This window comes from Danio aesculapii, chromosome 1 (genome assembly GCF_903798145.1).
Source record: "Danio aesculapii chromosome 1, fDanAes4.1, whole genome shotgun sequence".
NCBI lineage: Eukaryota > Metazoa > Chordata > Actinopteri > Cypriniformes > Danionidae > Danio > Danio aesculapii.
The window spans coordinates 16,697,270-16,769,358 of NC_079435.1; the positions used below are offsets into that span (position 1 = coordinate 16,697,270).

Genomic DNA, 72,089 nt, shown 5'->3' on the forward strand with positions numbered 1-72,089 from the left:
AAGAACTTTACCAATGATTATTTGATGTATTTATTGTGGAGTTAATTCAAGCCTTTCTGCCATGATGAGTCACTCACAATAAGTTTTTAACTTTGCACGGCAAATGTGACAGGATACAGGTTGAATATCCACTGCTGTATAGATATCCGTTATGTTAATGTACAAAATAAACCTGATTTAACATCCACAATCCGGGATTGAAGCGTCTTATTTTAATTGCACTGACATGCAGCTATAGTGATGAATTACAGCGATTTTACTGTCTTTAACTTACTTTATTACAAACATGCACTGTTTTAAAAACATTCTTGATCACATTTGATGATGATTGATGATCACAGAGTGCTGAACAGACCTTTTAATCTCAGTTGCTTTGCACAAGTCCTGTCTTGTTGGTATGAATATACACGTTACTATGGTGTCATGTTAATACGGGGCTGTCAATCAATTCGGTGGGCGGGGAAAAGGGCACTCCTACGTTTGTTTTTGCAGTGGGCCTCAAAATTGGAGGCATTTGAATCCTATTTTATCATCAGGAAATAAAAAAAGAGACTTGTTGTGTTTTTATCACACTAATATGACTGTGGAGACACTATACACACAGTTCTGTTCAAACAGCTTCCAAAAGATGATTTTCATCATGGGTGCCCTTTAATAATGAATAGGATTAAAGTAGAGCTATTATCTTTTGCAATACTATTTGCTATATTTATCATTTTGGAAAAGATTTATAGATAATGCACCAGAATGCAATACCACCTTGCCTTTGTTATGGACACCAGTAATGTCTTTACTATGACACATTTATAAAAATAGCTTAAATGTTAAACATAAGGCATATTTATAAAGACATAAGACATACTTCTATATGACTACTGATATAGTACCAATCTGATGTATTAATTATACTCAATTTGTAGCCTTTAAATGTTTTAAAAACTGTTTAAAAGTTTTTAAAAATATGGCGCAGTGGGTAGCACAATCCCCTCACAGCAAGAAGGTCACTGGTTCGAGCCCCGGTTGGGTCAGTTGGCGTTTCTGTGTGGAGTTTCCATGTTCTCCCCGTGTTTGTGTGGGTTTCCTCTGGATGCTCTGGTTTTCCCCACAGTCCAAAGACATGTGGTATAGGTGAATTGAATAGGCTAAATTGGCCGTAATGTATGTAAGTGTGTGCAAGTGTGTGTGGGTGTTTCCCAGTGATGGGTTGTGGTTGGAAGGGCATCCGCTATGTAAAACATTTGCTGGAAAAGTTGGTGGTTCATTCCACTGTGGAGACCCTTGATTAATAAAATGACTAAGCCAAAAAGAAAATAAATGAATGAATAAAAGCATAGTTAAAAGTTGGGGTTAGTAATTTATAGTAAAGTATTTTTAAAGGAAAAATCCTAGTAAAGATAAGTTAGTATGCATTAGAGTGATCAAAAGTGACAACATTTGAAAAAGATTTGGGTAATATAGGGGCAAACCAAACTGTTAAATTAAAGCTGGCCAATACATTTAACCTGTTTGTGTGTGTCATTATTCATTCATTAGTTTTAGTCCCTTTATTAATCAGGGGTCGCCACAGTGGAATGAACCGCCAACTTATCCAGCATATGTTTTACGCAGCGGATGCCCTTCCAGTTGCAACCCATCACTGGGAAACACCCATACACTTTCATTCACACACATACACTATGGACAATTTAGCTTACCAAATTCACCTATACCGCATGTGTTTGGACTGTGGGGGAAACCGGAGCACCCAGAGGAAACCCACGCAAACACTGGGAGAACATCGGGGCTCGAACCAGTGACCTTCTTCTGTGAGGTCGATCGTGCTACCCACTGCGCCTATATATATATATGTATGTATATATATATATATATATATATATATATATATATATATATATATATATATTATTATTTTTTTTATTATAATATATATATAATAAACAGACTTCTATGTCTATTAATACAGATCTTATGCATTAATTATACTCCAGTTGTAGTCATTAAAGACCATAAAACATACTATTAAAAGTTTGAGTTAGTAATAAAGTATTTTTTAAAGAAATAACACTACAAGTAAAGATACGTTTTTAAAATCAAACAAAAAGCGCTCAGGGGTAGCTTAAATAATGTGTTGGTGCTCTTTGGGCAACAGATTCATCAGAATAAACAGCAAAAATCAGTCCAAGGCACTCGAAAAATGTGGAAAAAATATTAAAAAGCTTTTATTGACATGACTATTCTTTAAAACTGCAAAGGTTTGAGGGAATAGCCATGTTAATAAAGGCTTTTTAATATTTTTTTCCACATTTTTTGAGTGCCTTGGACTGATTTTTGCTGTTAGTATGCATTAGATTGATCAAAGGTGACAATTACATTTTAAAGAATGTGAGTTACTACTCAGTAAAACAGGGACAAACTCAAACATTGAATTAAAGCTGCCCCATACGTTTAACCCAGTAGTTGAGTTTGTCCCTATTTATCCATAACCAACATTTTTTAGTGTAATTTAGCACGACTATAGTTTTTTCATATTAGTAGTAAATATATCCTAAGTCGCAAATTAGAGTAATTTCTGAATGCTAATTTGACCATCACAGACACAAAAATAAATGTCCATTAAGTTAATTCTTACAGTTTGAAATATAAAACATTTGAAAGTGTAATACTTTTTTTACTTATGTTTTTATTTCAGTGTTATTCTGTGTTTTTGATGCAATAAATGACACCTTAGTTAGTATTAAAACCTACCAACCCCAAACCTTTGAACTGCAGGATGTCCATTTGGGTCTATTGTTTATCTTGTGACTGCTTCAAATAGTTTCCAGTGCTCTCTCAGAATACTACAATTAAACAGCAGATAAGGTCAGGTTGGAATCCATTTCAAGGACTGACAAGACAAATAAGCAAGTACTGGCAAGACAACAGAGGCCTTCAAATGTTCTTATAGTGGTTTCGAGCACTCACGGTCTCTTTAATCATTAAGTGGAGAATCAGAAATGAGTTCTGCTGTATAAATTCAAGCAAAGAAATAAAAATGTACAATTTACTCAATGGTTCTAATCCCATTTGAGTATCTTTTGCTGTTGAACACAAAAGAAGATATTTTGAAGAATGTTAGAAAGGTTTTCAACATCTTCAAAATATCATCTTTAGTGTTCACCTCAAGAAATAAAAACCCAAAATAGGTATGGAACACGTATAAAGTGAGTAAATGATGACAGAATTTTAATCTTTGAAGTTTAACAAGACTGAAAATGTTTTAAAAAAGGACAGATGTATAGAAGTGCACTAGGATTATACAAAAGTTAGCTCTCAAGCAATATCAAAGCTTTCAACAACCTTATCCAAAGACAGAAGAGGGTTCTAGCTGGTGACATATGTATATTTTATGTCTGCTGAAGTTTAAAAAGGTTTATATTTATCTCACAGGATGAACGCAAACTCAAAGGCTGACACATATAGGTGCCAAAAACCAAAACATTGATGCACAGTTTGACAAGACGAGAAAGCAGGGATGTTGGGATCTGTTGCAGGATGTTTACATCTGTCATCTGTGGTAGCGTATGAAATAATGGATCAAACTCTGCAGGGTACACGAGAGATGAGTCATTGTGTTGCGCAGAGCAGGTGAGTCATTAGATGAATGCTTCGGCTTCTTATGGCTCCATCTAGTGTCTAGCAGAGGATACTACAGTGTGGCCTCAGTACTAGCACATTATGACAGGAAAACGCAAAGCTAGTGAAATTGTGTGTCACTCTCGCTGAATTTGTGTAGATTTCTGCAACTTTGGATCGACATGGTGAACAAGCATCCGACATTTGCATGATATTTTCATTATATACAATTTATTACATCGAAAAAAGCATATCATGTCAAAGAAGCGTTCATTTTAATGTGGTCATATCATTGGCCCATGAACATTTCCTGCTTGTTATCAAACGATTTCACAACTGTAACAAGAGGCAATTTAATCATAACTTAATGTTTAAATAGCTATCATAACATTATTCATCAGTATGTGGCTCGTTTTGGATTCTCGGAAGCTATAGTAATGTAAAACAGGAGTTGGGACCACTGCATTTGTTTACATCCCTCAAAACGGTCTATAGGCCTGCAACTAAACAAACCATCTAGTTATTTAAAAAATCTGGTCTTCTGCTAGGACACATACCACTTTTTAAAGATTAAAATCCTGATTTAATCGTGACATAGGATTTCTATATCCCATTATATACAGTGCTTTAAACATGCTATGATATATAGTGTTCAGCATAAATGAGTACACCCCTCACAGGTCTCTCTTTTAAATTATTATTTCCTATAGGATGCTTTACAATATTCATGCATCATTATAGTCAGTGCCAAAGACAAACCTGGAGATAATTCACAAAAAAAAAAAAGCTTAAGGTCACAGTCCAAAAATGGAAATGAGTGCACCCAAGTTAAGATGTTAAGGAAACATAATTAATACAACTGTAATAAACAGAAAAACTCAAGATAAACATAAGAAATATCAAATTTAGTGGACATTTTGTAGTTTGTACCTTTTTTGTTGGTTGCAATAACTGGTTTGATTTTAAATGTATTATCTGTCCTTTCCTAAAGATGTCAGGTGAGCAAACTCTTATTTTAATGGATACATTAATCCATGAATATATAAATATGGATATATTTTTAATAAACTGTTTTCTTTAAATGCACCAACAATGATTGGATATTCACTGAGAAATGGATAAAATACAGATTTTCAAAAGAGGGTGTGCTCATTATGCTGAGCAATATTATCCTTTTAATAACATGACTTAATTCAGTATTACAGAGTTTGGAAAAATATTTAACAGGTACATTGTCCTATATATTTTTATAAGCATAACGGGCCTTAGTTGGTACATACAACTAAATCATTGTAAATCAGTGCATTTGTGTGTGTGTGTGTGTGTGTGTGTGTGTGTGTGTGTGTGTGTGTGTGTGTGTGTGTGTGTGTGTGTGTGTGTGCGTGTGTGTGTGTGTGTGTGTGTGTGATAAAAGAGGATGTAAGAGTATTAACAATAAAAACAGTGATAGAACGATTGAAAAACTGAAAAAAACATGCCCCAGTGTATGATGTGAACACCAGTATCAGAAAGTTGAGTAGGGTTTACATTTATTGTATATTTTTTCAAACTTTAGCATTTTCTTCAACTGTAGAAGAGTTATAGCGAATGAAAGTTTTCTTTTTATTCTTAAACTAAATTAATGTAGAAATGACTTAATCACAGAGTCATTATAATCATTATAATAGTGTAGTTCAGATTCTAAGATTATTATTTGAGAAGAGTTCAGATGCACAAACCTCTAAGTGCCATCTGGAATTTTCTTCTACAATGAGCATTTTTCTCTGCCTCTTATGTTTATGTTCAGTTATTTCATGTTAAAATTGATGAAAATATACTATTCTTTGCCATAAAAGTGAAATAACTGAATCAAGACATCAATCAATATATATCTGTGTGTGTGTGTGTGCGTGCGTGCGTGCGTGCGTGCGTGTGTGTGTGTGTGTGTGTGTGTGTTGTTTGTTTGTTTTGATATAAATGTTTTCTCTTTGCATTACGGACACAATTACATTTTATCCATTTCACCTTTTATCTAACAACAGCCTCACAAGATCAAACGCACAGAGCCATGTCAGTCCACAAGAGGGAGCCAGACGGCCACACAATCTGTTCAACCAGATGTAGGTCAGGAACTACCAGTACATCATATTTCACCATGTCTGTTTTCAAATGCTGTGCATCTATTGCCTTTCTGCTTTAAATTAAACATTTTTTTCTTAAAAAAGGGACAGAGAACCTTCAGTTAATATTACATATTCACAACAAACATTAGATCTACTACTGCTGTATATTACATAAATAAACAGTGTTGGGAAAAAGTAATATCATCGTAATTCACTCAAAAAAGTAAATAAATTTGTTACTTATTTTCTATATATTTTCAATTATAACTTTAAACGATGAACTATTTTTATAGGCCTATTTATGTCTGCTAAATGCAAATGTAGCCTAACTATAATGTGTAAACAAATATAGGCCTATCCGATTTAACTCATTTATTTTAAGATAATATTCTAGCTGGCGAGGGCTGGTGTTAAAATATATAATTTATCATATATAAAATCATGAAGTGTCATCATGTTCTTGTTCAGTTGTGATTACCTTTAAGTAATTAGCAGGCTCATGAACGCGCACACACGTGCACAGTTTCAGCGCTGTTCTTCAGCACGAAACGGGAATTGACAGCGCTTCAGCAATTCCGCCCTTCACTTCAGTGCGAACAAACTGTCGTAAGTAGTCTATAACCAGAACAGAATGAAATGGAGTAATGAATAAATGTAACTACAGTTAGATTAATTGTCTGATGCTGACTGACTTTGATTAGACTCGAAATGACAAGAAGTTTCCTAGGCCTATCCATTTAAACTCAGATGGCTTTATTTTCCTGTGACGTTCTCTTGTCATTATCTCGTATGTCTCTTGTATCTGTTATATCTTTAACATTATCCGCAGAAACGGTGGCCGAGGTAAATTGTTGTTCTTGTTTGAGAGATTAGAGCGCGCAGACATGATAATCTGGATTAGTGAACTGTCCACACGGTGCGCGCGCATGTGGTGCATCAGTGATCATCAATCCCAGTTTTACCCTAATGTCACATTTTAAGAAAACCAAACACTACTGCGTCACGTCTTAACAGCTAAATCACAATTATGTAAGGGGATATCATTATCAGAGAAAACCTCTTCGTCGGCGTAATCCAAAATTCGGGGTTCTCGTAAAACTCTCTGAGTTTATTTTATGCCTGACAGTGCCATTCTTCTTACTTTATAAACAAGGAGTTAATATTGGTTTAGGCTACTTTTAGTCTTTCATTACAGCCTAAACAACACAGTTAATTACAGTTTTCTTTGATTTTAGTATAGATTTTGTGCAAATTTCATACAGAAAGAATTGTCTTGAAAATGATCCTTTTAATCACTGTAAAAATCATTCAGTGCAGATAATAAGTTGAAATATTATACTATATCTCTTGATGGTAAAAATTGCCACCAACTCTTAAAAGTTTTATATTTTAACATTTTTGCAATTGAAATCTTTAATACTCAAATAAAAAAATCTTTAATAAATCTTCAGTTTTAGTAATTTCTATATTTTTAAAGCAATTGTACTGTTCAATATACAATATAAAACATACTGTACTGTAAATGAAATATACAAAAATACATTTACAATACTGTCACAGATGTAATTACAATTTAAAACTATGTATTTACAACGTAAAATGTTATTACATAGTGATTACAATGTTATGCCATGGTAATTACATCCACAACAAAATATTGCAATTACATATGTACTGAGTTTATTTGTGTTTTATACACAAATACTGTACATGAAATATACAAAAACAGATTTACAATACAGACATAGATTTGTTATAACAATGTAGTTACAATGTTATTACATAGTGATTATGACAATATAATTACATCCAAACTAAAAGTTTGTAATTACATATTTACTGCATAAATTTACATTTAAATACAAAAATACTGTACATAAAATTATCAAATAAACATTTAAGTTTATAAATATTATCTTGGATGTAATTACAATGTAAGAGCAATGTATTCACAATGTAATGACATAGTAATTACGTTTGTAATAACATGTGTACTGTGTAAATTTATACAACTATAAATAACCAAATACTGCACATGCAATATACAAGGAAACATTTACATTTATAAATAATATCTTGGATGTAACTACAATATATTTACAATGTAGTTAGAATGTAATGACATATGTAATTACAATAAAACAACTGTAATTGCACACACTAAGAAACATGTTTATAAATCAAGATTAAAGTTTGTAATCACATATAAAAGTTTGTAATTACACATTACGTGTGTACTGTGTGTGTATATGTATATATATATATATATATATATATATATATATATATATATATATATATATATATATATATAATTAAAATATACAAAGAAACATGTTTATAAAGATTATCTTGGATGTATTTACAATGTACTAGCAATGTAGTTACACTGTAACGACATAGTAATTACAATGTAATGATACAGCAGTTGCACACAAGAAAAAAGTTTGTAATTACATGTATACTGTGTATATTTACATATACAACAAAATATTCAAATACTGTACTTGCAATATACAAATAAATATTTACATTTGTAAATATTATCTTGGATGTAAGTACAATGCAATTAAAATGCAGTGACATAGTACTTACAATGTAACGACACAGTAAATGCACACAAGATAAAAGTTTGAAAAAACATATTACGTCTCAGATGTATTTACATTGTTATAACGATGTAAAAATATGATTACATAGTAATTATGATGTAAATGCAATATTAAAACAATGTAATTACAATGTTACTACAATGTAAGTACAATGTATTGACATAGTAATTACATCCAAACAAAAAATTATAATTACATATGTACTCTGCATATTTATGTTTAATACACAAATACTGTACATGAAATATACAAAAACACATTTACAATACTATCGTAGATGTATTTACAATGTTATAACAATGTGATTCAAATGTTAATACACAGTAATTATAATGTAATGACGATTCAGTTACATCCAAAATAAAAGATTATAATTACATAAGTACTGTGTATATTTGTTTAAACGCACAAATACGGTACATGAAATATACAAAACACATTTACAATACTATTTTAGATGTAATTACAATGTTTTAACAATGTAAATACAATGTTATAGCAACGTAATTACAATATTATAACAATGTAATTACATCCAAACTAAAAGTTTTTATTTGCATATTTGCTGTATATATTAACATATAAATACACACATACGGTACATAAAATATACAAAGAAACATTTAAGTTAATACATGTTATCTTGGATGTAATTACAATGTAATAGCAATGTATTTAAAAAGTAATGACATATTAACTATGTTCGTAATTACATGTGTACAGTGTATATCTTGGATGTAAGTACAATAAATTTACAATGTCGTTGAAATGTAATGACATACGTAATTAAAATGAAACAACAGTATTTGCACATACTAAGAAACATGTTTATAAATCAAGATTAAAGTTTGTAATCACAAATAACATACATCTGTACTGTGCACATTTAAGTATATAAGTATAAATACACAATGTACATGAAATATACAAACACATTTGTAAATATTGGATGTAATTACAATGTAATGACATTGTAATTACATCCAAGATAAAAGTTTGTAATTACACATTACGTGTGTTCTGTGTGTGTGTGTGTGTGTGTATATATATATATATATATATATATATATATATATATATATATATATATATATATATATATATAACTATAACACAAATACTGTACATGAAATATACAAAAACACAATTAAAATACTATCATAGATGTAGTTACAATGTTATAACAATGTAATTACATTATTATAACATAGTAATAAACATGTAATTACAATGTTATAACGATGTAATTACAATGTTACTACATAGTAATAATAATGTAATGACAATGTTATTACATCCAAACTAAAAGTTTGTAATTACATATCTACTGCGTAAATTTACATATAAATACACAAATACATTACATGAAATATACAAAGAAACGTGTAAGTTTATAAATATTATCTTGGATGTAATTACAATGTATAATCAATTTATTTACAATGTTATCACAGCAATTAAGTTTGTAATAACATGTGTATTGTGTATATTTACAAATACAACTATAATTAAATACTGTACATGCAATATACAAAGAAACATTTACATTCATAAATATTGTCTTGGTTGTAACTACAATGTAAAAACAATGCAATAACATAATTATTTGTAATGTAATTGCAATAAAAAAGAAACAGTAACTGCACACAAGATAAAAGTTTGTTATTACATGTGTACTGTGGACATTTATACATAAATACATAAATACTGTACTTGAAATATACAAAGAAACATGTTTATAAAGATTATCTTGGATGTATTTACAATGTACTAGCAATGTAGTTACACTGTAACGACATAGTAATTACAATGTAACGATACAGCAGTTGCACACAAGAAAAAAGTTTGTAATTTCATGTATACTGTGTATATTTACATATACAACTGAAATATTCAAATACTGTACATTCAATATACAAATAAATATTTACATTCGTAAATATTATCTTGGATTTAAGTACAATGTAATTACAATGCAGTGACATAGTACTTACAATGTAACGACACAGTAAATGCACAAGATAAAAGTTTGAAAAAACATATTACATCTCAGATGTATTTACATTGTTATAACGATGTGATTCCAATGTTGTTACATAGTAATTATAATGTAATGACGATTCAGTTAAAAAAGTTTATAATTACATAAGTACTCTGTATATTTGTTTAAACGCACAAATACGGTACATGAAATATACAAAACACATTTACAATACTACTTTAGATGTAATTACAATGTCATAACAATGTTATAACAATGTAATTACAATGTTATAGCAATGTTATAACAATGTAATTACATTGTTGTTACATAGTGATTATAATATTACAACAATGTAATTACATCCAACCTAAACGTTTGTAATTGCATATTTACTGCATATATTTACATAGAAATACACAAATACGGTGCATAAAATATACAAAGATACATTTAAGTTCATAAATATTGTCTTGGATGTAATTGCAATGTAATAGCAATATATTTACAAAGTAATGACATATAAACTATGTTCGTAATTACATGTGTACAGTGTATATTTATGTATTCAACTATAAATAACCAAATACTGTACATGCAATATACAAAGAAACATTTACGTTTATAAATAATATCTTGGATGTAACTACAATATATTTACAATGTCGTTAGAATGTAATGACATATGTAATTACAATAAAACAACTGTAATTGCACACACTAAGAAACATGTTTATAAATTAAGATTAAAGTTTGTAATCACATATAACATACATATGTACTGTGCACATTTAAGTATATAAGTATAAATACACAATGTATATGAAATATACAAACACATTTGTAAATATTGGATGTGAATTTAATGTAATTACTATGTAAGACATAGTAATTACATCCAAGATAAAACTTTGTAATTACACATTACGTGTGTACTGTGTATATGTATATAACTATAACACAAAAATACTGTAGATGAAATATACAAAAACACAATTACAATACTATCAAAGATGTAATTACAATGTTATAACAATGTAATTACAATGTTAAAACAATGTAATTACAATGTTATAACAATGTAAATACAATGTTTTAACAATGTAATTACAATGTTGTTACAGAGGAATTATAATGTAATAACAATGTAATTACAATGTTTCAACAATGTAATTACAATGTTGTTAAATAGAAATTATATTGTAATGACAATGTAAAAACATCCAAACTTAAAGTTTGTAATTACATATGTACAGCGTATATCTATGCAATGAACAATACACTAAGAAACATTTAAGTTTATAAATATTATCATGGATGTAATAACAATGTAATAACAATTTAATGACATAGTAATTAACTTTGAAATTACATGTGTATTGTGTATATTTACATATACAGCCATAAATAACCAAATACTGTACATAATATTATCTTAGATGTAACTACAATATAAAAACAATGTGATGACATAGTAATTACAACATAATGACAAAGTAATTGCATAAAAGATAAAAGTTTGTAATGACATAATTTATCTCAGATGCAGTAACAATGTTATAACAATGTTAAAATGTTATTACATAGTAACTATAACGTAATGACAATGTAATTACATCCAAAATAAAAGATTGTAATTACATATGTACTGTGTATATTTATGTTTAAATACACAAATACTGTACATGAAATATACAATTACACATTTACCATACTATCGCAGATGTAATTACTAAGTTTTAACAATGTAACTACAATTTGATTACATAGTAATTATAATGTAATGACAATGTAAATACATCCAAACTAAAAGTTTGTAATTACATATTCACTACGTAAATTTACATATAAATACACAAATACGATACATGAAATATACAATGAAACATTTAAGTTTCTAATTATTATCTTGGATGTAATTACAATGTAATTGCAATGTATTTACAATGTAATGACATACTATTTAAGTTTGTAGTTATATGTTTACTGTGTAAATTTACGTATACACTATAAATAACAAATTACTGCACATGCAATATACAAAGAAACATTTACATTTATAAATAATATCTTGGATGTAAGTATAATATATTTACAATGTCGTTAGAATGTAATGGCATATGTAGATACAATGAAACAACTGCAATTGCACACACTAAGAAACATGTTTATAAATCAAGATTAAAGTTTGTAATCACATATAACATACATATGTACTGTGCACATTAAGTATATAAGAATAAATACACAATGTACATGAAATATACAAACACATTTGTAAATATTGGATGTAATTACAATGTAATGACATAGTAATTACATCCAGGATAAAAGTTTGTAATTACATATTATCTGTGTACTGTATATATATATATATATATATATATATATATATATATATATATATATATATATATATATACATTTATTTAACTATAACACAAATACTGTACATGAAATATACAAAAACACAATTAAAATACTATCATAGATGTAGTTACAATGTTATTACAATGTAATTACATTAATATAACATAGTAATAACAATGTAATTACAATGTTATAACATTGTAACTACATTGTTATAACATAGTAATAACAATGTAATTACAATGTTATACAATGTAATTACAATGTTATTACATAGTAATAATAATGTAATGACAATGTAATTACATCCAAACTAAAAGTTTGTAATTACATATCTACTGCGTAAATTTACATATAAATACACAAATACATTACATGAAATATACAAAGAAACGTGTAAGTTTATAAATATTATCTTGGATGTAATTACAATGTGTAATCAATTTATTTACAATGTTATCACAGCAATTAAGTTTGTAATAACATGTGTATTGTGTATATTTACAAATACAACTATAATTAAATACTGTTCATGCAATATACAAAGAAACATTTACATTTATAAATATTGTATTGGTTGTAACTACAATGTAAAAACAATGCAATAACATAATTATTTGTAATGTAATTGCAATAAAAAAGAAACAGTAATTTTACACAAGATAAAACTTTGTTATTACATGTGTACTGTGTACATTTATACATAAATGCACAAATGCTGTACATGAAATATACAAAGAAACATGTTTATAAAGATTATCTTCATGTATTTACAATGTAATAGCAATGTAGTTACACTGTAACGACATAGTAATTACAATGTAACAATACAGCAGTTGCACACAAGAAAAAAAGTTTGTAATTACATGTATACTGTGTATATTTACATATACAACAAAAATATTCAAATACTGTACATGCAATATTTAAAGAAACATTTACATTTATAAATATTATCTTGGATGTAAGTACAATGTAATTACAATGTAGTGACATAGTACTTACAATGTAACGACACAGTAAATGCACACAAGATAAAAGTTTGTAAATACATATTACATCTCAGATGTATTTACAATGTTATAACAATGTAAAAATATGATTACATAGTAATTATAATGTAATTTGAATGTTAAAACAATGTAGTTACAATGTTACAACAATGTAAGTACAATGTAATGACATCCAAAAAAATTATAATTACATATGTACAAAATGAACAACACATGCGCAATACGATTGTCGATGTAATTACAATGTTATAACAATGTAATGACAATGTTATAACAATGTTATAACAATGTAAATACAATGTTATAACAATGTAAATACATTGTTGTTACATAGTGATTATAATATTACAACAATGTAATTACATCCAAACTAAACGTTTGTAATTACATATTTACTGCATATATTTACATATAAATACACAAATACGGTACATAAAATATACAAAGAAACGTTTAAGTTCATAAATATTATCTTGGATGTAATTACAATGTAATAACAATATATTTACAAAGTAATGACATATTAACTATGTTCGTAATTACATGTGTACAGTGTATATTTATGTATTCAACTATAAATAACCAAATACTGCACATGCAATATACAAAGAAACATTTAGATTTATGGTTTAGAATGTAATGACATACGTAAATACAATGAAACAACAGTAATTGCACATCCTAAGAAACATGTTTATAAATCAAGATTAAAGTTTGTAATCACATATAACATACATATGTACTGTGCACATTTAAGTATATAAGTATAAATACAAAATGTACATGAAATATACAAACACATTTGTAAATATTGGATGTAATTACAATGTAATTACTGTGTAAGACATAGTCATTACATCCAAGATAAAAGTTTGCAATTACATATTATGTGTGTACTGTGTATGTGTATATAACTGTAACACACAAATACTGTACATAAAATATACAAAAACACAATTACAATACTATCATAGATGTAGTTACAATGTTATTACATAGTTATTATAATGTTATTACAATGTAATGACATAGTAGTTACATCCAAAAATAAAAGATTATAATTACATATGTACTGTGTATATTTATGTTTTTAATACACAAATACACAAAAATGTGCACATGTTCACAGCTCTTTTGCCTCTTTTTCAAGTTCATGAGTCTCATTTATACATGTTTTAACATAATTTATTCATAACAAACATAGGCTATAGGCCACTTGGAAGTTGGAACAAAGAAATAAAATAAGTCCTCTGTAACATCATAACATCTCAGCACTCTAAATAGGTCTACGTACATAAAGTTAGCCTTTAAATTGGCCAACACACCAATAAAAATAAGTCTTTCCTAATAAATAAAATAAAATAAATTCTAAATTATTTAGATGGGACCCGACCAAGTCTAAAATGATAAAAATTAAGCCCGAACCCACCCAAACCCATCGGGTCCTGTCAGGATCGGGCAAAGATCTTCAGCTCTACTGCAAACAGCATTTGTGTGTGACTCATCATTTCAGAAGGCCTTGAATAAACTCCAACGCAAATACATCAAATAAACTTGGTAATTTTGACCAAAGAGCTGTATTTCAGCTTCATTCGTGTCTGTCTCTATCACTGACTGCTGTTTATCTGATGTAACACATGATGAGAAGCAGACACGCACGTGGGATCGGTGGTCGGAGAAGCAGCTCATTTGCATTTAAAGCCACAGGCTACAAAAACAGCTACAATGTACTTAGACACCAAAATGAGCAGATTCTGGAGGCTATAATAAATATAAATCTGATGGGTATTTTGAGCTGAAACTTTACAGACACATTCTGGAGACATCAAAGGCTTACATCTTGTAGAAGGGGACAAATATGTCCTTTAAATTAAATGACAAAACAGTTATGTCCTATAGTAACACTTATTCATAGTTTTAGTGTTTATACTGTATTTTTCAGCATATCATTTCAGCCTTGGTGAAAATTAGAGATAGTTCATTCAAGCCTTTCATAAAAAAATTATGTTTCCAAACTCTTGACAACTACCCTATAACAGTACTGTCTCTATCTCTTTTTACAGCTCTTCATAAACACCAGACACATGTGCCACTTTATAGGGTGAGAATTTCAGGGATGCGTCCTCAAACTCAAACAACAGCATCATACAAAGATGCTGACAACAAGCATTGATGAATATCATCGCACAAAAAGCTGAAGACGCATGTTGTTTTCACCAGCAGATCTACAACAACTCCCTCTCTTGAGAGGAGGATGCACAACTTCAAGTTAGCTCAAACACGTGGAAAGCTTTATCTCGACCACCATATAACTGGCATGCATGGTGCGTTTCTGATCAAAAGTGAGCAAGCGGTGACACAAAAATAAGTGGAGCGTATTACAATTTAATTTAGAAGAACAATGCATTCGAGATTTAAATGATTTTAAAAAGAGAGTAAAGCAAGCATATACTCTCTACATTCCTAGACAAGCAGATAGTTCTGGAAGTGACCCTAATAAAGAGGATGCTGGGATACAAAGGATCATCGGGGAAGGCTGTGAGATACAAACTGACTTTGGCAACGGGACTCCTGGAGTGTTTGTGTTTCGCCGGGGTTGTGTTTGGCTGGGCAGCTCTTGTGTTTGTCCTCAAGACAGATGGTTACTTCAGCGACCTGTGCAGCAACGTGACAGATGCAGGCGGAGAATTTAGCTCAGGTGAGGTCTTTTAATATATTTGATGGTTCACTTCCTTTTATGCATTTTATTTTTGTCTGCTTTTCTCTTTAGACTGCAGTCTGCAAGATGAACATTTCTCATTGGTCTTTACTGTGGCCTCCTTCATGAACAACTTTCTCACTCTGCCCAATGGATTCCTCTATGACCACTTTGGCACAATGGCAACACGACTTTTGGCTATGTGAGTTCTTGGCAAATAGGCAGTGTGTGAATTATGCATTGACAATTTTATTGTGTATTATCAACCTGATCTCATGAGGAAACGTAACTAATTTACATTTTGTCAGTTTAGTGGCTAATTCGTACAAATAGTCGTACAAAAATACGTACGGTTTTTAAAATGAGGCGTCGCCCCAAATCCTGCTCCTAAACCCAACCACCATTGGGGGATGAGCAAATTGTGCTAAACTGGATGAATGAGATTGTACGAATTCATACAAATTAGCTACTAAATAAAAAATTACGAATTGCCGTGAGATAGCATTTATAGTACATATGCATTCTTCATTGAGTCAAATTCAATTTGAAAATTCAAAATTCAAATTCAAATTCAAATTCAAATTCAAATTCAAATTCAAATTCAAAATTCAAATTTGCATCCACATTCAAAATTCAAATTCAAAATTCAAATTCACATTCAAAATTCTAAATTCAAATTCAAAATTCAAGTCCAAATTCAGAATTCAAATTAAATTTGAGATTCAATCCAATTTCAATCAATTACATCTGATTTATTAATCAAACTTATTTAAATTATCATGGTTTTGAGGGACAATGAATGTATTCAGTACTAGGGCTGGGTGGTAAAATCGGGATAGGTATATACTGACCAAACACCATTGTCAACAACGATAAAAAAGTAGTTCTGTAAGTAGCATGCGCCTTGTAAGCAATGCCAATAAGCTTAGGGTGTTAGTTCCAATGGAGGTCACCAATGATGGTTGGTTCCTTTACTTGAATAAAGGATTTGTTTTGTTTACAGAGTTCGAGGTTTACTGTATCATTATTGACACCTTACATCTGTTGATTTTCCTTTCCCATTGCACTTACTTTGTAAGTCATTTTATTTATCAAGTTTAATAGTCTCTTAACGTTAATGTTTATTTTATTATAAGAGATGAGATATTTTTGTTTTTGACAATTAAAACTATTTGCCTTGGTAATGTTGGTAAAATAAAATAAAGTGGTTAAAATAATCTCAATATTCTTAAATGTATTGTTAAAAAATATTCAATAATTATTTGTTTCAGAATGATATGAAACATGATATCGTGACTTTTTTAGCAATATCGCCCAGCCCTATTTAGTACAATAACTACTGATGGATCAAAGATGACCTATTTTTTATATAAAGTAAATGGTGATGAGTTTGCACTAATAAATGGATAACTGTAAGAAACTTACACTGTACGAAATGTTGGGTTCCACACAATCAATTTGTATTGGGGCAACACGAAGGACTTAAGTTAATTCATTAGTGTTTCACAAATTTGAGTAGATTGAACATAAAACAATTAAGTTGTCCCCCAAAAAACTCAAGAATTGTGTTGTTTCAGCTTATTTTAAATAAGTGGTTTGAACAAAAAGCAAATGTCATTGTTTGAGTGTATTAAAATACTAACTATATGGTTAAATTGGCTTTGCTTTTTGCTATATGCACCTATTTTACTAGAAAAAAGTGTTATGTGAACATTTACAGTGTCTATAGGTGCGCTAGATCATCTGGTTTAGACTGCTGACTGAATGTTTTTTGATTCTGTAGGGCTCAATCATGCATTCACAGTGGTATTATAAGGGTAGTCAAATGTGTATATATATTATCTGTTATTTAAATACCTAATGTTATTATTTAAGATAAACTTCAGAGCAAACAATTTCTCACTAATTAAAGGGCAGGCTTGGTTTGACATCCTTTAGGGCGGATCAAGTGTTAACTTGGGGAGTCGAACCTCCCCAAACCCCCCTGTAATTTGCACACTGCTTGTGTAAAACAGGTCAGGAAGAATGAACAGAATTACTGTGTCTCTGTGCAGTGCACAGAGGCAAGAAGTTTATCAGATTGTGAGTGGGGTGTGCTGTAAGCAGATAGTGGAACTCATCGTGGGCGTTTGACTGGACTCCAAAAACAGGGCTTAGAGGATTGCATCCATTAAAAAACAGCCCACAAGTAAAACTTGTTGAGATTACCATAAATATTAGCAAATGTAAGCTGATGTTCCTTACAAAAAAGCAGTATGCTTATATACTTCATGTTGTACTAACATCTATGTAATATACTTGTAAGTGTGCTACTTGCAAACCGATTGAGACTAAATAGAAAACGTAACTATTTTGCGTATTGTCAGAAAAGTGGCTAATATGTAGGGCCAGACGGAATTTCTGGGGAATTATTTTGGCAGTATCATAACTAAAACCTTAATATATGAAATAAAAAGTAATACCTTTTTAACTTTTATTTAATGTTTACAATGAAAATCCAATTAGATTCACTTTATTTGGTAAACAAAGCAAGTCTCTCATATATTATTGCTACTAAAAGACAGAAAATATTACTGTACAAACTGCCTTGTACATACATCAGATGAACATTTTCATTTTAGTCAATAATATCACTGTAATAAATTAAAAAATTTAAAATATATAAATTTACATACATTTACTCAAGTAAATAAACAGAATTAATGATGGACTAAGAATCTGCAAAAAATCTGCGGAATTCTGTGCACGCAGATTCCGTGTGGGCCTACTAATATGGAATGAAACAGTACGATTTTTAAAAGGAAGCACGCCCCAAAGTTACAGTTTTTCTCAGTGGCTTTGGTGCATTTCTGACAACACGATTTACATTTGCATGCATTTCTCAAAACAATTAGTACAAACTGCAAAACCAAGTTGATAACATGCAAAAGCGTGTCACTTGCTCAAAATGGACCGTTTATTACTCAAAAGCAAGTATTGATGTCAATGAAAGTGTCAGTATCATCAAGATGAAAAGTCTTGACACCATTGTTTATGAACTTGATAGTCAAATGGCTTTGTCATGTTTTCATTATGACAGTTTACTCTGTACATTTTTTCCAATGCAAAAAAAAGTCAGATTTTGGTGACACTTCCTGAAAATGCTCAAGACAACACTACTGTATATACTATTTGCACAGCCATTTGAAAACTACAGTAAAGTTCGACATCACTGCATTTAGTAAGGTATCTGAGTACAAGACACTGAATCTGTATGTTTCACATTTTTACTGAAGATAGTCTTTACAATTCTAATTTAGCATTGTGCAAAAGAATAAATACACTCTTATTTACAACAAACAAACTTCCTTTGGGTAGAGCTGTGCACAACTGTAAACAATATTGCAGTACATATTGGAACTGAACCTACAACATACATAGGTCTGTAAATCCTTCATGAAATTGTTCAATTTAGAAGACATTTTCAGGAAAAAAAAGATTAAATTTTTAAAATTAATATTAGCTTGACAGATTTTGACAACTAGTTCAACATTTTTGTATGTAAGGACTCAAGTAATGAAATGAGGACTCTTAGAGTGAGGAGCAGAGAGGAGTTGACCTCAACAACAGAGTTCAAGGCCGGCGAAGAACGATTCAGAAAGCAGCTAAAATGAAATAAACAAGTAAATAACAGGGTGAGAATGTGATAAGATCTGAAAACGTGGTAAAAAAATTAGGAGGCTGTGAGGGGTTTTCTTTTTTTTGATTTCTTTTGAAAACACTATTAGTTGGGTTTTGGGAAGTGGGTGGGTGGGGTAATCAGTCAACAGCGGCCTCTGGTGGATTTACACAAGAACAGCAGGCACGAATGGCACTCGAGAGAGAAATTTGGGATCTTGAAAGTCATACAGAGTAATCTCTGGTGGATTTGCGAAAACAAAAACAGCTTAAAAAGCGTACCTCCTGGAACGTTTTTTGCAGACTCCAGAAATGTATATGCATCAATAATGAGTCTGGGTTGACGTTTTGCTTGATTTTGAATCATGTTTTAGACCAATACCAATTGTGTCACCATTGTTTTGTAGATTTCTTTATACCACTGGCACATTAATTGTGGCATTGTCCAATAAAGGTAAAGTCAGACCCAAAGTTTTCCTAATAATCACACACATGACACAGGTCGGTTTGGTGTTTAACTTTCTCCTCTTTTTTCTCAAACAGCTCTTTCTGTTTTGCTTTTTCCTGCTCTGTCCTTCATAGCTGTGGGCGGCATTTTATTTCTAATGACAAATATGCAGGTATGTTCATGTATGATAATATTTCATACATTCATTACAACAAGGCTATGATAAACTGATTTAAGCTTTGTTCTCATTACAGGTGGGGAATCTCTTTGATTCTCATAGATCAACTATTATTACAGTCTATAATGGGGCCTTTGATTCGTCATCTGTTATCTTTCTCATAATTAAAGTAAGGAGTTTATCTATCTATCTATCTATCTATCTATCTATCTATCTATCTATCTATCTATCTATCTATCTATCTATCTATCTATCTATCTATCTATCTATCTGTCTGTCTGTCTGTCTGTCTGTCTGTCTGTCTGTCTGTCTGTCTGTCTGTCTGTCTGTCTGTCTGTCTGTCTGTCTGTCTGTCTGTCTGTCTGTCTGTCTGTCTGTCTGTCTATCTATCTATCTATCTATCTATCTATCTATCTATCTATCTATCTATCTATCTGACACTCTGTAAATTCATTTCTGAAGGTGCTTTATGAGAAAGGTGTCTCTCTTCGCTCTTCATTCCTCTTCCTCTCAGCCTGTAACCTCATCCATCTCGTCCGGACTCTCTTCCTGATGCCAAAATCACACATTCCCTATCCCATTCCACAGGACTACCAATATGGGTGAGTCAAACAGTTCTGACCCCACGCTGCTGTTTGAGGTTAGTAAAATGTTTCTCTTTCTTTTTTAATATTTTTGTTCTTTTGAACTGTCATAGGTTATTAATAATTAAAATAGTATGTTTGTGTCACAATGCTTGGCATTTTACCCATTCATTTATGACAATTAGTGTATATAACAGGGAGAATTTTATTTCAGATTTTTATTTTAGGTTTTAGATTGATATTATTTACAACAAAACAGCAAAATACAGTACATAATACATTATATAGTATATTATATTATTATATTATATAGTATATTATACATTATATAATATATATATGAGCAATATCACACAAGTAGCAGTGCGATATGGTTGTATATTGGCACTGATAGGAGGTGTGCGTTGTGTCCCACCAGTGATGATATACAGCCATATCATACTGTTATAAGTGGGATATTGTGTGTACACAATAGTTTGACGGCATATTCATGTATATAAAATAGAAAATCAAACACGGAGAGTCTCAAAACCCTTTTGTATGAGGAAATACTTTCTTCCACCATTCATTCACATTTGCAGCTGACGTCAGAACAGCAGAAGCCGTTACTAATTCACCAAGCTATTTGAATGATTCTCTTTGGATGGACACTGTCAAGCGTCTTTGCTCTACTCAATGACAGGCTGATAGATGCGAAGTGCTGTATCTCAGAAGTTATAAATATTTAAAATAAGCACTATCCTTATAAATAAACTACCTAGATGCAATCTAAACAACTACATTCTCGACTAAAAAGAGCCTCAAAAGTACATTATGTTGTCTAACAGCTGCAATATTTGTCAAACTGTAGCGAGTTTATTGATCTGCTGTCACTCTATGTGGGCGGAGTTATTGTGGACGAAAATGAAAAGCGTTGTGAAGTAGCGGAAGAAAGTGATACGGGGGAGGAGGGGGATCAGTAAAATGAGGTGCCGGATCAGATTTCAGAGGTTCCGGATCCGGTGTGCTCTGGCACAAATTAAGCTCTGTATATATATATATATATATATATATATATATATATATATATATATATATATATACACACAGGAGGGCTAATAATTTCTTCCTCAACTGTATATATTATTTCTTGAAAATGAAGTAAATATAATGTTTATTCTACATTTGCTGTACAAGTAGTTATATATAGACTTACTACTACATATTGTACATGTAATTCTCATATCATATCTATAATAATTACTCAAATGCAAATCCTTAATTACAGGATGAGCTGTGCTAAATCAAATAGCTACAATGTTGAAGAGTACGAGGCGAAGCGAGAGGCAAATTCAGACAGAAGCCGAGTAGCAGAAGAAGAGCCGCTGGAGACAGACTCAATAAAGCTAACAGACAACCCAGAGAAAGGTGCTGCTTGATCCTCAGAGATTTTGGTTTTGTAGAAAATATCATTAAACCATTTATTTTAACAAATGAATCAAAACGAGAGGAATAATAAAAAAGGTTCTTGTTTAATTTTTTGTAGACAGTTTTAGGAGCTGTGTCCTGTCCTGGTTCTTCTTGTGGCACCTCGTATGGCTGTCAGTCATGCAGCTCCGCCATTATTTCTTCATCGGTACTCTGAACCCAATGCTGAACAGACTGGCCAATCAAGACCCAGTCACTGGTAAACAAACTGTTCTTTTAATAGATTGTTGTTGAGTTTTCGGTAATGCTGCTATGTGATGATATGTGTTTTGAAGTGCGCCGTTGTGATTGCCAAAATTATTAGCCCTCCTGTGATTTTTTTTTTTCTTTTTCAAATATTTTCCAAATGATGTTTAACAGAGCAAGGAATTTTTTACAGTTTTTCTATAATATTTTTTCTTCTGGAGAAAGTCTTATTTGTTTTATTTCGGCTAGAATAAAAGCAGTTATGATTTTTTAAAAATAATTTTTTGGTCAATATTATTAGCTCTCTTATTTTTTTCGATAGTGTACAGAACAAACCATCGTTATACAATAACTTGCCTAATTACACTAGCTTGCCTAATTAACCTAGTTAAGCCATTCAATGTCACTTTAAGCGGAATACTATCTTGAAAAATATGTAGTAAATTATTATGTACTGTCATCATGGCAAAGATAAAAGAAATCAGGTATTAGAAACTAGTTAATAAAACTATTATGTTTAGAAATGTGTAGAAAAAAAAATCTTCATTCCGTTAAACAGAAATTGGGGGAAAAATATAAGCTGATCAATGACAGCTGATGGCTGCTGCCATGTTAGTTGGATTAGAGCTGCTGGATTTACAACATGCAAACTTATCAACTTCTCTCAAAATACATGAAGGCAAGTGTCTGTTTAACTTGGAGAAGAACAGGCGTACTAGTTACCTAAACAATGTGTATCTGGTATCAGTTGTGAATAATACATCGTAAGATTATGTGCAAAGTGAAGTTTATTTACAAACTAATTTCGAGAGGAGCACGTGATTATTATTGAACATGGCTGGTCCCGCAATAACTAACACATGATTCACCAATCAGATGATTCCTAACTCACTATAAATAGCCAGAGTTTCTTACTACAGTTATCTTTGCCATGAAGAATCACACCTTCACCTCTACTCCTCTACCTCCTCCACCTCCTCCACCATGAAATTTTTTTTCTACACATTTCTAAACATAATAGTTTTATTAACTAATTTCTAATACCTGATTTCTTTTATCTTTGAATTGGGGGAAATATACAGGGGGGCTAATAATTCAGGAGAGCTGATCAACTGTATGGCCCTACCATTATTTTGGGTAAGAAGTCAAATGGATGCACATGTTGAGATACAGAACCTAAGAACTGTTCATTGTTAGTTCATGTTAGAATATACATGACCTAACATTATTGTATAGCCCTGTGGAATACTAGATTCTAATTGGTCAATCATGGGATTCTAAAGTATGTTATTCCCAGATAACAACTGTTGAAACTAATAACGCACTCATAATTTGAATAGTCTCGTCTGTATTAGTGAGTATATTTATATGCTTGTTGTCTGTCATGCCACTGTTTTGGGCTGTTGAACACCATCTTGTGACCGAACAACACGTATGTTAGTATATGCTCCATTCAGCCGTTTTTCTTCCTGAAAGATTAACGTTTAATGAAAGAGTTAGTCAATTATTACAGCTTGTAGTCATGTAATAAGTGTGAAAATGTACACCTTCACTCTTCTACAAGTTTGTCAGGAATTATTCTGCAAGAAAAACCACCTAGGTGTACGTTATCCCTTACATAACTAATGGAACCTTATTGTAAAGTGTAACCGATTTTTCATTCTCAGTGAGCGAGTACACCAATGCGTTTGCATTCACCCAGTTCTGTGGCGTCCTCTGCGCTCCCTGGAACGGCCTGCTAATGGATAGACACAAAAGAAAACCCCTAGATCCAGGTCAGTCGACGGAGAATGTGAAAACTTGACATTAAATGTGAACCTTTAGTTCTCACCCCCATCATTTTTTTGTAGATGTATCAGAGCGGGAAGCAGACCTGCGCTCGTCCGTCCTCTCTCTGCTCCTCACTTCTCTGCAGTGTCTCTTGTTCTCTATCTCTGCGAGCATCCCATTCCTTCCTCTCCAGTATGTCACATTCATCCTGCAGGTCCTTAACCGATCTTTTCTGTACGGAGGAAATGCTGCGTTCATCAGCATAGCGTAAGTAAAGGGTTGACTTAAAGGGGTCCTATTATGATTTTTTCACTGTTTAAATATGAGTCAGTCTGTAGTGTGTATGTTTGGACATTTAAAAGATCTACAATGTTACAAATCTCCCAAGTCCACTTCAAAGCGAGATACACTCACCGGCCACTTTATTAGGTACACCTGTACAACTGCTCAATAACGTAAATTTATAATCAGCCAATCACATGGCAGCACTTCAGTGCATTTAGGCATGTAGACATGGTCAAGACGATCTGCTGCAGTTCAATTCGAGCATAGGAATGAGGAAGAAAGGTGATTTAAGTGACTTTGAATGTGGCATGGTTGTTGGTGCCAGACGGGCTGGTCTGAGTATTTCAAAAACTGCTGATCTATTGGGATTTTCATGCACAACCAACTCTAGGGTTTACAGAGAAAGGCAGCTCTGAAGGCAAAAAGGGGGGCAACCCGGTACTAGTAAGGTGTACCTAATAAAGTGGCCGGTGAGTGTATATTGTTTTAAATATATCTATTAGAACTACAACAAATGGCTCGTTTGATCTACAAGCATTGTTTTCCAGGATCTATTATGTCACAAAGTAGCCCAAATCCACTCTGATTTGTATTGCTGCGTGCAAAAGTTCTGTGCAATCCACTTGACCAATTTTCTTGGCTCAAATTGATTATAGTGTGATATATCTGATATTCGGATTCTGAAATATGTGTAACGACACACCTTTTACCGGACATCATAATAATGATCATATTAGCTGATCTATGACAGCTGATGGGTGCTGCCCTGTTAGTTGGATTAGAGCTGCTGGATTTACAACATGCAAACTTATCAACTTCTCTAAAAATACATGAAGGCAAGTGTCTGTTTAACTTGGAGAAGAACAGGCGTACTAGTTACCTAAACAATGTGTATCTGGTATCGGTTGTGAATAACACATAATAAGATTATGTGCAAAGTGAAGTTTATTTATAAACTAATTTCGAGAGGAGCACATGATTATTATTGAACACGGCTGGTCCCGCAATAACTAACACATGATTCACCAATCAGATGATTCCTAACTCACTATAAATAGCCAGAGTTTCTTACTACAGTTATTTTTGCCTTGAAGAATCCCCCCTTCCACCCCTACTCCTCCACTTTTCCCTCTTTAGGGTGGCACGGTGGCTCTTTAAGGTGGCTTTAGGGTTAGCACTGTCCTGTGCATTCCAAAACAAATGTTATTTTATTTAATACACTGCTAGACTTGTTGTCTGGGGAACGGTTGTGGCAATACAGTCTAACTGTTCACCAATCACAAGGCACTTGGACTGCTAACCAATCACCACATATTTGTTCTATCACATTTCATTTTTAGAAAGTGGGTCTTCATCAAACCTAATCAAGCTGGTTGTAATAATGTAAATTATGTGAAAAACAATGCATTTTTCAAAGCACCAAACATGAGAGCATATTCTACACCCCCCACCCCCCACACATATAATCAATACTGTGTATAAGAGCATAATAGGACCCCTTGAAATATCTAGATTGTCTCTTGACTCTTGATCTTAAATGAGTGCTTATCCACAGGTTTCCTGCCCGTCACTTTGGTAAGCTGTACGGTCTGGTGATGTCTTTATCAGCTGTGGTGTCATTGCTTCAGTATCCCTGCTTCGCCCTCAACAAAGCTCTTGAAGGAGACCCACTCTATGTAAATCTATCATTCTTACACCACTGTATCAACTAGAAATAAGCTCTTGTTTTGAAAACTTATTATGATTATGTCCAGCAAACATGTTTGTCGTTATGTCAGGTGAAATTTATTCAGACTTTTCAAGCAAAATATTCAAATGAAATAGGTTTTAAATGACAAAATATGCTGAGATATACAGTTGAAGTCAGAATTAACCCCCCCTGTGATTTTTTTTTTTAATATTTGCCAAACGATGTTTAACAGAGCAAGGAATTTTTCACGGTATGTCTGATAATATTTTTTTCTTCTGGAGAAAGTCTTATTTGTTTTATTTTGGCTAGAATAAAAGCAGTTAAAAAATTTTTTAAAACCATTTTAAGGTCAAAATTATTAGCCCCTTTAAGCTACTTTTTCCGATAGTCTACAGAACAAACCATCATTATTCAGTAACTTGCCTAATTACCCTAACCTGCCTAGTTAACCTAATTAACCTAGTTATGCCTTTAAATGTCACTTTGAGCTGTATAGAAGTGTCTTGAAAAAGATCTAGTAAAATATTATTTACTGTCATCATGGCAAAGATAAAATAAAACAGTTATTAGAAATGAGTTATTAAAACTATTATGTTTAGAAATGTGTTGAAAAAATCTTCTCTCCATTAAACATAAATTGGGGAAAAAATAAACAGGGGGGCTAATAATTCAGGGGGGCTAATAATTTAGGGTGGATGAACCGTCAACTATTACAGCATATGTTTTACACAGTGGATGCCCTTCCAGCTGCAACCCAGTACTGGGAAACCCCCTTTACACTCACACACACACACACACACACACACACACACACACAGACACACACACACACACACACACACACACATACACTGTCTGGCATCAAGGCATTTGCGCCCACAGAACTGCTGCTCACTGGATATTTTCTCTTTTTCGGACAATTTTCTGTAAACCCTAGAGATGGTTGTGCATGAAAATCCCAGTAGATCAGCAGTTTCTGAAATACTCAGACCAGCCCGTCTGGCACCAACAACCATGCCACATTCAAAGTCACTTAAATCACCTTTCTTCCCCATTCTGATGCTCGGTTTGAACTGCAGCAGATCGTCTTGACCATGTCTACATGCATAAATGCATTGAGTTGCTGCCATGTGATTGGCTGATTAGAAATTTGTGTTAATGAACAGTTGGACAGGTGTACCTAATAAAGTGGCCGGTGAGTGTTTAGTGCATATCTTTGTACTATGGGAGAAACTGAAGCACCTGAAGGAAACCCACGCCAATACAGGGAGAACATGCAAACTCCTCAGTTTTATATTGATGTAGATTATTGTGATTCTTTTCATTTTTTCTCTCTTTTGGTCACAGAAACGTCTTAGATTTTGCCTTCTTAAAACTGGCAGAAAGCCCGCTAATCTAACTTGACTATAAGTATGAACTTGCGTCTTCTTGTAATCAGTAAATAAGACTTTTTTTTATTTCTTTAGGTGAACATCATTTTGACCATCCTGACTCTACTGGCCTTCATTCATCCTGTCTACGTGTTTCTTCACTGCAGAGAACTGGCAAAACACAGAGAGAATTCTAGGACTTTGGAAGCCTCAATACAGGAAACATCTATGTATTAACTTAATACTTGAATAAGCATATGATTATGCAATTCAATATAGGCCTTATAGCTTTTGTAGGTGACAAAGGGAAAAGTATTAAACAGACAGTTCACCCAAACATGATTATTTACTCACTGTTTACTCATCAAGTGGATCCAAACCTTTATGAGTTTGCTTTTTCTGTTGAACACAAAAGAAGATATTTTGAAGAATGTTGGAAACCTGTAACCATTGACTTCTATTGTAGGAAAAACAAACACTATGAACGTCAATGGTTACTGGCGTATCTTCTTTTGTGTTCAACAGAAGAAAGAAACAGGTTTGTGATGAGTGAAGGGTCAGTAAATGATGACAGAAGTTTATTTTTGAGTGTACTATCCCTTTAAGAATTGTGATTATTGTGTTTTTACCATGAATGTATTTTTAGAGATGCAGTCATAAACTCAACAGGCAATAGTAATGATTTCCATTTAATTGAATACCTTGTTGAATATTTACAATCTTTACGAGTGCAGAAATAACAATAAAAATATTGTATAAGTCTTTTTGTTTTCAAGAACATATATATAGTAAGAAAAAGAAACATCGGTTTAACACAGACATAAGCAAGGAGAGATCAGAAACAATCAGAAGCACAGGGATCTCCAGGCAGTTGTGTTCAATAAATTCTAAACTCTTCCGGGATTGCATGTTTTCCAGTTTTGCATGCTAATATCCCGTTCCCACAGGGAAAGCTATTAACACAGTCCTAAAAGCCTCATTCAGGAACTCTAGACCCATTAGCCAGTGGTTTACAGTCCAAAACACACAATACTGATTCATATCTGACTTAAAAATCATGTACATCTCATATGCATCTTTCAGTAGTTAACATTATTGTCCAGTGTTTTATAGCATGCTTTTATAGGTAATGTTTTCTGTTACAGTTCTTGTGTGTGTGTGTGTGTGTTCTTTGGTCTAATTTAATTGGATCTTTTTATGTCATGGTTGGTTAAATTGAATACTGAAATGTTTAATAAATGATAATTATTAGGTTTGAATAGCAATGATTTTATGTGCATTTTTTACATCCCAGGATCTTTTTTTCACTGACAGCCCAAATTTAGCCTTAGATGCTAAGGCTAAATTTGGGCTGTCAGTGAAAATCCAATTGACATCTAATAGTATACAAAAATAAAACTAGTCATCAAATAGACAGGAATGAATTACTACACATAAGAAGTCTGTCTATTTTAGCCTAGATGTCTGTGTTTGGACAACTATTTGATATCTTTTAGACAGAACATTTCTTGTTGGGTAAGTTTATAAAGTAGGAGACGCTTAGTATTTTACTCTTCACAGTAGGAGTTGGCAAAGTGCTTAATTGTTGTCTCCCTTTTCCCGCGTCCTCGAAGTTAGCGAGACATCATTCGGACAAACTCTGTGGAGGGAAGATGGAAAACAGGTCAGTTTGATGTAAAGTAGAACAGTTTTACCTCATAATCATTTAGACGCAATATCAAAGTGCTTTTTTAGCTTTATAAGAGTATATTATGTCTTTGATTCACTGTCAAGGGCGTCGAATTATTATATTATTAAAAATAGGGTATATGTCGAGCTAGTGTGTTTCCTATAGTGATACACATCCGGTGACCTGTTATTGTGAGTTTTTTTTCATTTTATACGGTTCCTTTTATAGCATCGATGTTGTAATGTAATTCAAATACAATCAGTTAAACAGACTTTGGCATTCATTTAGTTGCTCTATCGTAAAACGAGATAAAAAGCTGTTTGCTCACACGCGCACGTCAGAATCGGCAGGCTAGCGCAGAAGCTCCATTTGAATATACTGGGGTCAAATAAATACTCATATTATAAAGACATGGCGGGGGGGAAATGTTATTTAATGCAGTGTTTCTTGTACAATCTGAGACCCACTTAATGTCGGATATCACTTAGCCAGTGGAGATCGTTGATTTTTTAAGAAAACAGACCTTAAACGCGCCGATTTTGCAATTGCATACAATTCACCTGAAACGATTAACCCAGGATACTGGCAAATTAAAAGTCCTATTAGCATGCTTCAGCATATACCCCCTTAACATAGTCTAGCTCATTTTAAAACGGTTATGAATTTTGTTTCAGAACGTTTCAACCAGTTTGAAACGACTTTAAGATGAGTAAATGATGACAGAATTTAGCTTGTGCTAAATTATTATGCTTTAGTTATTTTTAATATTATTTTAATAATGTTAAACTCTAAATACGAAACTGAAACTCCACTAGGTGGCGTAAATATATGATGACCGAGTCATTCAGTCATTTGGTATGAGGCGCCGTGTAGGATTTAAATCAAACTTTGCTTATCAACACACACATAAACACGTGCATATACACCTATAAATTACTCGCATATACACCTATACTTTTAGATGTTCAAAACAAAATATATGAAACTTGTGTATATACATATAAACTTGACGCACGCATACACCCACACACACACGCACATACATATAAACTCCATCTATGCAAACACACCGACACACGCGCACATACATATATACTCCATCCATGCAAACACACCCATATTAACACACGCACATACATATATACTCCATCCACGCATACACACCCACATTACACACGCACATACATATATACTCCATCCATGCAAACACACCCATATTAACACACGCACATACATATATACTCCATCCACGCATACACACCCACATTACACACGCACATACATATAAACTCCATCCATGTATACACACACACATTAACATACGCATACATATAAACTCCATCTATGCATACACACACACATTAACACACGCACATACATATAAACTCGGTCCTTGTGCGAGCACACACACGCACATACATAAACTTCCTTGCATAAACACCCACCCACACACACACATACAACTCCCAGCATGCATAAACACCCCTTAAACAGTCGAGCAAACATCCAAAACAAGATACACAAACGTATACAAAGTTGTGCATATATGCAGGTGATTTATATGTGGATGTGCGGTAACTTTTCAGTGTGAACGGAAGGCATATCCGTTCAAACGGAAGGCATTAATTAATTTTTTTTCTCATGCAAATCAACATGAATTTCAGAGTGATCTTGATAGCCGTGACGTTTTTCGGTGCTTTATTTACTTGTGCTAATTGCAACGAGGATGTTATAGTCAGGCGAATAAAAGTGAAACAAGATTATAAAACTGCAGCGCATTAAACACACGCGTCTTTAATCTACCGCAAAACACAGAGTAGACGCGCACTACAATTTAAAGCACAGATAGCGTGACCGTCTCTCTCTGAACAGCAGATGGCGTGACCGCAGTCTTGAACTGCGGGCCTTGATGGCGAAACAAATTGCGCAATTCAGATTCTGTTTGCAGTTCAGCTGAAGGGGACACATTTGACTCCACTGAATTAGATATGGATCTTATTATAGTCGGCGAAGCAAGAACATTTCGCAAAATGTTAATTATGTCTGTAACGTAACGCTATCACTGTTCATCATGGTCATTCAAATGGAGAAACGTGGCAAAATAGCTTACTTCGTCTTATTTTCTGATTAATGGCAGCTGGCAAACCAACAATGTGCATTCCTGCTACCTTCTGGACTGAAGTGTGGACCCAAAATAACCCATTAAGGATTGCGACACGATACAGAAAATCATATTAGACAACAATGTATTTATTCTAATAATAAATAATATTATATACTTCATATGTGACCGTGTATTGATTAAACCTACTGCTTTCATTTATTTGAGGATTTTTAATAAACATTTTGCTGGGGCAGTCATGTCATGTTTTCAATAATCAAAAGACCTAATACCTCAATTAATCACATTATTTATATTTTATAAACTTGAAGATAGGATAGATTGCACTACAACACAGCTAATTAAAATTACCTGATACAGGCTTATAATTATAAATAATGATATATTTCGTTTTGGCTGTGACTTTTACACTAAAATGACTTCTTTTTTATGAACTGAGATAACTTCCTGTTATACTGAAATACCTTCCGTTTAAAGTGAAAAATTCATGCGCACTTACATATGAAATCACTTGCATATATGTATATACACAAGTCATTAAATATACATGGGTGTGTTTGCATAGATGCAGTTTATATGTATGTGCGCGTGTGTGTGGGTGTGTTTGCATAGATGCAGTTTATATGTATGTGCGCGTGTGTGTGGGTGTGTTTGCATGGATGGAGTATATATGTATGTGCGCGTGTGTGTGGGTGTGTTTGCATGGATGGAGTATATATGTATGTGCGCGTGTGTCGGTGTGTTTGCATAGATGGAGTTTATATGTATGTGCGTGTGTGTGTGGGTGTATGCGAGCGTCAAGTTTATATGTATATACACAAGTTTCATATATGTTGTTTTGAACATCTAAAAGTATAGGTGTATATGCGAGTAATTTATAGGTGTATATGCACGTGTTTATGTGTGTGTTGATAAGCAAAGTTTGATTTAAATCCTACACGGCGCCTCATAATTTGGCCATTCAAATAAATGATTCATTTAGGAATCAAGTAAATGATTCTCTTTCCAAAAAGGCTATCACGGGTTGTGTAGACACAAAATTATGGTTATTTACTGAACTGGTGAAAAGAATCAATATCAATATTGCACGATCTTGCTATTCAGGATAAAAACAGCTCTTGTGTTAAGTTGCTTAACTCTCGCCATATGATAAAATGTCAGAGAAACCCTTAAATAGGTGCATTTTACCTCAGTATCTTGAATTTTAAGTAGAGAGTTCCCCCAAAAATGTACGTAGTCTTTATTTACTCCCCCCAAGTGGTTACAAATGAAGATATTTTTTAAGAATGTTGGAAACCAGTATCCACTCCATAGAAAAAATATGGATCTCAATAGCAACAGTTTCCAACATTCTTCAAAATAAAATTGTGTGTGTTCAACAAAATGGAAAGCTCAAATCGGCTTAAAACGAAACTGATTCTTCATTTTTCACTTTAATTTATCAATTTAAGGCACTCTATAGGTGTCATCACATCTGCATCATGTTCATCTTTAATTATGAAAAGCAAGATGACTTAACTGTGTTAAAATGACAGTCTTGTAAATCTGTTTAAAATTCAAGAGCTTGTAGGAAAACATTAGAAATCTTACCTTCAAAGTCAACCAAACCGTCTCCATTGAGGTCCACATCCCTGAGGATCTCATCAATCTCTCTGTGGTTGAGCTGCTCTCCCATCAGCTTCTTCATGGCTTCCCTCAGTTCAGCCAGACTGATCTGACCGTCACCATTGGAGTCAAACTGAGAGAAAGACGTCCCAGAGTTTACAGAACATCAATGCAATATGTGACTTGAGAAGATCTGGCAACAATGTAGGCAACATAAATACTTTACAGCTTTTTTAAAAATGAGATTTTACTATAGATAGTAAAGTAAAGTAAAGTTAAACAGTATTATAGATATAGTATAATAGACACCTGACTCATGTGCTATAATATAATATATATAATATGACTGTGCTAAACAAGTGTGTTAAGTACAAAGTTGGCAACTATAGTACATTTTAAAAGCATTAGGAATAAGAAATTGTACAATTTGTATTAATAGCAATTATTCTTATTTAATTATTTTATACAGTGAAGACTATACAGTACTATTTTACATTTGTTTGCTCAATTATAATCTGAGAACCATTTGACCATGAAACACTGTTTATTTAATTTGTATCTTTAGCTATTGTATTGAACTTCTATGCTTGTAGATAGGCCTGGGTGATATGGCATAATTATTTTCCATATTAAATGATAATGACTTATATTTTGATATAAGTTGTTAATGCTTCCAGATTGAAAAGAGTACTCCAACAATGACTGAATCCACAAAAATGGGTCCATTAAATGGCATAACATATTTTCGGCCGATAGATTTTCAGTGGCCAAAAATTTGATACTTCTCAAATGTATCGAATTCGATACATCTCGAATATTTGATACATCTCAAATCTCGGTGGCTGAAAATTCGATATCAACACACGTTTAGATTCCCATTGTTGCACATATGTGTTGTGTTATTGGCTCTTAGATCAACACAGAGTAAAAAAGTCCAGAGCTTATCACTGTTATTGACATAAATCTTATCACGGTTCGATATAATATAATTTTTCGGCCCAGCCCTACTTGTAGATCATTTATTATATTGCAGATGGACTCCATGACAGAATCATCCCAATCAATCTAAAATGATGAATTCCTTTAAACTAGAGCTACTCTAGTCACCTGGTACAATTGTATTCATATTAGCATTTACATTGCTGAAAAATATCGCAATATCAGATGTTTCCAATATCGCAAAGTTTTACTACAGTATGTGTACATTATGTATGTGCTACTTCTGACAACAAGATGAATAGATTTTGTGTACACACCTCATCTTGCACACCTAAACATTAACTTAAAAGCATAACTATTTGATAATAAGATTTCACCATCAATTTACTTGCCATCCATTTTTACCATCAAATCAGCATATTAGAAACATTTTGGATTTTGGAGATATTTCTGGATTATGTGAAGCTAATTGCTCCTGAAAATTTGGCTTCGCATCACAGGAATAGCCTTTGTATATTACATTTGAAAACATTTGTTATTAAATTTTAAGTGTTAGGCTGTTTTAAATTGCAATACTGTTTCACAATAGTGTTTATTTTACAGCACTGAACAAATAAATGCAGTCTTGGTGAGCAAAAGAAACGTCTTCACAAACATTTAAAAATCGTACAGAAAGTGAACATTGTTATTATAAAGGGTTAATTCATTACAAACACAGTTATTGTGAGCATTAAACAGCGACAGTACCTCTCTAAAAGCATCTCTCAGTTCTTTCACTCCAATCATATCTGCCGTCTCAGCCAGCATCTTTGGTCCCATCAGGTCCACAAAGTCCTCAAAGTCCACTCTACCGCCACCTAGTGAACAAACAAACGACAGTATGGTCAATGCAAGTAGTTATTAATTCCATAGTCTAGAAAAACACTCCTAAGATACGTTTGTCACTTACAAATCTGCTGGCTGAGTTCAATCAGCTCCATTTCTGTGGGCATGTAACCCATCGTCCTCATGCACTCGCCCAGATCCTTACAGCTAATGAAGCCATCCTTATCTTTGTCAAACTCTCGGAAAGCTTCTTTCAGCTCTGAGGGCAGAAAACACAATCTGAGAATAAGACAGCATGCTGTGTAATCTAAGAGGATTTTGAAGGATAAAGGTACTTGTTACTGCTAAAATCATTTGCTGAATAAATAATTCATTAAACATTATTCGCGCTTATGCAAAGTAGTTTTTGTTCTGAACACAAATAGAGAATAAAATCATAGCAGTGTCTGTCAAGCACAAATAAATGATGTACAAAAGATCATATTGATGAGCCTTAAAGGGTTAGTTCACCCACAAATGTAGTTTTTAATTACTCATAACCCTTTTATTCCAATTCTCTTTGACATATGTTCATCTTTAGAGCACACATTAAGATATTTTAGATGAAATCTGAGAGCTCTCTGACACTCCATAGACAGCAACGGTTTCTTAATGCAATGTTTCTCAACCATGTTCCTGGAGACACACCAACAGTGCGTATTTTGGATGTCTCCTTTACCTGACCTATTCATTTCAGGTTTTGAGGTTTTGGAAGAGGTTGAAAATGTGTACTGTTGGTGTGCCTTCGGGAACAGGGTTAGGAAACGCTGCCTTAATATTCAAAAAGAACCAAAAACATTGTTTTCAACTGTTATTATATAAAGCACACTTTTGTTTTATATGAAATAAGACACTGTTTTGCCCATAGCAAGCGCACAACATAATCTGACAGGGATGACAAATGCAAACAATGTCATTTTTACAGTTTGTAAAACCACAAACATGGTGGAGCTTTGTATGATTACAGTTGAACCACTGAAGGGACATGGAATGTTTTGCTTCCTTTTCTGGACTTCTTTTCTTAACTGTTAATTTCCATATTTTGTGATTCACAAGAATTTTTTATAGGGTGTATTTATAGTTGTAAATTGCGTTATGGCGAGGGTGGAGGTTTGCACTTAACATTGGTGGGGACGGATAAATCAAGCAACCAATTTTTCAATTTGAATCCATTTTTCTTGTATTTCAAATGTCCAAATTCTGACTGAGGAAAGTTGAATGTCTTGGCCAGTTTGTTATTTGCCTGTAAGTTTTAACAGATTTCTAAAAACAAATGTAATGATAGATGATAATAAATTTGTATTTTAAAAATAAGTAATTTTCATATTTCTTCATTCTAAATCATAATTTAGAATTATTTCATAATTTATAAAACTGTAATATAAAACTTACAGTTTAAATGCACATTTGCAAATCAACACTTAAAATAGTAAAATACTATTATAAGCAATTTGACAAAATGGTTGGGAATATTTTTATTACATCAAAAGTCTGGTTGTGATAACCATCCGACAAAATAATCCAGCAAAAATAGTTCTTAAAATGTAATATTTATACCTCATATTTAAATAGAAAATCAGGCAAATAACAGCAAAAAGGTTCAGTTTTTCAGAAAAAAATTAACACCCCTTTCAATAAGCAGGCTATGGGTCTGATAGTGTAATGTTAAAATAATGTTTATTACCTGAAAAAGAGAAAGTTTAATAAAGACTTCCGTTTATTTTAGCCGTAGTGCAAATGAAACTTGCCTCATATATCAGTATTAATAAACAATAGAGCACAGGTTGAAGTTTTTCTGACAAATTGTTTCAACCGAAATTGGACATGCTCTGAGAGACTAGGTCCTAGTCACTAGGAGAACTGGCAGAGATCATATACTTTCACATTTAGCTGTTTATTCTGAAGTTAATTTTCAGAGCATATTATACACAGACTATATCAGCCGACTAGAACGATAGACTGTGCATTAAAGTGGGGGAAAACACAAACATTAATGGCATTATTGTGATGGACTCATTCAGTGGGGAACTTGAGTTTATGTGACTTTCATCTTTGAGTTTATGTCACCCACCTCACACACTTTATTCTTGCACAGGAAATTCACCCGCAGTTTTGGCGCTGTTACTGTACACCTGAAAGCAGCTACAGCCTCTCATATGACAGCAGGGAAAGGCACAGCCAATCATAATGTTTATATGTGTTTGTTTCTTGAATTGAGGAGAGACAAGATTGAACCCTTTCGGCATGTCTAGGTTAATATTGACAGCGCCATTTTTTAAAGTGAAAGAAATTATTGTTAGGGACATTTCAATAGTTGGTGGATATTGGTGGGGACGCGTCCTCTCCTTCCATGCTACAGTTAATCTACGGCCCTGTGATATGGGGCCTTGATTTGTGCTCTGTCGACTTTTGATGTTGATTTGTTGAAGTCTAACAAAGTGACTTTATTGACATTTTAGTAGTTTAAAATAATATAATGTATCAAAAATAATATATAAAAATGAAAGAAAATGTACTTGCAGTTTATTGCAAGGTTTTTGTACTGTAGTTTACAACAACAACCAAGACAATACATCACTTTAAACTATAAAAAATGTTAATAAAAGTAACTTTTTAAGGTTAAAAGTTTTTGGAAGAAAGATCAAGGTCCGATAATGCAATTCAAAAGCATAAATAAACGGGGAAAATAAAATCATAAATCACAAAATACGGTAAACTGCTAATTTCTGGATATTTTTTCGTGTAAAACAGCTCTCAGATTTCAGCTAAAATATCTGTAAAACTGAATTGTCATTTTTGGTGAAAACTAATCCTTTAAAATGCTGAGAAAACCGACAGTTCTCATTTTCACAGAAGCAAGAAAATCTTTTCATTATTTTGGTCATTTATCCATTAAATACATCTGAATAAAGGTTTTAGAGGAGACTGAAGGTAGACATTGATAAATACGGCAAGTTAATGGCAAGAATCGGTGTGGATGGAGGGAGAGAAGTCAATAAGAGTGGGTATTACAATATTTTGATTGGTGGGAGGGTTAATCGACGTGACATAAAAACATATTAATAATGTCGGATATTTCTGTACCTTCAATTTCCTCTGGCCGTAGATCTCTGTCCTGTAGTGAGCACAGATTTCAAAGAGACATGCAGAGACAGACTATTAGGACAGACACGGATATAGACAGGCACATACGAAATGAAACACACAAGAACATGCAACACTTATTAATAAATAATACAATAATTAGTATAACATAAATAATAATAGACCCCTGATTAATAAAGGGACTAAGCCAAAAAGAAAATGAATGATTGAATAAATAATAATAAAATATGGAATGAAATGATTTATCTGGACAAATCAAATTAGAGTATGATTCTGTATGATAATATTTGTTTTAATCTGCTTTGCATTTGGAACAAGACGCAAATTTACTTTTATATTTATAGAGATAACATTAACTTTCCCTGAAATCAAAATGGACTATTCTGGAATACTTGATTCTGATTGGTCAATTGCATCATCCAGTGCATGGTTTGTCATTCCCTGAATGCTGTAAGTAAAAACTATCAGAAGGGCTCATCCCTACACCCTGATCCCTTCAAAATGACTCTCTGGAGTGACAGCCTCGAAGGGATAAAGGGTGTAGGGGTCAAAAAAGCTATTTTTTTGGAACGCGCTTCTGAGTCATCGTAATGAGACCATCTTAATGGGTGTCACACTTTTTGTCTGCTGGTTGACAAAAACACGCTCAGATCAATGGGTATCTCTGCATGCAGCACCTTATTTATGTATATATGCATGTTTGTATTTATAATTTAAATTGATTTTATAACTCATAAAATTATTACAGCCAGCTAGAAAAATTCTACACATTGCCTAGATTTCTAGGTAAATTTGAACTCCGAGCTGCCAGTTGTCAACTTAATTCACTGTGCAAATGATCACGGGTGTCTGAAATGTACTTGTACCCTTCGAAATGGCCAGTTGTGAACACTTCTGTTTGGATGTGGTGGCACTTCAATATAGGCAGCCATGATTGTTTTAACTCCAAAATGCATCCCATTTGAAATGCACCGTAAGAACACAGGCTCATCTGGGTAACTAAACACTGTATTGTCATGAACACCAGCGATCTAGCCCTTGCAGATTGCTGGAAAACATTCACAGATTCTGAATATAGGCAACTTAAAGTAACAGTCAAAAAAGAGATTAAAGATTACATTTAAAGGAATATTTAACGAATGATTCAATGACTCACTTGTAAAAACTTCTCTTTTTTACTTGAACATCTTGAACATAATTTCTGAACACTTTTGAATCTTTACAACAAATGATTCACTGAAATACAGTTTAAAAATGTAGCTCTCAAATATACATGAAAAGGCAGCAACAACAAAATCTCCAAAAGTATTATAACATACTTTTGGAGCTTTCGCTGTCGCCACCTTTTCATATATTTTCGTACTCTTTGTTTGGCTGAACACCCATTTGAGATTGTGCAAGCTTTTGAAAAACTTTAAATGTAGTTGTCAGACTCGAGTTACTTTATAAATGTTAAGAAGTTATCTATTTTGATCGCTACTATTGACATCAGTGTCATCATTTATGTCCAAACTGTGATATCCAATATCCAAATGACAAGAAGATAATGGTAGGCCTACTGTGTGGCTGAAAAGACGTTTTTTTGGTACGCCAACTGTTGTCTCTGGATCAGTGCCAGTGCAAACTTATCTTCTCTTTTCCAAGAAATGATTCATCTGATTCTGAATGACCATCATGACATGTACTACAAATCTTGCACATAAGCTATAAATACCATTTTTGGTTAACCACCTTTTTATTTGTGCCAGAGATTCCCAAACTGGGGCCTGCGGGCCAAAGTTGGCCCATGGTAACCATTGATTTGTCCCGCCATCCAATCTGAGAATGGTTTAGAGATTGTCATTTCAAATGTAAGTAACCTTATATTTGTTTGTTTTATTGTTAAGCTACAAAAAAGTGAACTGAAATGAAATGTGTCAATGTAAATGGTGTAAATTAATCAGATTTTAAAATGTACGTACCACAGCTAGAGGACAATGCAAAGACTTTGGTGAGCGAATCAAGGCAAAGGCAGATTCTGCTTGACTAGTGTATTCATCATTCAACTCCACAGTGTTATAAGTGAAGTTTCATAAACCAAATTTCGAGAGGAGCACGTGATATGATTGAGCACGTCTGGCCACTCATCTGTAATCAGTAATAATCCAATCAGAGCAATCCTAGTTTACTATAAATGGATCATTTTCTCCCTAATGTTTTATCTTCGTTTGGAAGAATCCCCCCTTCCACCCCTTCTCTCCTCCTTTCCTCCCTTTTCTAAAAGGGGGAGCTCTCGAGACCTACCTGATCTCGGATCCCCTGATATGCTTATCGACCGGGCGGGAGCCCTGGGCTCAAAGATCTCCGAGCTCAGGGTTCTCTCCCGGGACAGCATGCCAAACCAGCTTTATACGCCAAGCATATCTAAGTGGGAACTCTTGAAATGTGATTGTTTATGTTTTTATTGCAATAAGTCATCATTAAAATGTTAAACTACATTAGTTAATAAAATTCAAAGTAATGCTTTTTTATAAATTTTTTTAATATTATGAAATGAATTTACCCATGATATGAAATTACCCATGGCAACTTTAATGTTAAATAGTTTGGAATTTATCTTTGACCCACGGCTCTCAATAATATTTGGTTTTTGGACCTTCATACGAAAAAGTTTGGGCATCCTATGCACTGTCCCAATCTTCACTTAAGGATGGAAATGTATTTTATGTTTAATATAAAGTTTTTTTTACTATTTGAACTCTGCATTTCCTAGTATTATGATGAGTAAAATATCCTAATAATAAGCATCATTGGTAATCGACCTTTGATGATATCACGTCCTCATGCAACACCGATCAAGAACGCTACGGTTACTAAAGTAACCCTTCGTTCCCCGAGGGGGGGAACGGAAATGCTATGTGGAAACTTCCACTATGGGGATTTCGTCAGAATCCAATCATCTGAAAGAGTATAAAAACGGGCCAATGAAATGCCAATGAGTTGGCAGCGTCAGCGTGCACAGCTGGCGTCAATGACAATCAGTCATGCTATAAAGACGCAGCCAGTGCCATGCTCGACATCCTTTTCTAGCTGAAGAGACTTTCACGCTCAACAGCTAAGGGACAATCGTTGTGGCGAAGGAACATAGCATTTCCGTTCCCCCCCTCGGGGAACGAAGGGTTACTTTAGTAACCGTAGCGTTCCCCTTCGGATGGGGAACTCCAATGCTATGTGGAAACTTCCACTATGGGGAAATCTATGGAAAACGCCACAACGAAAGAACCTTACTGCGCCCCTGGCGAAGGGTGTGCCACGCAGTAGAGCAAGCGCACCTACAACGCCCCGAGACACAGTCTTCCAACGGGTCCCCTGGCCCTCACTTACCTGTTCAGAAACTGTTATATTTTTCGGGGAGTCTCAATAACCCTGTAAAAAGGTTTTGATACGACAGTACGTTGGGAAAGCGTTCAGTCCCGATAGGGAGGACGCTGCGGAGCTCACCTGCTACCCAGAGGGGAGACCTGGTGACAATCTATGGACCAGCCCAGAGATGGGGGGGTCCTAGCATAAGGATGGTTAGCGGGGAGGGAAGACACGAGCCTGCCCTAGAAGGGGGGACTATACCGTGGCTGTGTGAACGTATGGGATCGCCAGCGGGGATCACACATAGCAGGCACCTATACCCAGAACGCGGGCTGACCAGCGGGCATGCCGACAACGTAACGGGCCAACACCTGACTCCTCCGCTGAGTCAGGTGCTGGGGGCCTCGGAGGAACTCTGCAGGGTTCGCCAAAGAAATGGGGAACTAAACTGACAAAGCTGAAAAAGCGCACGTATCTCCGGGTTAGGGAGAGTGGCGCAGCAAGCGTGTTTCGACACCTCAACCGAATCGTTTCCTCAATCACCAAGGGTTGCCTAATACCCTTGAGGAAACCGGCTCCACTCGCAGATTGTAACCTTGCAAATGTATTGGGTGTCACCCAACCCGTAGCTCTACAAATGTCTGTCAGAGAGGCGCCGCGTGCTAACGCCCAGGAGGATGCGATGCTCCGTAATGGAGTGCGCTCCCACCCCCGGGGGACACGGCTCACCCTGGCCCAAAGGCAAGGGAGATGGCATCCACTACCCAGTGGGCCAACCTCTGTTTAGATACGGCACTTCCCATCTGCCGACCACTGTAATGGACAAAGAGCTGGTCAGAGGATCTAAGGCTCTGAGTGTGGTCCCCATATATTCGCAAAGCGCGAACAGGACACAACAATGAAAGGGCTGGGTCTGCCTCCTCCGCGGGCAGCGCTTGCAGGCTCACTACCTGATTGTTAAACGGCGTGGTAGGAACCTTGGGCACATAGCCGGGCCGGGGTCTCAGGACAACGTGAGAGTAGGCCGGCCCGAATTCTAGGCACGAGTCACTGACCAAAAATGCCTCCAGGTACCTAACCCTCTTAACCGATGCCAACACGACCAGCAGAGCTGTCTTCAAGGACAGAAATCTCAAGGATACTGAGTCGAGTGGTTCGAAGGGATCCCCACGTAGGCTCGTAGCACTACCGCGAGATCTCAAGAGGGTATGAGAGGGGGGCGGGGGAAAACATCCGCCTCGCATCTCTGAGGAACTGGATGATGAGGTTATGCCTCCCCACGGTGCCGCCATCCACGCATCATGATGAGCGGAGATGGTGGCCACGTAAACCCTCAGTGTGGAGCGCGACAGCCTTCGCTCCACCTGTCCTGAAGGAAAGAAAGCACAACACTGATCTGGCAAGATCGGGGGTCTTCTCGGCGAGAAGCGCACCACTCAGTGAATAGACTCCACTCCAGGGCGTAGGCATGCCTCGTAGAGGGTGCACTAGCCTGAGTGATGGTATTAACCACCGCCACCGGTAGGTTACCTAAGTCTTCCTCGTCGCGTCTTATGGACCCCACGTGGAGGTTCCACAGAACTAAGCGAGGGTGCCCTGTCCCTGAGAGAGTAGGTCCTCTCTCAAAGGGACTCGCCAGGGGGGGCGTCGCGAGGAGGGAGAGTTCTGATATCCAGGTCCGGTTGGGCCAGGGGCGCAACTAGCAAGACCTGCCCCTCGTCCTCCCTGACCTTGCACAGAAACTGCGCGAGTAGGCTCACTGGGGGGAGTGCATACTTACGCATGACTCGGGGTGGAGTCGCCATTCTCCCAGGGAAGGAGCTGCCGTGAGAGCCTGTTGGCCGCACGGTTGAGCCCATCCGGGGTGTGAATAGCAAGCAGCGACTTCAGCCGCGTATGACTCCAGAGGAGCAGACGGCGAGCGAGCTGAGACATGCAGCGGGAGCGTATACCCCCCCATCCGGATGGAATACGCTACCGCGGCCGTGCTGTCCGTCCTGACCAGCACGTGTTGCCCCCTCAGTCACCGGTAAAAAGCGGCGCAGAGCGAGAAACACTGCCAACAGCTCTAGGCAGTTGATATGCCAATGCAGCTGGGTTCCCCTCCACAGGTCCGCAGCAGCATGCCCGCTACACACGGCCCCCCCACCCCATACTGGAGGCATCTGCCGAAACGACAGCCTGCCTGGACGCCTGACCTAGGGGCACACTGGCCCGTAGGAAGGAGGGGTCCTTTCCAGGGGGTGCGGGTGCGGTGACACAGCGCAGTGACAGTCACTCGGTGTGGGCCCGCGTGCCATGCGCGTCTGGGGACCCGATCGTGAAGCCAATGCTGTAGTGGTCTCATATGGAGCAATCCGAGCGGCGTGGCCGCGGCTACGGATGCCATATGCCCCAGGAGCCTCTGAAATAATTTCAGGGGGACCACTTTTTTTCTGTCGAACTCTCTCAGACAGTTCAGCATTACCTCGACGCGCTCTCGTGAGAGGCGCGCCTCCATAGTGATCGAGTCCAGCTCCAACCCGAGAAAGGAGATGCTCTGCACGGGGGCGAGCTTGCTCTTTTCTCGGTTGACCTGAAACCCCAACGGGCGGAGGTGCCGGAGCACCTTGTCTCTGTGCATAATCAATTGCTCCCGAGAGTGGGCTAAAAATCAGCCAGTCATCGAAATAATTGAGCGTGCGGATGCCGGCGAGCCGAAGGGGCGCGAGGGCACCCCCCGCGAGCTTGGTGAAAACTCGCGAAGACAGAGAGAGCCCGAAGGGGAGGACCTTGTATTGCCATGCTCGACCTTCAAACGCAAACCGCAGAAACTGCCGGTGCCGTGGAAGTGTGGAGATATGAAAATACGCGTCCTTCAGATCTATTGCTGCAAACCAATCCTGAGGACGAATGCATCGCGTGATGCGCATCTGCGTAAGCATTCCGAAGCGCAGCCTGTGAAGGCAGCGGTTCAAAATGTGCAGATATAGGATTAGCCATAGCCCACCGCTTTTTTTTTTTTTTTTTTTTTTTTTTTTGGGGCACGATGAAGTGCGGGCTGTAAAACCCGCGCTCCATCTCGGCTGGAGGGCCGGCTCGATTGCATCCTTCGCCAGGAGGACAGCAATCTCCTCTCGCAAGACAGGGGCGGACGCAGGACTGACCCTGGTCGCCCGTGAACCTGGGAGGCCGTTTAGCGAACTGAATCGCATAGCCGAGTCTGGTCGTATGGATGAGCCATTGCGATGGGCTGGCCCGCGCTAACCAGGCAGGCAGAGCCCCCGCAAATGGTCCCACCCGCACAATCGCTGACGTGCCAGCGGCGGGGCAGCGTGGAGTGAGTGGGCTCATCCGGGGAGCGCTGGGGTCCCACAGGAGAGCAGGAGAGGAGATGTTCTCGTCTCGCACTCAAACTCCAGGAGAGGGGCTGGGAGTGGAGAGAAAGGAGACCGTTCTCTCGTGCTCCATGAGCCATTGGCGAAATGCACCGATCCTGCAAGCTGGAAGGCATAGCGTCCCAGACTGGCAGTGTTCGGGCTGTCACATCCGGAGGAGGGGAAAAGTGCTCTTTCACTGAGGATTTTGATGGCGTTTTTTTTTTTTTTTTTTTTTTTTTACGCCTTTAAATAACGTGCCCCGCCCTCCAGCGGGGAAAGAGCAAATTCCCTCCTCCCCAGATGGCCCGCCTCAGGGACGCTTCGCGGTCCGTTTTACCGAACTTAGCGGCGCCCTGGGCGGGGGACGCTGGTTGCCGGCGCGATGCTCGGCGCAGGCGGGGGCGGCGAAGCAAAGCTGCGGGCGGGCGTCCTCGGCGAAAAAGCAGTGGATGTGGATGGCTCGGCGGGGGGGAGCGGTCATACAATCCCGCCGATAGAGACCTCGCCCATCGCCTCCGACTGCTCTATCACCGGCGTGAATTCCTGGGCGAATTCACCGCCAGTGTCGCCGAACAGGCCAGCCTGGGATATGGGTGAGTTAAGAAAGCGAACTTTGTCAACGTCACGCACATCACCAGGTTTAGCCTGAGGTGGCATTCCTGGATCACGGATGTGATCATCGTCCTTCCCAGGGCACACACAGCCGACTTTTTTTTTTTTGTAAGAGCATAGTCGGTTGCGGTGCGGAGCGCATGCTCAGTCCTGGGTCAGAACCATCCTCGCGCAGCCGGGCCAGCGCCTGCGCTTGGTAGCGCTGGTAGGTGGCCATAGCGTGCATGGCGAGGGGGAAGGCGCACGCAGCACACTGCGTGAGCCTACTGTGCCCATCCAGGAAGAAGGGGATGGGGAGGCTTAGAAGGTCTCGCCTTCATCCTCCACATCACACCCCTCTAATCGGTCCGGCCGCGGAGCTGGGGGATAAACCATCTCCAGAACCACGGCCGAAGCAGCCTGGGGAAGCACAGCCGCAAAGTCTGCTTCTGGATTCGACGCCGCGCTCAAAGTCCCGGAGGGAGCGAGCAGGTTCGAATCCTCGTCAGACCTTGACAGCCCAACCTCCAAGGATGGTGAGGATGGAAGCGCACGCAGATCGGGCAGAAAAAAGTGCCCTCAGGACAGCGTGAGTTTACTGTGCACTTCCGGGAAGAAGGGGACGGGAGGCTTTGAAGGTCTTGCCTCCTTATATCCTCCACATACACCCATCTAGTCGGTCCGGCCGCGGGGCTGGGGGATAAACAATCACCAGACCCACGGCCGAAGCAGCCCGAGAAAGCACGGCCATCACGTCTGCTTTTTAGATGCTAACGCCGCGCTCTCCACCCCGGAGGGAGGGAGCGAGCGGGCTCGCATCCTCATCAGACAATGACAGCCCATCCTCCGATGCAGCGATGGACATCTGACCCCCGGTGTCATCAGGTGAGAGAGCGACCATCCAAGGACGGAGCGCTTCTCTTCACCTGAAGCTTGGATGGAGCGCGTGGAGGAGCGAGAGGTCCACGGCCCGGGGGCGGCGGATTTACTCTCACTGAAACCCTCAGATCTGCCCGAGTGCCAACCGCAGTGCGGGGGACAACTGGGGTGGGTGGCTCTTTTGCAAGAGCGAGCCGCGATCTTAACTGCGCAACAGACATGACATCAGTGATGGCATGCACTGCCCGCGAGCACCGCATTAACATGCTGGACCCCCAGACATGAAACGCTGTGCTCGTGCCCATCATCCGGGGATAGGAAACCACCGCATCCAGAAACGCACGGTCGGAGTGACGTCTTGAAAAAGACGCGCTGCACGACCGTGTTGCTCTTTTAGGAAAGCTTTTTTCCTATATACAAACCGCTCTTGGAGGACCGGACCCAAAGGACGCCAGGCAAGGGAGAAATACCCAGCTCGACCATCTGCCACTGCGTATACGCGCTCTGGACCGGGAGAAGCTGCTTCTCGATCTCTCTCTGTAGACACAGGTTGGAGATACCCTCAAAGACTCTCTCAGAAGCTTCGTGAAAGGCTCTGAAAGCGAAAGGATGTCGAGCATGGCACTGGCTGCGTCTTTATAGCATGACTGATTGTCATTGACGCCAGCTGTGCACGCTGACGCTGCCAACTCATTGGCATTTCATTGGCCCGTTTTTATACTCTTTCAGATGATTGGATTCTGACGAAATCCCCATAGTGGAAGTTTCCACATAGCATTGGAGTTCCCCATCCGAAGGGGAACCACAGTGTTATGATATTATGGATTACATCTTGTCCAAGGACAGAAAAAGCACACACACGTGGGATTGCCAGATATTCATGTTCGTGGAAATGGAGAAACTCAGTCATTAAAAACATTATCATCATAAAAGAACAAGCAGTGCTACGAAATCTAGTCTGAATCAACATTTACACATTACATAAGTAAGATAATAACAAATGGTGGAGTGATTTAGATTTTGATCTGATCGACTGAGCCTGTGTTTTGGCAGTGGTCAGACAGAACATATTCACACAGCTGGCCAGTATTTAGGCTGATTACTAGTGTGAATTGGCAAGCATGATGCAAGCAGCAGCAGGATAAGGTCACTATGGTGAACAGATTACAAGAGTCGGCATTGCCAGGCAACAAATGGAGTCAAATGTAGTTCACTTATTTTTTGTGTGTAAAATTCAGGTATGCTCTCATCACTGGAGCATATTTGCACAGCCTATTTATGCGTATTAAAGATGTTTAAGCATACAGTATTGACGTACCAGCTAACAAGTTTTAATTCTCAAAATAGTCCCCTAATATTCCAGTTAAGTTATATAACGTTATTTGATTTTAATGTAATGATGTTCAAAACGGCAAGATTTTAAGCTAATAATGTTCTTCAAAACATTTTCATAATGTTTCTGTTTCAGGTTATAATAATGCTCTCAGAGCATTATTTAAAACGTTATTAGTACATTTCATCCAAATTAATGTTATTAGAACATTTTCATAATGTTCTAATTGTCATTTTCTTGTCAGGTTAGTCCCTTTATTAATCTGGGGTCGCCACAGTGGAATGAACCGCCAACTTATCCAGCATATGTTTTACGCAGCGGATGCCGTTCCAGCCACAACCTATTTCTGGGAAACATATATACACACTCACTCACACTCATACACTACGGACAATTTAGCCTACCCAATTCACCTGTACCGCATGTCTTTGGAATGTGGGGGAAACCGTAGCACCCACGCGAACGCAGGGAGAACATGCAAACTCCACACAGAAACGCCAACCGACCCAGCCGAGACTCGAACCGGTAACCTTCTTTCTGTGAGGCGACAGCACTACCTACTGCGCCACTGTGTCGCCGTGTTATATTATTGATCTTAGAAAGTTATGTAAAATGTTATTTGAACATTGCATTTACGTTATATTAATGTTGTAAGCATGTTTTTTCTGTCAACGTTATATGAATGTTCCAGAAACATTATTATTTTATTAGCATTACATCGTACATTTTAATCTTGTTATATTATTATTCTAAGAAATTTACCTAAATGTTATTAGAACATTGCCTATACATTCCATTAATGTTATAAGCATGTTTTCTATCAACGTTACTAGAATGTTCTTGAAACATTTTAATAGCGGTACATGCTAACATTTTAATCTCATGTTATATTATTGTTCTCAGAAAGTTTCTTAAAACATTATTAAAACATTGCATTTACGTTTTATTAATGTTATAAGTATGTTTTTCTTTCAACGCTAAAAGAATGTTTTAAAAAACATTTTTATAGCGTTACAAGGTAACATTTTAATCTCATGCTATATTATTGTTCTCAGAAAGTTACATAAACATTATTTGAACATTGCATTCACATTATATTAATGTTATGAGGATGTTTTTCTTTTAATGACACAAGAATGTTTTTATAATGTTTTTATAATGTTACAAGCAAACGTTACAACTTTTAAAGAATGTTTCAGAATACTTTGAGAATTTTGCCTGTTAGCTGGCTATTGACATATAAAACTTATATTATTTGCATATGAAATAACATTTAAAATGACTAGACTTACTAGATTCATTTTAAATTTTCAAACCTGTTTTAAGACCCACTTTATATTGCATAGGTTGAGAAGTAGTAGTGGGATTATCCATTTCAAAATGTATTTTTAACACTATATTGTTACTTAAAACATAATTTTCTTGCACATTTTGGTCTTATAAGTCTTCAACGTGAAATGAATAAACTTACAATTAGACATCATTGATAATTGTCCTCGTGATTTCAAAGATTCATGAATATGTTTAGCCCTAAATAAATAGTAAAGCTGTGTCTAATATTACAAACCTGTACCTACAGACCATTTTAAGGGATGTAAACAAAAACAATGGTCCCAACGTATTTCTTGTCTTCCATTTTTAATTTCTATAGCTTCGAAGAATCCAAAAAGAGCCACATATTGATAAATAATGATTGAAAGTTATGATTGAATTGCCTCTTGTTACATTTATGAAATAGTTTGATAACATGCAGGAAATGTTCATAGGCCAATGACATGTCCATATTGAAATGGTCTATTGTAGCTGTAGATTTTATATACATGTTCTAGGTATTAACAATGAGAGCAGGCTGGCACAGCACATCCCTGACCAACTAAGCAGATAAGACCTATATAATATTACTTAGTGATATTATTTGAGAAAAACGGATTTAGCTAAATAAATATGTCACAAAGAATTCCAGGGAATTTTTATATCGGGTTTGTCTTTGCAGCGGTTTCTGCGGCTCAGAGACCAAAAAAAAAAAAGAAGGATTCTGGGATTATCAGACAGATGTAGACATTGATATAAAACATTAGGCTGCCATGAAACTACACAGTTGCACACTTTTTTTTCTTCCCCATCCATCCAGATAAATATCTGAGCAGTTTTATAGAGCTCCTCCAATGAGTAAAAAAGACATTATACTAATGGCATATATAAATCATTGCCTATGCATATGCTATACTTGGCAACAGAAGGATATTATACTTTGACAGTACTATCCATTAGTATTGTATGCTGCTGGATCTAAATTCACTCACCGACTATCAGACAATACATTATATGTATTTCTGAAAGTGCTGAAAGTATATATCTCTACATTTGAATATTACTTTAATGTGAAGTGCTGCTTCAGTTATGCATTCTTAACAAATGTGGACTTGGCAACATAAAAACTCATCTGACTTTGCCTCTGTTTTACCAAGAATGAATCATGTAACACAGAAACCTCGAATAGAGGATATAATGGGTGATTAGAAGTAATGAGGAGTGATGGGAAAACAGGTTGCTATGATATGATTGAAGATGTTTAGCAGTGAGTCTCTGATGGAAATGATGACTGACTATAAGAAAGTACATACGAGTTGAGCCTGAACGAAGCTTTGTCGCAGGAAGATGCAGGCCGGGCCCACGATGTTGTGCAACATGGTGCAGTTCTGAACCAGAGCACATATGGGCTCCTCAAACTGCTTTCCTTCCCTCAACTCTTCTTCCTCCTCATCCTCAGCTGCCGCGTCGCCGCTGCCTCCTAACATAGCCTTTGCCAGTGGCAGACCACTGCCCTCCAGGGGCGGGACCCCCTTTACAAGGAACCATTTCATTATGTACCAGACAAATTCCCAGACTGACAGTAAGGTTTAATGCTGACTACTTTACTTTTCCTGAGAAGTATTTAAATGGATAGTTCACCCAAAACCGAAAGTTCTGTCATCATTTACTCACCCTTTACTTGTTCAAAAAACGGTATCGTTAACGTATTCGTTACATGTTAGATTGCAGGTTGGACATTCTTCTAAATATCTCATTTTGAGTTCCACAACAGAAAAGCAGAGATCTTTTTGGAGAAATGTCCCTTTAAAGTTCACCCCCATAAAAAAACATTTAACTCACTATCTACTCCAAAAATGTGTGTGTTTCTTTATTCTGTCTTTATTCTGTAAGTTGAAAACTGGTAACCTTTGACATCCATAGTATTTATTTTTTCCTGCAATGGATGTCAATGGTTGCCAGTTTTCATACCTTCAAAATAACTTCTTCTGTGTTCAAGAGAATAAAGATACGCATACATTTTGGAATAGATAGTGAGTTAAATTTTTTTTGGGGGGTGAATATTAAAGGGAAAGTTCTCAAAAAAAACCTCTGCTTTTCTTTTGTGGAACTCGAAAAGAGATATTTAGAAGAATGTCCAGCCTGCACTCTAACATATAACGAAATACTAATAAAACAATAAAAGTCCATATGAAGTCTTCTAATGCACTAATTATTCATTCATTCATTTTCTTTTCGGCTTTGTCCCTTTATTCTTCAGGGGTCGCCACAGCGGAATGAACCGCCAACTAATCCAGCATATGTTTTACGCAGCGGATGACCTTCCAGCTGCAACCCATCACTGGGAAACACCCATATGCTCTCACTCACACACTTACACTACAGGCAGTTTAGCCTACCCAATTCACCTATTGCACATGTCTTTAGACTTGTGGGGGAAACCGGAGCACCTGAAGGAAACCCACTTGAACACGGGGAGAACATGCAAACTCTACAGCACTAATTATATTACATTAGTATTTATGTTGCTGTTCCCTGTTCTTTTCATGTTTGGGCTACTGTTGAAGTCAGAATTATTAGCCCCCCTAAATTATTAGCCCCCTGTTTATTTTTTCCCAATTTCTGTTTAACAAGAGAGAATATTTTTTCAACACATTTCTAAACATAATAGTTTTAATAACTCATTTCTAATAACTGATTATTTCATCTTTGTCATGATGACAGTAAATAATATTTTACTAGATATTTTGTAAGACACTTCTATACAGCTTCAAGTGACATTTAAAGGCTTAACTAGGTTAATTAGGTTAACTAGGCAGTATAGGGTAAATAGGCAAGTTATTGTATAACGATGGTTTGTTCTGTCGACTATCGAAAAAAATAGCTCAAAGGGGCTAATAATATTGACCTTAAAATGTTTTTTAAAAAATGAAAAACTGCTTTTATTCTAGCCGAAATAAAACAAATAAGACTTTCTCCAGAAGAAAAAATATTATCAGACATTGTGAAAATTTCCTTGCTCTGTTAAACATCATTTGAGAAATATTTAAAAAGAAAAAAAATTCAAAGGGGGATAATGATTCTGACTTCAACTGTATATGATGGTATGTAAACAATGACAGTTTTAATACACTGTTTTATAAACTCACATTCAAAAGTTTGGGGTCAGTAATATTTTTTTAAATAAATGTTAACACTTTACAATAAGGTTGTCTTAATGCTAGTTAATGAACAATACATTTATTATAGTATTTATTCATGTTAGTTAACTTTAGTTAATGAAAATGCAACTGTTCATTTTAACTGCCTGCTCTACCAAATGGTTGAGCATATTTTGACTGTTTTAAATAATGACTGCTTTACATAATGGTTTACACACACAGCACTGTTGGTTTTCAAAAAAAAAAAAAATCAAACAAACAATCCTGTTGCACTACTACACTTTATTTTGGTTTTATTGGAACCCCCAAGAAAACATGTTAAATGAGAATCTGAAATATTGTTTGGCATACTTCAAAACAAAGATGATTTAGTATTCAGCAATGTTTTATTTAGATTATATTTTCAATAAAATGGTCATATTTTCTGTTTCTTCATAGTATATGTATTAATATGTATTAATTGCGGTACTTTTTCCATAAACTGACATATCAACTATTTGGCAGAGGTTGAGATACTGTATTTTAGAAATTATGGGATGTGTTGCTTTGAGTGCATTGAGTCTGTTAACTAGCGACATTAGAAGTTAAGAAATGCAATCCAAACTATTTTTTCTTGGTGGGGTTGTTAAAGGGTTAATCATGCATTTGTAAAAGGTGAATTATGATTAATAAATTAGTATTAACTAGTTTATGTTAGTAAATACATTAACTAATGAAACCTTATATAAATCATGTATTTAATGAATGGAGTTATTAATTTTTATATTATTTTAACAGTAGAACTGTGGTGGAACAACCCTGATTTGCATTCACAATAAAATAATACATTTGTTATTCTAACCAGCTGACATTTTATGAACAAAAAGCACTAAATGACAGTATTTGTATGTGAACTGTCAAGGAAATTACTTCTTAGGTAAATAAAACATATATGACATCTTTCAAAAACAAGTAAAATATCTGTCCAACCCCAAAACTTTTAGCAGCAGTGTATTTTTCCCTGCTCTTGGGTGAACTGTCCTTTAAAGTTAGCACGTTATTATAAGTACTGTTACTTACTTAACATGATCAATTACCAATTTAGAGGCCAAGTATAAGCATAAATCATTTCCAGCATTTTGCTACATCACTGCTCTACAACTTCAAACCTTATTTAAAAAGAATAATTTAAAAGCATATCTCTTACCTTCTTCATACTGCCTCTTTTAGATGGTTTCGTTCCCATCATTTGTATTTCTCTAATTCTTCACTGCTGCAACTCTTTCTTGTTATCTCGGCTCCTCCCTCTGTCCCTCCCCTCTCTCTCTCTCTCTCTCTCTCTCTCTCTTTATCAGTCACTATTCGTTCCTGTCCTCAGATTATTACATAAACTCCATCCCCGACATCAGAATATCTCAACAGGGGGCAGAGTTATAGGCTTGATGGGTGGCGATGTTAATACCACCAGCACAGTCACGACAGCCTCAGAAATAAAAGCTCAAAAACTGGGCCAGCACCTTCAACTTTATATTCACTATAGACGACATAATACCAACGTTTTAAACTTAAGGGAAAAAAATGTATATTGGTTTTATGACAGAACATTTAAATCACAATTTAATCATTTTATATAATGGTCAAGGGATGTTATCAGAATAAAACAAATATGAACATTTTACTCAAACCCAAAAAGCTACCACTCAGTACTTTTAAAGGGATATTCACCCAAAAATGACAACTGACTCACTATTTACTTTCCCCTCAAGTGACTGCAAACCTTTATCAGTTTCTTTATTCTGTTGGACACTAAAGTAGATATTTTGAAGAATGTAAGAAATCAGTAACCATTGACTTCCATAGAAGGAAAAACAAATATTATAAAAGTGAATGGTTACCGTTTTTTTTTGCATTTTTTCAAAATATCTTCTTTTGTGTTCAACAGAAGAAGAAACTCAAACAGCTTTGAGACTATTGAAGGGTGAGTAAATTATTCAACTTTGAGTGTTTTTAGGTGCTGATTTGGACATAACTTTTTAAAAATATTTTTTTAATTGGGCAAATGAGGTTATCAGACTTTATATAATAAAACAAACATTAACATTTTACTCAAACCCATAAAAAGCTACACTTTAGTACTTTTTAAAGTGATAGTCACAGCAAGAAGGTCGCTGGTTCGAGCCTCGGCTGGGTCAGTTGGCGTTTCTGTGTGGAGTTTGCATGTTCTCCCTGCATTTGTGTGGGTTTCCTCCGGGTGCTTCGGTTTCCCCAACAGTCCAAAGACATGTGGTATAGGTGAATTGAGTAAGCTAAAATTGTCCGTAGTGTATGTGTGTGAATGAGAGTGTATAAGTGTTTCCCAGTAATGGGTTGCCGCTGGAAGGACATCCGCTGCATAAAACATGTCCCCAGAGTATAAAGGGACTAAGCCGAAAAGAAAATGAATGAATGAATGATTGCCAACATTTATGAGTTTCTTTATTCTGTTGAACACTAAAGAAGATATTTTGAAGAATGTAAGAAATCAGTAACAGTTGACTTCCATAGAAGGAAAAACAAATCCTATAAAAGTGAATGGTTACCGGTTTTCAGAATTTTTCTAAATATCTTCATTTGTGTTCAACAGAGGAAGAAACTCAAACAGCTTTGTGACTACTGAAAGGTGAGTAAATGGTTCAGTTTTGAGTGAAATATCTCTTTAAAATGTAGTTTTTAGGTGCCAATATGGACATACCTTTTTTTAAATTATTTTTTTAAATGGGCAAGTGATTTTATAAGACCTTTATATAATAAAACAAATATGAACATTTTACTCGAACCCATAAAAAGCTACAACTCAGTACTTTTTTAAAGGGATATTCACCCAAAAATTCTAATTGATTCATTGTTTACTTTCCCTCATTGCCAACATTTATGAGTTTCTGTATTCTGTTGAACACTAAAGAAGATATTTTAAAGAATGTTAGAAATAGGTAACCATTGATAATTCTGTAACAGGAAAAACAAATACTATGAAAGTCAATGGTTTCCGATTTCTAACATTCTACAGAGTATCTTCTTTTGTGTTCAACAGAAGAAGAAACTCAAACAGATTTGTGACTACTGAAGGGTGAGTAAATGATTCAGTTTTGGGTGAAATATCTCTTTAAAATGTAGTTGACGATACGGACATACCTTTTTCAAAATATATATTTTTTAATTGGGTAAGTGATGTTATCAGACCTTTATATAATAAAACAAACATTAACATTTTACTCAAACCCATACAAATCTACACTTTAGTACTTTTTAAAGGGATAGCTCACGCAAAAATAAAAACTGACTCACTATTTACTTTCCCCTCAAGTGATTGCAAACCTTTATGAGTTTCTTTATTCTGCTGACAATAAAGGAGATATTTTGAAGAATGTTTTAAATTGGTAACCATTGACTTTCATAAAACAAAAACTAATCAGCATTTTAAAAAATTTCTTCTTTCGTGTTCAAGCTCAAACAGCTTTGACTATTGAAGGGTAAGTAAATGATTCAGTTTTTGTCTGAAAAATCCCTTTAAAATTTAGAGATATGTGCAGATATGGACATAACTTTAAAAAAGCTGCCTCAGTTTAAACGATATCGCCTTCATGTTTTGAAAATGAACAATAGTGAAATCTGTTGGTTTTTCCAGGGTTTTCTCAGCCTTTTCAATCCTAATGTTCTGCATGTTTTTTCCTCATCCTGCCTTTTCCATATGGTTACCGGTTTTCAGCATTTTTCTAAATATCTTCATTTGTGCTCAACAGAAGAAGAAACTCAAACAGCTTTGTGACTATTGAAGGGTGATCAAATGATTCAGTTGTTGGTGAAAATCCCTTTAAAATGAAGGGAAAAAAGGAAGATATTTTTAAAAATGCTGAAAACCGATAACCATTCACTTTTAGTGTTTGGGTGAAATATCTTTTTAAAATGTATTTTTAAGGTGCTGATATGGACATTCCTTATAAAAAGGTACGACCTCAGTTTAAACGGTATCGCCTTTATGTTTTGAAAGTGAACAATCTGTCAGTTTTTCCAGAGTTTCCTGAGCGCTCTTTAATTCTAATGTTCTGCACGTTTTTCCCTCCCCCTACCTTTTCTATATGGTTTCTGGTTTTCAGCATTTTTCTAAATATCTTCATTTGTGCTCAACAGAAGAAGAAACTCAAACAGTTTTGTGACTATTGAAGGGTGAGTAAATGATTCAGTTGTGGGTGAAAAATCCCTTTAAATTGAAGGGAAAACAAAAGAAGATATTTAGAAAAATGCTAAAACAGGTAACCATTCACTTCTATAGTGTTTGGGTAAAATATCCCTTTAAAATGCAGTTTTAAAATGCTGCTATGGACATACCTTATTAAAATGTACCGTCTCAGTTTAAATATCGTGTTTGTGTTTTGAATTGAACAATGTGTCTGTGTTTCCAGGGTTTCCTGAGTGCTCTTTAATCCTAATGTCCTGCACGTTTTTCCCTCCCCCTGCCTTTTTCCATATTATTTGACATCCTCGTTTTGCCTTGTGACAGACTCTAATCACCCTTGTACTGCAAGTGACTGTACTGGCATGAGAGAGAGAGAGAGAGAGAGAGAGAGAGAAAGAGAGAGAGAGACTGGGGTGAGGAAGATCTTCATAATCCGCAACATTCCAGATTACATGGTGTGTGCGGCGCAGCTGGCAGTGCTGATAGAGGGAATGTGGGATTGTGGGCAGCAGGTAGAGAGACATCAGATGCTTTTTAAAAGCTGCAGGGGTGGGGGGTCAGAGGTCATTGGGGTCAAAAGAGAAGGATAAGTAGATGAATGATATCGGGGCTTATTATACATGACAGTGTAAAAAGGAGAAGAAAAGAAGACACTATATGTTATTATGATGATGGAGATAATGTGGTTGCAATAGTAAAGAGTTTAGTTGTTACACTTTTTTTATTTTGGTGAATTAAAGCGAAATATTATTTATTATATTTACTCTATTAATTCATTAATTTTCTTTTTGGCTTAGTCCCTTTATTAATCTGGGGTCGCCACAGTGGAATGAACCACCAACTTATCCAGCATATGTTTTACACAGCGGTTGCCCTTCAGCTGCAATCCATCACTGGGAAACACCCATACACACTCATTCACAAACATACACTACGGCCAATTTAGCTTACCCAATTCACCCATAGCGCATGTCTTTGGACTGTGGGGGAAACTGGAGCACCTGGAGGGAACCCACACGAACCACACGAGAACATGCAAACTCCACACAGAAATGCCAACTGACTCAGCCGAGACTTGAACCAATGACCCTCTTGCTATGAGGCGATCGTGCTGTCCACTGCGTCACCGTGACGCCCCTTACCTTAAGGTTAAAGATTACTAATTAATTATTTCAGTAAAGTTTGACTTTATATTTTCCTTTTACATTTAAATTTTAATTATATATATTTAAAATGAAAATGTAAAAGGATCATATACTTTTTGTAGTTGCTTATGTATTTATTTGATACATATTTTATTTGTTAATATGTATTTATTTTTTATTAATTTCACCAAGTTCTTTTCACCTTCATCGTTTCACCTTTCTTAACAACTCAGACTGTTCTTAAATGGCCCAGCCAAAGCCCTGACTTAAAACCAATTGAGCATCTCTGGAGAAACCTAAAAATGGCTGTCAACCAACATTTACCATCCAGCCTGACAGAACTGGAAAAATTTAAGGGGGTCTAAACACTTTCTGTACCCACTGTTATACACTATTTTAATAAATACATAAACTTCAGTTTCAAATTAAGTGTAGAAAAATGTAACAATAACAATAAAATTTGATAAGTTTCAGACCCATTAATATGAATAGATGTATAAATTAATTAATAATTTTACTATTCAAAAAAGTACTAACAAACAAACAAATGTATTTCATTAATTAAATGTAGTAATAAATCAATTATTGTTTCAAATAAGAGTAGTTACAACAAAAAATAAGCAAATAAATGTTTGACCACATACCCCAGACATTATAGATGAATGTTGAATGAATTAATGAATTTATATTTTAGTCATTTATTTATTTGTCCCTTTATTAATTTTACACAGCGGATGCCCTTCCAGCTGCAACCCAGTTCTGGGAAACATCCATACTCTTTCACACACATACACTTAGGCATGGGCCGGTATAAGACTCTGACGGTATGATAACCTTGGATAAATATATCTTGGTTTTACAGTATTGTGATGACAGCTATATTTTAAAGTTTCTGTTGCTTTAGCAATAACACTTCTAAAACACTAGTAGATGGTGGAGCTTTTATACTACACTGTGCCGTGTATTTTTATGTGTACAATGCTACTGTAGCAGTACCTAAAATCACAATCATTCAAGAAAGAGAGTAGGAACAACTTTTCAATAACTTTAATCAAAGCAAACAAAACAAATGTGTTAATCTGAAGCTCCTCTACAGGGCTCGACACTTATTTAAGCACTCATAACACCGGCCTTTCCCCGCCCCCGTGGCTCTTGGCCCCACCCACACTAGCTCTTCCACTACGCATCGCCACAAGATGCTGTAAATTTTTTAAAGACATGTATGTCAGGGTTTGCCGAAGGATATGTGTGGCAAAATTATAAATTGGCCTTATGGCACTCAAAAGTGGGGGCCCGTCCGGGACACAAGTAAATTCAAGTGAAAACCTCAAAAAACAAAACAAAAAAAAAAGGGTTGCAGAGACTAAATCATACTTTAATGTAGAAACTAAATCAAAACATAATAGTTTGTTTATGCAAAAATATGTTAAACAGATTGGATAAAAATATCACGGTTTCACGGTGTTGTGATTACTGCACTAAAATATCTTCTTTTTAAATGTCTGGGTAATAAACAAAAACTATTTTCCCCTTTGAGCACAATATATTTTATTTTGAGAAACATTAAAAATATTTTGGAGCAGTAAACATGTCAGGCAAAATAATTAAAATGAATCATAGACTTCTGCTGTCTTCATTAATTTCAAAAACACAGATTTCTTTACAATTTAAAACAGTATTTTAGATATCTTTTCAGCTGGAGATACTGTTGTCCTAAAAAATAAAATAAAAAATGTAAATAAAAAATCTTACATTTACTGTAGGAACGTTATAGCAGAACATTTTGGCTGTTTTAAAACCTTGAATTTTTCAAACCATGGTATACCTTGAAAACGGTTATCGTCCCATGCCTACATACACTATAGCCAATTTAGTTAAATCAATTCACTTATACCGCATGTCTTTGGACTGTGGGGGAAACCAGAGCACCCGGAGGAATATTTTACACCTTAGTAGTAATAGTTAACAAACATGTCTATGACACCAAGCACATATAGTTGTTTTGCAACTGCTTAACCTCAAAGTATGATTATTTTCAGGTCATAAATCATCTTTTTTGTATTAAAGAAAGAAAAAGCACTTACAGCAACTTGTTTGTTATTATCAACATCCAAATGAAAGTATAACTATGAGATCTACTAGAGGGTTTTAACATGCAAAAGTGAGCTCCCCCACCAAAATCTTTTAGGCTTTTCACCTTCTACCCAGAAGTAAGATGGGTTTTTGGTTCAGATCAAGGAATTATTGTATTCAATCCCACATTCATGCAATATTACCATGTAATCTCCTCAGAGTCCATGCTAGATTTTATCTTTTCTTTTAAAAAGTCTCTCACTCATTTCATCCACAACGAAGATATTTCAAGATCATATTAAAAATAATTGTGCTAAAAGCTCTCCGGGCAAAGGCAAAGCAGGCAGATAGAGGTCAAACGGTGTTATATAATCTAACAATATGGCATCTTAATAAAATTACATGGTTTGTTGACATAGATCTTAAAAAGGCTCCTAGCACAAAAGGACTGTGCTAATCCAGTGAAGGTTGTATGAATGATTTCAATATTGATTGTGAAGAAACTCGAACACACATGAAATGAACAGACCTTGAACTATGCATAATTTAGTTCTCTTTTTTTGCTTTCTTTAAGAGTTGTTTGGCTACAGCAGTTGCGTTATGAAAGTGTAACCACAAGAGGGCGCCAAATTAGCATTTTTGAAATCAGCATTTCGTTAACAAAGCTGTTGGAACTACACACACCTAAAAAAACCTAAAGAAATGTACATTTACCTAATGTGAAGGCTTTTAAATAAAAGTGAGAGTACCAAGAAAAGGCTTGAACTCACCTGACGTCCTCATATGAGCCATTTTAAATATATTTGATTTGAATGTTCTTGTGTAAATGTTTAAAATTAGTTTTAAAGACAGATGGAAATTCAAAAATTGCGTGGACACAGTAAAACTGCCTGTCAGCATTTTAACTGGATGAGTTGGACAGACGCGGGAAAGGAGTCAGCCGACCAATCAGGATCAATGTTCAAATCAATAACGTCATCTACTCGCCTCAGTCCAAAACAAAGGCAAAAAGTCAACGCTAGAAATAATAATGACATTTCCAACAACAAAAAACCTATAATAATAACCAGAAATTACCTGTCAGGCTAGTTAGCTTTAAATGTACTAGCAGGTGTGTCATAAAGCATGCTACTGTTGAACGCTAGCTGAAGAAACACATGCGAGTGAAAGGAGTGTTAAATGATCTCAAAACAGTTGGAAAACCGAAGGATGCTGATGCCTTTTCAGAATGAAAAAAGTGGGAAGAGATGTTCCTCTACACATACGTAGGTGAGCTTGTTGTTATTATAGATTGTTTTTCAAAAGTTAGAATAAATTATACACAATACATAAATATTTCCCAAATGATGCTTAACAGAGCAAGGAAATTTTCACAGTATGTTTGATATTTTTTTTCTTCTGGAAAAAGTCTTATTTGTTTTATTTCATTTATATCATCATATTTTAGTTTTATTTTATTTTATTTTTTAATTTTTAAAAACCATTTTAAGGTCAAAATTATTAGCCCCTTTAAGCTGTATTTTTTTTTCGATAGTCTACAGAACAAACCATCGTTATACAATAACTTGCATAATTACCCTAACCTGCCTAGTTAACCCAATTAACCTAGTTAAGCCTTTAAATGTCACTAAGCTGTATAGAAGTGTCTTGAAAAATATCTAGTCAAATATTATTTACTGTCATCATGGCAAAGATAAAATAAATCAGTTATTAGAAATGAGTTATTAAAACTATTATGTTTAGAAATATATATATATATATATATATATATATATATATATATATATATATATATATATATATATATATATATATATATATATATATATATATATATCCACCCACTAATATAGGCTATCATTAATATGTTTAATAGTAGTTTATATTTTATATAAAAAATTTTGTCAGGCTTAATACAGAAATCATTTGATTTCTTAAATAAATGATGATTTATATATATGTAAGTATTTATATATGATATATAGGTAAATATTTTTTCCACTGTCCTTGAACCAAGTTTTACAAATTTGTTTTTACATATTTTCAGCAAGTACTGTATAAGTATACAGCAATATGTAATTTGATTATTACATGTGTGTTAAGTGGAATGACTCCATAGAACATTATTTCACCCATATTTTGACTATTTTTAAAAATGTATCACATTTTTTGTATCATCATTAAAAATTGCTGACATTTAACATGCTTTCTATGTACATTGCTCTAAAAATAAAAAGAACGCTTAAACAACACAAACATAACTCAGTCAATCACACTTCTGCCCACTTATTGACTGAAGCAACACTGATTGACAATCAATTTCACATGCTGTTGTGCAGATGGAATAGACAACAGGTGGAAATAATAGGCCACTTCACTAACATTCACTTTATACTTTCACTTTCTTCAATTTAATTTGGTGTAAAGATAAGTGAAAATTTTGACCGGCGTTTTCAAAGGAGAAAGGACGCGAGATGAAATACTCAAATTAATGTTTATATTGTTATTATTATTAATAATAATAATAATAATAATATGACTAAAAATATTGTTTACACATAGAAACACATAGTGCAAACAGCAACCTCAAACATTATATTGCTGATTTAACGCATTAACTATGCAATACCATATAAAACAAGTTTTCCAGTTGTACGATCATGACAATGAGTCTCTGAGGTAAAAAAATAGGTGAATGTTCTCTTCCAGCTATAGCAGGGAAGATGAAAATCTTGTAAATTAATACTTAATCGTAGATGGATCCTACAGCAGCCTTTACAGCAGCCTTTTTCATTTATGAATAGGATTTCAACAGCTAACAGCTATTTTAGAAATATTGTTGCAAAAAATCACTAGTCCAAACATAATAATGTAAGTCATATACGCATAAATGTAAGAAATCTGAGACTTTTTTATTACATTAACACACTAACATCTACTTTTTGTACATCTTATTTACTCACACATGCAAATTAGTAAGTATCTTATAATTAGCACAAAATTGTGACAGTAAAATGTCATATGTGCATTATCAAGGGTAGTTTGTTCAACAGTAAATATTTTGAAAATTAAATCATCCTCATGCCATGCCAAACCTGTATTACTTTCTTTCTTCTGTGAAACAAAAAACTATTTTGCTCAAACAATAAAAGCAAACGGGGTCCAAAGTAACACTGGAATCCACTGACATTTAATGTAGTATCTGCATATATGAATATCTGCTTATGTGTTGCATTGATTTATCAGTCATAACTGTTTTTTTTGTATATTAAAGAAGCAGACGGCTATGTTGTACAGAGCGGCTCATAATTTGGTTACCCATGTAGAAGTGGCCTCTGATTGGTGGGTTAAAATATTCTATTGTAAAACATCCAGACGACTGACCTACAGTGGGTGAAATGTAGAGCGTCTCGTTCCTGTTGATTCAAACAGCTTCTGGTGTTTGCGTGTATATGTTTGGGCTATAGAGGAGATTTGGGTTGTCTGCTGTATATCGGTGGGCTGCTGATGGATTAAGGCCAAAACATGAGAAGAGCAGCAGGAAGACACAAAAACAAAGAGGAAAAAGGATGAACGCTTATAGTTGTCAGCATGGACAGAATACAGAATTAATAAATGTATGAATGAGTATTTCTTTGGGCTAAAATGACCGCTTGATAAAAATAACTTGCATCATATTAGTATTTCCATTCTATATGATAATTTCCAAAATATAATGGGAATTAAAACTAAATGTTATTGATCCAAAAAATTTTTTTCCTGAGACAAATCAAAGGAAATTTTCATGAGCTTTTTGTAAGTAAAGCTGTTTCTAGTAAACTTCCAGGACATGCTTTCAAATGGAACATCATTTACGGCTAAACAAAGTTGTATTCACTGATAAGCTACGCAAAAATTAGTTTCAATATCTAAATCAATTTAATCAGACGATAATCATTCTGTGATAATGGCAGCTGTTTACAGACTGTAGCTTCTCAATGAAACCGTACAAGGTGAGCTACTGAGCAAACTGACCACGCTGGAAAAGGTGTCTTTATGGAGATAGATAAGTGAGGTGAATGTATGGCGGCAATTCTATTACAAAAATAATCAAGTGCACCGGTGATGTTTACGCGTGAGGAGAAGTGAACAGTGAGCAGATTACAGCACAATGTATGCTCTCGCGAGCAAGGTTATGCCTCACTGTGCGCGCAAGATCAGTTCGCTCTGCTTGCATAAAACTTTTTGGATTTTTGTCAGTCTTTGTGCGGGATTTGGTTTAATTGCAATCTCTAATGCTATTGGTTACCCTCTCTTTCAGTAAGTTAGCCAAGATTGGACGCAGGTTAAAAGATTAATTTAAAAAATATATATAATTTGCTAGTCATAATCTAAAGAAACTTTCTGAGATGCTTTGTAATGACTTAATCTTGCCAAACTGTCAAATAAAATAATGATTAATAAATAACATTCTCATTAAAAAGACTTTCTGTACCCATTTGATTTGTCCCCTACAGCACGAGAGCATACATCGTGTGCACAGATGATGAGGTGCGCAACGTGCTCACAAGCGCCTGTTTCTTTGCGGTGGATCAGTTCAGCCCACATGTAAACATCACCAGTGCGCTCGATTATTTTTGCCATAGATTTGCTGTCATACAAACAATTTCGATTACAAATAGACACGGTCAAGTTGCTTTGTGGTATTTATTTTGTGTTTTATAATTTATAGTCTTTTATTTGTCGATAATATGTCCCCGTAAAAATCATTAGTGTGAAAAGGAACAAAAGGTTTGTTGGCGTCATTCCGCCCTGTAGATTTCATTTTATCCAGAAAGTGCAGTAAAATTAATTTTAAAGTAGGTTTTTGCAGTTTCACAAAAATAAAGTGCATCACATGTTGCTGTGAACCAATCAAAGTGCCACCATTATAAGTACATACAATGGTTATGTAAGTGTCAGAATTAAACTTTGGAGCAAGTGTAAGGAGGTTTCTTGGCATTTTTGGCCCTGGTATGTTTCAAACGGTATTGAAAAAAGAACTGAAATGATGTCATTTTGAACAAAATTTGACCAAAAATAATTTTTTTACGCTCATTTTGGTAGTTCGAAACAGCCAACCAAACTTTTTGGGGCAGTTTGTTTTGGTCCTAAACACTTTTGAGCTGCCATTGGTCTGTGACGATTATGCAATTGGTGGGTGTGTTCTGGAACTCCATCTTCTTTGTTCTGAGTTCAGACTCAGACAGGAGAAAAATATCCAGCGCAGCAACACCAAGAAAGCAACATGAATACATTAGAGGGTCAAGTAGCAGAGCTGGTACAGATGTATCTGCACCTGTACTATCACTCACCTATAGATACATCTCCAATATTTTATTATACTAATTAGTTAAATAAATTCAACTTCTAAAAGGCCTCAATATAGTTCAAATAAAATAAAAAAACAACTGAAATGATGTCAATTTAGACAAAATCCGGCCAAAATAAAGTTGGAAACGGCCTACTGAATTTTTTTGGTCCTAAATTTTTTTTGGTCCTGAATTTTTTTGGTCCTTAACACCTTTTGAGCTACCATTGGTCCATGACGATTACGCAGTCGGTGGGTGTGTTCTGGAACTCCGCCTTCTTTGATGTGTTTCGTATCGACAAAGTTCAGAATCAGACAGGATAAAGAGGGTCAAGTAGCAAAGCTGGTACAGACTCGCAGAAAGACTCTGGGGGTTTAACACACCACTTGAAAAGCACAACTGCATTGGCCCTCATCTGATTAAGTTTTAAACATTGTTTCAATTGGTGTCTGTCCACAGCAAATATAAAGCAATGTGACGTGCCCCGTGCCGTGCCGTGTCAGATGTTAAAATGAAGATGGCGGCATCACAAAAAGGTGAATTTAACATTAATGACAGATTTTCATTAGCGCTGGTCAGTTTTTTTGCTCGACAGTCCCATTTTCCCAGCTTTTTTTATTTGGGGACATAATTTGAAGTTAAAAATGTAGGAAAATATTTACAATTGCACTAGTATTGTATCATATTGTGATAATATTGACAATATTCCCACCCCTACATATTAGGCTCATTGGTGTAAATGTCTTTTACACCTTTTTGGAAAATCTTAAATAAACGTTCAAATGGTTTGTGGCAAAATAGTTTGGTTTGGTGGAAAATTGACAAACCACAAATGTGGGAGAGTTGTGAGAATTCATACTTTTTAATACATTATGGATTAATAATTTGCTAAAAAGGTGACATTGTCGCTCAGTGGTTAGCACTGTCGCCTCACAGCAAAAAGGTCTCTGGTTCGAGTCCCTGCTGAGTCAGTTGGCATTTCAGTGTGGAGTTGTTCTCCCTGTGTTGACTTTGGTTTCCTCCGGGTGTTCCGGTTTGCCCCACAGTCCAAAACCATGCGGTATAGGTGAATTTAATAAACTAATTTGGCTTTAGTGTATGTGTGTGCGTGTGTAAATGCATGGGTGTTTCCAAGTACTGGGTTGCAGCAGGAAGGGCATCCGCTGTGTAAAACAAAAGAAAATCAATGAATGAATGAAGACTATAAAGAAGGTGATGCTTATGTGTGGTTTTACAGATAAATTTTTTGTCAGTGAATCAGTATGTTTTATAGGTTATTTTACGTCAATAAGGACATGATGAGGCGAGGAGATTGGCAAAGGACCAGGAAATTACTTCACATGTCTGGAATCAGACCCACATTTTACCTATATGAATGCACAGACGATACTGGGTTACAGCTCTGACGAGTGAATGAGTTTTTACATCTGAGTCGTTAATCTCATCCCTATAATCCTCTTTCTCAATCAATCTCTCTCATTCTTTGTCTTTCATCCCTCACTCTCTTGTCCCACCTGTCCTCTCACAGTGTTGCTTTTTTCGTCGATTACATGTAAATGATATGATGTCTAAGATTCAGTCTCTGCTCTGTAAATCAGTTATTGATCAGAGTTACATTTTCTTTTAGAAAGATCACCCTACACTGAATAAAACAACCCAGGCTCATTCTGAAAACATACCTCTATATACGTGTCTGGAGTGCGCCAAATATGTCCCAGGAGCTACGTTTTCTTGCAGTTTTTGTTTACACCAGAGGCTGCTGTGTATGCTTTTTTTTTAGATCTCAAATTTCTCTCACGAGTGCCAATCGTGCCTGTTGTTCTTGCGTAAATCCACTAGAGGCCGCAGTCGACTGACTGTTTCACTGACTGAATGACTGACTAACCAATCGACTGACCCATCCTCCTCCTTCTCTAAACCCAACCAATAATGTTTTCAAAAGCACTAATTGACCCGCCCACCCACTTCTCTAAACCCAACCGACAATTTTAAAAAGCAATCCAGAAAAAGAAAAGCCCTTTCCTGATTTTTACCAGGTTTTCAGGTTTTGCCACATTGTCTTCTCTTATGACAATCATGCTTAAATGGCATAGTGGTTAGTGCGTCGTCCCATACCTGTCAACATTGGGATGTGAAAATAAGGGAGAACCCCCCCCCCTCCCCAAATCTGGTGCGGTTTCATTCTAAATAAGGTTTTTATTATTATTATTATTTGTAAAGGCTATAATAAATAGTATACATTAGAAAAAGCTGCAAATAAATGAGCAAAGAGCTATTAAAATTAATAGCTATTATAAATAAATTGAATCAAGTTATCAAATCTCATTAACCTTTTCTTCACTGTATAATTTCAACATTCTGAGCAGCGAATGAATCTCTCATTTAGATTTTTCGTTTAATCACTTTAAATAACTGAGGCGTCACTTTAAAAATGCACACATCTATAATAAAAGCAATCGATTGCTTTCTTAACTTTGTATGCTCATTTAAGACACAAAATGTGGTGTTTAAAAGAACCCACCAAGATCGACATGTTTAGTTATTATTATTATTATTATTATGCCTGTTCAAACACACACCCCAAACCCAGAGTGTCCACTTTCGCTCCACTCAAATTGCAAGTTGCAAGACTGGACTGCGTCTAACAGTCACACAACGGTACAGTACATGAACTGACTGTTTTGAGGATTTCCTAGGAGGGCCAACGGCACCTGTAAGGGAAAGGAAGGGAATCCCGCCGTTTGTACATTTATTTCAAAGTGTTTTCATGCGTAAATGAAATGAAAACACAGAACAGATTCACATTTAAGAACAAGGAGCGTCCCCTAGTGGTTTGGCGGTATGGGTTGCGTATAGGGAGGATCGGCTCTTTAATGTTTATTGCCACCCTTCACAGAAAGATTTAAATATGGGAGAAAAACAGGAAAATACCTTTATGGTATGATAGCGGGATAGAAATGTAAACTATAGGAGAATCCTGGAAAACGGGAGGGTTGACAGGTATGCGGTGACCTGAGTTCGATTCCCACCTCAAGGTTCCATGCCGATCCTTCCCTTCTCTCTGCTTCCCTCACGGTCCTGTCTGTACTCTCCTACTGTCCTATTATTTAAAGGTGAAAACCCGGAAAAAAATTATTATATAAAAAGCATTATTTGGCTTTTTAAAATGTTTTTATCTCAATGTAAATGTTGCCAGGGTTAATGAAGTTCTGAAATTAATGTCCGACTGTGTCTTCATGCCTGGTTTCAAGCTTCATGCCACTCCAGCTTAGTATTTGATGAGTGAGAAGTCAAATACTGTTAAGGGATTTATTGCAAAGCTGTGCTAGTTTTGCATGTAGTGCATTCATTATTTTAGCAAACACAAGCTGAATGAGGTGTGGTGCATTATAGATAATACCTAACATGCTTTCACCTTTTCCACCAGCACAGCCCATAATCCCCTGGAAGCAGAGAGTATGTAGGAAAATGATTATTATGATTATTGTTGTGTGAAAGGGTTTAAGAATGAATGAATTGCGTACTGGAAAGAGTGTATGCAAGGACCTGTAAATAAACAGGATTTTGTGTTCCTTTACAGATTTTGGAGAATAAATCTGCAGTGATCGTCAGTGATGTGGCGTCGAACAGCAGGGTGAGTTCTTGTTCAAACAAACATCACTATCCTTTTTAATCATATTTTCTATTCCTTTTCATCAACATTTTAGCACAATTAGTAATGTAAATCAATAGCCTGGCCTAAGACATTGTCCTAAATGTGTGGAAAGACCTTTTATTGAGATGGGTTTGGTCATGTTTTATACAAATGACATTGTTCACATGGGCACTTATTTTAATACTGCAAATTTATAAACTCTCGAAAGTGCTTAAGGACAAATGTGTCTATGAGAACACGTTGTGAATTGGGTGAAATAATAATAAAAAAAAAGAATATGAATTATTTACACAGTTTTTAGTGAATGAGACATAATTGTCAGAATGTATTGTTCCAGAATTGTGGGTATATTTCAAGCATTTTCCTTGAACTTTAATGACACACTGTACAATATATATTATATACCAAAACTGAGTTGACAATAATAGAACTGACATTGCTTTAGCTCAAGATGCTAACTTTTTTTTTTAGCCCTTTTTATTTTTATTTTATTGTATTTTATTTTTTATATATATATGGCTTTGTCTGGATCTTTGGTTGGTGTTTGGTTACTAATACAGTAAATATATATGTATCACATTTTTCCTTAATGTTTTGATGCTAACCTCAAACCAGGTGCCAAATGGCCTGAATAAAACAAAATTTTATTTATTTTTAACTTTTGAAAAAGAAATTAATTAAAATGTCACATTAACAAAGTTGAAAAATATCTAATCTACTATTTGTGTATCTTGAACATTTTGTACAAATTATTAAGAGAAGAATAATGCCATGCCTCAATGCCTTACATAGGAATAGGAATCGACATAAATTGAAGTAATATGCTTTTTCTATCTGTGCTTTAAACACTGTTATGCCTTTCTAAAACCAATGTATAAATGAGTTGACCAGAATATGGGGACAGACACAAAATGTATTTTTTAAATTACTGAAACGATAAACAATTTCAAATATTAGTAAACAATTATATATAATACAGAAAACAGATGTTTCCTGCAAATATTTATTTCACTTAGCAGTGTAGACACACAAAAAGTTAATTATTTTATGATACCTGAAGCTGAATGTAGAGTTAAGGTAGATATAGTTAAAATAGTTATAGTGGGAGTCTTTAAGTTAATATTTTCAAGAAAATATGTCCTAAAATATGCAAACAAATGTTATTTTTGGAGGTAACTTTATATATTGTGTGTTATTATTCAAAATTCCCAGTACTCTGTTGCGGCTTGTTTTGCAGCTGGAAGGGCATTCGCAGCGTAAAACATATGCTGGAATAGTTGGCGGTTCATTCCACTAAGGCGACCCCTGATAAATAAGGGACTAAGCTGAAGGAAAATAAATGAATGAATATTCAAAACTGTTTCATTAAAGTTTTATTAGTTTATGAAAAATAATAGAAAGTTTATCAAGGAGATGCAAAACGTACCCGCAATTACACCATAATTTATATATATATATATATATATATATATATATATATATATATATATATATATATATATATATATATATATATTGTTTACAGTGGAAAAATTGCTGTTTTGGTGAATTAATTTGATCTTTTATGAATATATCTTTTAGGGCACTTGAAACAATTATTTTGTGGCATCACTACAAAACCTTCAAATGTGCTTTAAATTTTTAAAGCTTTAAAGAGGCCATATACTGCATTGGTTCAATATGTTAAATTCTTCTCTGAAATCTAAATAGTAGGCATATGGCTTTGGTAAATTAAAAAAAATCTTCAGTAATGGTTTTATTTGCTTATTTATTACAAACATAAAATATCCGTAGAATCAGAAGGTCCATAATTGACCATATTTGGATCGTGTCATGTATTAATGAGGTCTGCTTTGATGTGCAGTAGACACAGATGGCATGATGTATGTATAGTAAACAATCTGAACCTCCTGTTTTCAAAATAATAGTTTCACATACATAGTAAGTTAAATACAAGCTTAAAAATAACTAAGGGAGGAAAATTATCATTGTTGTCCCACTAGGAAATGTTGTATCTTGTCAAACGCAGCCTGAGGTGTGCATATCAATGATCTCAGAGCTAAATATGAGTCTGTGTTCTCCTGTTAACTCAGCTGATCATCATGTCCGGATGATCGACCTAAACTACATGCAAATGATAAGGGCATGGGACGTGAGTCGCGCAACAGTCTGCTTTGTTTTCTGATTGACCTGTTGTCCACAGGGGTTTTACTCTTGTGGAAGTTAGAAGAGAACGAGGAAACAATGGTGTCTGAGGTCATGGTATGGCCATTACCATATACTAATCTCTTATTACTCGACTATGCCTATATATACCCATATTTTCTTTGTAGATTCACCAACCAATCAGAATCAAGCGTTCCACATCTCTGTAACCTGTTCTCCAGTGTTTACTAACAATCACAGCACCTCCTTTTTTGAATAGATAACAGATCTTCGGTTCAAATAGTGCATTGCATTCTTAATTACCCATGCCAAGTCAAAGCCAAAACATAACAACCATCACAGCAGCTTACAAATAATCAACACAATCTCAACACAACACATGAATAACGTGTATACGACAAGCATTTTTTCTTACCTGACCAAACACAGATGCCACGATGGGCCTGAGCTTCCTGCGTTCTGTCTCCACTCTGAGGGGCTCGGGCTCCGGGTCAGTGGGCGAGTTCAGACTGAGCATTTTGGTTTTGGGTGGCCGTTTGAAGCTGCCACCGCTTGAAGAGGTGCTCCATCTCCTCAGCTTCTCAATCTTCTTCCTAAATGACCCCTACATTTACAGAGCATTTTAGGATCACATCTGTCAGATATGCGAGGATGGAGACTATAGGGCTATAAAAGACAATAGATGTCACAATTTTTTTATTTAATCAGAAATGTACAATTTTTGATATAATGCTGAAGAAAATGTGTAGTGCAGTTAATTAATTGTCATGTACACTGCAAGAAATGCTTTAATATTAACAGCATTATTGTAAAATGAAAATTACATTGTTATTTCAGTTCATTTACAGTGCACTTGTAAATTTTACAGTATTACTGACAATTTTTACAGTATTACTGGCAAAATTTACAAGCTAACTGCAAATTAACAATTACAATTGTGCTGGGGTTTACAACAGAATTGCAATTGTTAAGTGCTCTTGCAAATTTTACAGTATTACTGACAACCAAAATTCCCAGTAATAATATAAATTTGCCAGCAATTTCTTACAGTGGATACTCTGATTATGCTGGGTTGTTTCAAATATGGACATACCCAACATTTGGTTTAAAAGTGTAATTTAATTTGAATAAACCAAAAATGAACCCAACATTGGCTTTGTCAATATTTGAAACAACTCAGGATTAAAGTGTAGTAACTAAAAACTGGTGGGAATTGTCACAAGAA

The 72,089-nt window shown here is 35.4% G+C and overlaps 2 protein-coding genes across 3 annotated transcripts; one reads left to right on the top strand and one right to left on the bottom strand.

Moving 5' to 3' along the window:
- Positions 1–15,968: 15,968 nt before the first annotated feature.
- slc43a3a (solute carrier family 43 member 3a) lies at positions 15,969–29,266 on the top strand. Of its 2 annotated transcripts, XM_056469981.1 has the most exons (12): positions 15,969–16,388; positions 16,461–16,590; positions 20,453–20,499; positions 20,589–20,665; positions 20,748–20,840; positions 21,134–21,273; positions 22,523–22,662; positions 22,781–22,921; positions 24,576–24,683; positions 24,759–24,945; positions 26,519–26,639; positions 28,120–29,266. In XM_056469981.1, the coding sequence occupies exons 1-12, from the start codon at positions 16,196–16,198 to the stop codon at positions 28,258–28,260; spliced, it is 1,518 nt and encodes a 505-aa protein (XP_056325956.1). In that variant the 5' UTR covers positions 15,969–16,195; the 3' UTR covers positions 28,261–29,266. The 2 variants fall into 2 exon arrangements, with proteins under 2 accessions (XP_056325956.1, XP_056326027.1); XM_056470052.1 differs by lacking the exon at positions 26,519–26,639 and having other exon boundaries at positions 28,120–28,208.
- A 277-nt stretch (positions 29,267–29,543) lies between these two features.
- On the bottom strand, positions 29,544–53,531 carry cabp2a (calcium binding protein 2a). Its single transcript, XM_056470158.1, has 7 exons — positions 53,490–53,531; positions 50,456–50,674; positions 38,307–38,337; positions 35,308–35,442; positions 35,106–35,215; positions 33,405–33,552; positions 29,544–29,662 (listed from the first exon to the last, which is right to left on the bottom strand). The coding sequence occupies exons 1-7, from the start codon at positions 53,529–53,531 to the stop codon at positions 29,637–29,639; spliced, it is 711 nt and encodes a 236-aa protein (XP_056326133.1). The 3' UTR covers positions 29,544–29,636.
- Between the last annotated feature and the right edge of the window lie 18,558 nt (positions 53,532–72,089).

Bases quoted from the DNA above. Each gene is read 5' to 3' on its own strand.
- slc43a3a (XM_056469981.1), top strand. From the start codon at position 16,196: ATGCTGGGATACAAAGGATCATCGGGGAAGGCTGTGAGATACAAACTG. The intron at 21,274-22,522 runs GTGAGTCAAACA...CCTTAATTACAG, and splicing joins CCACAGGACTACCAATATGG to GATGAGCTGTGCTAAATCAA. The intron at 22,922-24,575 runs GTAAACAAACTG...TTTCATTCTCAG, and splicing joins CAATCAAGACCCAGTCACTG to TGAGCGAGTACACCAATGCG.
- cabp2a (XM_056470158.1), bottom strand. From the start codon at position 53,531: ATGATGGGAACGAAACCATCTAAAAGAGGCAGTATGAAGAAG. The intron at 35,216-35,307 runs GTAAGTGACAAA...TTTGTTCACTAG, and splicing joins TGAACTCAGCCAGCAGATTT to GTGGCGGTAGAGTGGACTTT. The intron at 29,663-33,404 runs GTAAGATTTCTA...TTCCCTCCACAG, and splicing joins CGGTTTGGTTGACTTTGAAG to AGTTTGTCCGAATGATGTCT.